At 32.5% G+C, this 72,089-nt stretch overlaps 1 protein-coding gene across 2 annotated transcripts; it reads left to right on the forward strand.

The window, feature by feature from the left end:
- The first annotated feature begins 19,419 nt into the window (after window positions 1-19,419).
- Window positions 19,420-47,236, forward strand: LOC140440106 (uncharacterized). 2 transcript variants are annotated; one of them, XM_072530388.1, is made up of 7 exons: window positions 19,420-19,757; window positions 35,212-35,347; window positions 37,102-37,378; window positions 38,074-38,457; window positions 40,088-40,574; window positions 40,918-41,167; window positions 46,404-47,236. In XM_072530388.1, exons 2-7 carry the CDS (start codon window positions 35,223-35,225, stop codon window positions 46,975-46,977), a joined length of 2,097 nt encoding a protein of 698 aa, XP_072386489.1. In that variant the 5' UTR covers window positions 19,420-19,757; window positions 35,212-35,222; the 3' UTR covers window positions 46,978-47,236. The 2 variants fall into 2 exon arrangements, with proteins under 2 accessions (XP_072386489.1, XP_072386487.1); XM_072530386.1 differs by lacking the exon at window positions 19,420-19,757 and adding an exon at window positions 26,616-26,983.
- Window positions 47,237-72,089: the final 24,853 nt, after the last annotated feature.

A 72,089-nucleotide genomic window follows, 5' to 3' on the forward strand; every position in this document is an offset into this window, starting at 1 on the left:
TCGGCTTCGTTCTTAAGTGATAATTTCAAAATGCCCGAAAGAAAAGGAAACTACCTTCAGGTTTTTAATATAGAAAAATAAAAGAGGCAAACACTGAGCAGAAAAAAAACTTTGCGGTGCACTGGAATCATTTTTGATGAAAAACATACATGAAAATAAAAAAGACTCGGATATAAATTTAGGAACTTCGACTTCAAGCGAAGTCCAAACCATAGAAAAAAGTACCAAACAATTGAATATTCCTGCAGATAGAGACGGAGGATTTGATGACAATAATAGCGATAGTGCGAGTGCTGATGCTCAAACGCCTGAAACTAAAACCTCCAACTAAGACTGAACAATTAATGTTCCAGTTAATCTGGATTGCAGTGTAGGAAGCTCCAACATATACTTGGTTTCAGATGATCCCGGAAAATTGCCTGCAAATATGAATCCAAGTGAAGTTCAATTTGTTGTTGAAAATTTTCCTCAGCAAATTACAAAAATTAACTTCCCCAGAGATACAAATAATAGGAAATTTTCAGAAACTTATTATTATCGCAAATTACCTTATCCTGACTAAATTCATCGCCCGTGGTTACTTTACTCATTATCACTAAATAGTGTTTTTTCTGCACCTTGTAAACTGTTTTGTTGTAATGAAAGCAGCCGACAATTACTTAGTGGAATTAATGGGGCAAGTGACTGGCAACATTTAGCTATTATTTTAAAAAGACATGAATCCGGTGCAGCTTATATAAAATATTCTCAAAAACTGTTTGAACTATCTACAACATTAAAAAAAGGAGTAACAGTTGACTCTGCTCATCAAAAATTATATGAAATGGAGAAAAAACATTGGGGCGCATGTAGAACAAATAACAATTGTAGTAAGATGTGTTTCTGCTTTCTGCAATGTTATCTATAGAACATGAAGTGTGTGCGATATTGAATATTAAAGATATTGTCAAAAAGTTTTCCGAGACGAAAGCTCGAAAAGTGCGTTTTTAGTTTTTTTATGTGTTTATGTTTCTATTCACGGTTTATTTTAATTAAATGGACGTTTAAATTAGGATATTAAGATATACATATTCTGGAGGTTGGATCATGGTTATTAAATTAGGATAATGGACGTTTAAATTAGGATATTAGGATGGAATATTAGGATAATATATGGACGTTGGATCATGGAGATTAGTCTAAAAGTTCAAGTAAGTATTTATCTATTTACAAATTATTATTGTTATTTTATGGATCTTCTGCACATTTCTTTAAATAATAGTATGTATGTCTAAAGTATTGGAAGGGGGGCGGCAAATATTAAGTTGCACACGGGCGGCCAATACCTTAGCGGCGGCCCTGTAAACGACAACGGCGAAGATGATAATGTAGGCCAGTCTGGCTAAAAAAAAAATGTTGAAAAATTTTTCTTCGCAGATATCTGAAGCTTTTAAGACATAGATGGGGGTTACTAGATGACGAATAGATGAAAAAGTACTCGTATTTTCACCTAGCGTTTTTTTAAACAATAATGGTCACAATTAGATTTTTTGTCTAATTGTGACAGTGACAGTTTTTTCCCTTATATTTTATATAAACAATATTTATATAATTTTTTTATATCAAAAATATATTTATTTTAACGTTTTTTAAATTAAAATTGATAAATAATGTACGAGATATTTACAAAAAAGCAGTTTTTTGCACTAATTAATAAATTCCATTAATTTTTTTATTAATAAAATAAAATGCGAAATTTTGTCCCGATCGGTCAAATAGTTCAAAAGTTATTTAATTTGTTTATGCCTGAGGCTAATTTAAACTATTGAACTTGCTCTATTAATGATGCTAGACATATTAAGCAAATTTCATGTATTTCAGGATTCTTTAAGCCTTAAACTATAAACATTAAGAAGTAAAATTTGCACACATTTTAAATGAAAATCTAAACTTTATATTGAAACTTATGGCTATAAAATTCATCCAATTTTTTGAAACTTACAGCCCTTTGAAACGAAGTTACTTTCGAAAGATCGACATAGGAAAATGGAGAATACTGTTTCAGCTCCTTTTTTTTTCAGCTAGAAGCCTCTTTTTTTAATCTGGGGTAGGTCGTCGAAATATGAATAATTACATAGTTTTCACTTTGCGGGAAATATAGAAAATCTCGGAAAAATTGAGTCCATTTGAAATTCACTGTAAAAACTCACTTTTTTTTAAGTTGGCTGGAATAGTCTGTCGCAGTATTAATAATGGTGACATAATTTTCAAAATTTTTCCGCAGGAGCTAGAAAAAATTATTAAAGGTGGGGACTATTCGTACTTACGTAATCGCTTACTTTACACGTAATTACTTACATCGCAAAGGATGAATAAACTGCAAGTGGACATAAGATTAGTAAAGATCGAGTAATGTTATTATTTTGTAGCAATGCATCAAGAGATCAGATGTTGAAACTGCTCTTATTAAATAAATCTCTTAGACCATGTTCGGACTAAATCCAAACTCGTTTCTTTCCAAATTCTGGGAAATGGAAGAAATACCCACTAAAAAACTTCTTATTCTTCCCCGACTGAAGAAATTGCTGAACTTGACTTTAAGAAAAACCTTAAAATTTTAGTCCTTAAAAACCTTAAAAACGGACGATTCTAAGTCAATCTTCCCCTTAAATGCCCCTCATATCAAACTAGCTGACTCTTTCCTTATCGCTAAAAATCGATTCGAAGGATTAGAAAAGAAATTTCAATTAAATCACTCCCTATTTTGTTGAATACAAAAGGTTTATCGCGGAATACATTACATTTAATCATGCACGACATATCCCACAGTATACAATAACTTATACGAACACAAATATTTTTTGCCCCATCATTGCGTTATAAAAGAGAGCAGTACTAGCACTCGATTACGCGTTGTTTTTGATGGATCTTGTAAATCCTCTTCTGAAACATCTTTAAATGACATCATGCTCAGGTCCATAGGTACAACCTGATCCATTTGACATTCTTTGCCGTTTTAGAATACCCCAATTTGCTTATACCGATGATATTCAAAAAATGTCTCTTCTTCTTCTTTGTCAACCATTTTCCATCCACTCCTGAATGTAGGTCTCTCCCAATTGCTTCCATCTTTCTCTATCTTGCACCAATCTAATCCACTGTTTGCCTGCCACTGTTCTTATGTCATCTACCCATCTTTTTTGAGGTCTTCCCATGCTTCTTGTTGTCGTCCTTGGTCTCCATTCTAGAATTCTCCGTTGTCATTATATCGGGCTACATGACCTGCCCAGCGCCATTTCATTTTTGTAATTCCTTCCACAATATCCCTAATCTCCAATATCCCTAATCCCTAATCAAAAAATGTACCATCAAATAAATATCAACCCAAATGAAACTTTCCTGCGAAATATACTGTGAAGGGATTATTCCTCTAAACCACTTGTACGGCCTCATATCTTCAATTTTCTTATCTATTCGGGCTATAAAAGAGCTTGCATTCACTAATATACAAAAATACCCCTCGCTTGTGAAGTCTTACTTACACAAACTTACATAGACGACATCCTCTGTGGTGCCGAAACTGAAGCTGACCTAGAAACCACATATCGCGAATTAAATACCGTTCTAGGCAGTGATTGCATTTCAACTCACAAATGGGTTTCCAATTCCACAAGGTTCACTGAAAAATATTGCAACAATGATCAACCCACTTCATATGATATCCAAATTGAAAAACCTCCAATAAAGTTTTAGGACTTTCATGGAACCTTTCTCCAGACACACTCTCAATTTCAGTACCTAAAGCCCCAACTGACACTCACATTACAAAAATAATTGCCTTATCCACTCGATCTAAAATGTATGACCCCTTAGGGTTGATAACTCCTGTAATTCTGCATGGAAAGTTATTCATTAAGAAACTTGATCTCGAACGAATGGACTGGGACGATATCTTGCCTTCCTCTTTGGAAAAAGAATGGACAACCTTTGATAATAATATACCTCACTTAAAGTCCTTAAAAATCCCACGCTGTCTATTTCTTAATAAGAAAATCGCACACATACAAATTCATGGTTTTGCTGACAGCAGCGAGAAGGCTCATGTATATATGCTTATATATACTCTGATAACACAGTTTCCTGTATATTGATTACAGGAAAATCTCGGATAAACCCTATCAGAACAACTACCCTACCTAGACTTAAACTCTGTGCCATGTTACTCCTTTCAAAACTAACCAAAAGAATCAATATATGAAAACAAACTGTCATTCCTTAATGTCAATTATTTGTGGAGCGATTCAAGGATAGCACTATCGTGGATAAAATCTTACTCATCCCGCTGGAATACCTTTGTTTCCAATCGAGTTTTTCAAATCACTGAATTGACAAATATTTTTCACTGGCGCCACATAAAATCTACAGAAAATGCTGCCGACTCCTCATCTCGAGGATTACTAGCCCAAAACATTTTAAAATTAAATTTATGGTGGTCAGGTCCTTCATTTCTGCAAGACCCCAATCTAAATCTTGCTTATTTTAATGAAAAAGTTGATTACTTCTTCTTACCACTAAACCTATCGAAGAAAATTTTTGGCATAAAATATTTCTAAGATTTTCTAAATTTTCTAGACTAGTGCACACAATAGCACATGTTCACAGATTTATTCACAATTCAAGATTTCCCACTAAAACTCTTACTGGTCCGCTATCTGTAGATGAACTCCTAACGTCCACTAACTCAATTTGTAAAATTGTTCAACACCAACAATTTAGTTCAGAAGTCTCTGAAATCCAAAATTGCAAATCACTGTAAAATAAAAACATGGTTTCACTTAGTCCATTCATAAATCACGCTGACTGATTACTGATTACATTGTCAAAAAAGGAAGAGCTACACAAAACGAGAATGAAGTTTGTGAAAATTCACTGCCTTTACCGCAAATACATCTATTGCAGAGACAGTTTCTTCTGACGATGAAGATGATTTTGAGCTACTTCGCAAGCGGTGCAAACCATTATCAGATAGCGATAATGATTAAAAATGTAAATGTAAAACTATATGTACCTATTACTTTCTCATAAAATAAAATTAATTAAGTTTTACATACAAGTTTTTTTATGAATTTCTTTCAGATATTCGAAGTAATTTATCACGCCAGCCTATTTCTTTTAATTTTGCGAACTTTTTTGTTTTTGTCTTGGTTTTATGTAATAGTAAGAAGGCTACGGAACGTATCCCTACTTTTTCAAGGCAAGTAATGTCTTATTTTATGCGATTTTTGATATTATGCGCTTTTCTGTGGAACGTATCCACCGCTTATAACAAAACCTTACTGTATTTCTTTGTGATAAGGAAAGATAGACGTCTAAAAAGATATACCAATTTTTATTCATTAAAATAAATTTAGAATATCTTATTTTGATTGATTTATTTATTTTATTTTACCTTTAAATTGTTCAAAATATACTTGAGCTTCAATTAGATTCAAATTTCTTTGCAAACAGTGCATATATATTCATGTATTGCCAGAGTTCAACAACACAAAACTGGTATTTGATGCATTTTCTCATTTAGAACAGGTAATAATAGAACAGCCTTTCTGCGTCTAGTAATACTCGATTCAGAAGTGATTTCACACTAACAACCAGCATGAATGCTGAATACGTAGGTGTTTTATAATATCCACTTACTTATATTAAAACACTAATCCTTTGTACTTTACGACTAATCTCTTTGGATGTTTGTAGATCTCTGATAGCCTAGAAAAGAACGTTAAGTGGAAAAATAAAAGTATCGAATAATTACTGAGGATGGACTTGACGCGCCTTATTTTACTAGTTTATTGATTTATTGAATAAGAAACGCTGGAATGAGATTTTTTATTATGCAAGATGTGTAGTGTTAGCAACATACCAAAAATTACTAATATTTGCAACGGATTGGGTAATAATATTATAAAATATGGTTACATGTACGTATCGTAAAACACTTGTTACTGAATATTTTATCGCTTCTGGTAAGATATAGCCCCAGGTATAGGAAAATTATTAAAGAAATTATAGACCAAAACATGGTTATATTATAACGAGTGTTGCTATTCATTTTTCAATGATAGTATCAACTGTTTTTATATGAAAACTGGCTGCATATGAATTTTTTTCTGTGTTTGTAAAAATATTGTTACAAATGTCTGATCACCGCTGATTCGTAAATAGTTTAAACCTTTAGTATATGAATCCATACACATAATGAGTTTAAATAAAAAGTGAATTAATAAAAATCTTAAATATATTGTCTGTGTAAGCCTATTTCAATTTTTTCTACCACCGACGACCATTTGGTATACTATAATATTTCTATGCATCCTCAGGTCAACGGTACATGGCAAAGGTAATGGTGGAATTACAATAATCCGTATTAGGGGGCTGTCTGGTACAAAATATATAGCAATTTTACCAATATATATATATCGTCATATCCCTGCAAAAAGTCACTAACTAACATTTTGTAAAAAAAACTCATTAGCTTCGTCGATCAAATAAAATTCATCATATCAAATCATATATTTCTATTTTAAAAGTCACTACTTGCTTAATGTGTTACTAAATGGGCATTTTTGTGTGTTAAAAAATCACTAACCCGTTAATACAGAAAATATTAAGCAGCCAAAAATACTTAAGTGACTTAGTAACTTTTTTTTTTTTTTATAGCTCTTTTTCTATCCGAATTGTCGAATAAAGGCCTCTCCCATTTCTCGCCATTCATCCCTGTTGTGTGCTAGGCGTTTCCACATTGGTCCTGCGACTCTTTTGATATCGTCGCTCCAGCGCATTTGAGGTCTTCCTCTTTGTCTCTTCGCATCGTACGGTCGCCAGTTTCCGACTTCTTTGTTTCATCTACCATCTTCGAGACGTTTGTTGTGTCCAGCCCATTTCCATTTTAATTTAGCTGCTTGTTTCGCGGCGTCCTTTATTTTTGTTTTGTTCCGGATTGCTTTGTTCGTTTGCCGATCTATTAGTGAGATACCAAGCATCTGTCGTTCCATGGCTCGCTGAGTTTTTCGAATCTTGTCCATGTTCTTTTTTGTGAATGTCCAGGTTTGAGCTCCGTAAGTGAGAACGGGAAGGATACAAGAATCGAACACTTTGGTTCGAAGGTTTTGGGGTATCTTTTTGTCTTTCAGTATGTATGAGAGTTTTCCAAATGAGGCCCATCCCATTCTTACTCGTCTGCTTATTTCGGTAGTTTGGTTTTCTTTGTTTACCTTGATATTCTGACCCAGATATATGTATTCTTCTACATGTTCCACTTTTGTTCCTTGGATGGTTATCGTCGGTTGATCATCTTTACTTGACATTAGCTTGGTTTTACTCAGATTCATTTTCAGTCCTTTTTTTATGGATTCCGTATGAAGCTCATCGATCATCGTCTTCAGTTCTTTCCAGTTGTCGGCTATTAGTACTACGTCATCTGCATATCTTAGATGGTTTAAATACTTTCCGTTTATCGACAGTCCCTTCGTTTCCCAATTTAGTGATTTAAAGATATCTTCAAGTGCGGCAGTAAATAGTTTTGGAGATATGGTGTCTCCCTGTCTTACTCCTCGGTTGATTTTTATTGGCCTCGTTTTCATTCCGTTATCCATCGTGACTACCATTTCAGCGTGTTGGTATATATTATGTATTAATATCCTATATCTAGAATCTATTCTGCTGTTGACCAGTGCTTCCCCAATAGCCCATAATTCTATGTTGTCAAAAGCTTTCTCGTAGTCTATAAATGCTAAACAGATTGGTAAATTGTATTAGTTAACTTTTTCTATTAGGACCTTTAGTGTGTGAAGATGGTCACATGTACTGAACCCTTTTCTAAATCCGGCTTGCTCTACTGGTTGATATACATCGAATTTTGTCGTCAATCTATTTGTAATTATTTTTGTGAATGTTTTATAAAGTTGTGATAGTAGTGATATTGGACGATAATTTTTCAGATCTGTATTGTCCCCTTTTTTGTGTATTAATATTGTGTTAGCAGTATTCCATTCCTTTGGTATGTTTTCTTCAAATAGGCATTTATTAAAAAGTATTTTTAGGTACCTGATGACTTCTTCTCCGCCTTCTTTCAACATTTCTGCCAGAATTCCATCACTACCCGGTGCTTTATTTCTTTTCAATTCTTTAATTGCATTTTCTATTTCAGTAACTTTTTACATACGAATTAATTGTAGAGATATGCGTTAATACTCATTAATGTAACTTAGTGACTTCCACAGCTGAGTTTGATTTTACACTTCTGTTTCTCAGTTATTGAGTGAACACGTATCATTTCGCTAAAAAAATATTCCTTGATGACGTCTTTTGTTAGATATTGATATACTATGAAAGTTCGTCTTGTAGCCTAAAGCAAAATGGTGCAATCTGATACAGTTCTAATATAATGGTGCAATCTGATATAGAAAAAAAGGATCGATGTACTCTCTGTAATAAATTTAGAAACGCAAAACAAATTGGAACAAAAATACAACCCCCACTTAGCAAGAAAAAGGCACAATTGCTAAAGAAGAAGACACATTTATGTCTGCAACGCTTAACAGAGTGTCCTTCAAATATCGTCTGGTAAAGATCTCTCTTAATATTACTGTCGTAAACTCTGCCTTTATAATTTCACTGTTAATGAGTCACGGTTTCCAAATAAAGCATATTGCTTACTGTGGTCTGAGGTGAATGGTAGTCGAAGAAAAATTCGGCTTGATACCAGGAAAAGGAAAGCTGATGCGGATATTGAACACCAAACAGATAACAGAAAAAGCGAGGAAACACAACATGTCAATGCAGCTTTGTTTCGTAGAATACGCAAAGGCTTTCGTTTCAGTAAAATGAGATCCGTTTTGGAGTATAATGGAAAATATGAAAACACCTAACCACCTAGTTTGCCAAAGGTAAAATACACGCAATATATGTAGATGGGTTCAAAACAAAAAAATGAGCTAGACAGAGCTGCATACTATCACCATTATTATACAACATATAAATATATAATGAGACAAGTACTAGACGAATGGGGTGGAGAAATCACTATAGGAGGCAAAAACATCATTAACCGGCTAAAATCTCTACATTGACAGCAAACTAACAATATTTGTATTGTCGCCATACCCTCACAAGGGCTCAACGAATGAGAAGAAGGACATATCATCATTTAAGTTAAATTTTAAAAATATGGTTCTACTACATGGTTACCGACGATACCTCCCTACACATTAAGCGACATCTTATTTGACTATGTGGTATGGATTACTTATTGAATAGTAGTGAAAGTTATGGCTATTAATAATAGAACTTTTCGATAAAATGTAGCTTCATCTACAAATAGGAGTTAATAAAAAAAATAAAAAAAGAGGTTTTACCGCTTAAAAATTTATTATGATAACAGAGAAAACAATTCATTCTTAGCCAGTTCCTTTATTACATAAGTAGTGTAGTGCACCACCTACACCACTAAAAAAACTACCACCTTTTAAATTAAATGTGTGTTTTTGTCTGTATTGTGTTATTGTGTTGTTTATCCCATAAATGCTTTTCAATATTCTTAAATTCTTTTTTCTATTTTTACTATATGATATCACAATATTTACTCTACCAAAAAAGACCAAGATCTTGGATCATTTGCACATACAAACTAACATCAAAAACATCTATCTTATGCTACCTTGTTACTACTGTACAAGTCGTCTGTTCAAGATTAATGATTTCAATAAATAACACACATTTCAAAATATATTCTACTTAATATAAATAACTTTTATATAATATAACATCACACATAATTTTGAACAAACAATTTACATTAATAATTACATTCCCATCCTAATATCAGTGTTAATATCACTCTTCCTCTCAAGAACTTTGCCGATAGTTTTATTTATGTCTTCTAATATTTGTGGTTTTTCTTTGTTTATCAGTTCCATCTGGAATTCTTCTATATTATTATTTATCCTTAGCGGTTTTGTCTTAGGTATTTTTCTAGTTGTGTGTAGTTTGAGCCTGCAGTTCAATTTTAGCAGTGCATGATCTGATTTTCAGTATGCTCCAGCCATAGCTTTGACAATTAATATTTCATCTTTTCCCCACATAATCGATTTGATTGTTGTGTTCTTTATTTGGACTAATTGGTGCTGTTTATAAGGTAAATTTGTTATTACTAGATTTTTTTTACTGGCAAACTATAGAAAACGTTCTCCTCTGTTGTTTCTAATACCCTACCCAATGACCGGACAAGATCTCTCAAATGTGGTTCATATTTAGTTTTTCCCATCTTGACGTTAAAGTCTTAAACAATATATATTTGCTCTTTTTGTGGGATTATGTTCAAGAAGTTTTCTATGTTGTTGAAAAAGTCGTCAATGTCTTCATGTAACGCATAACCTCAATTTTTATAAAAAAGTTGTAAAGCGTTTTGGAGCAATGAACCGTCCGAAAGTATCAAAAGTATTCGACAGAGCAACAATTAGAAGCTGCTTAATAAGAAAGTGATGAAAATAATCAATTACAACACAATGAAAGTGATGCGAAGAAGAGTTAGAAGAACCCGACGATGATAGTATTGTGGCATTACTATATTATATGTAAGAAGAAGAAGAAGAAAGGGAAGAGTCGAAAAATGAAGATAAAGAAACTATAGAAATTAATGTTCTAGAACCAGAAAATGAAAACGAGCCTCGCAGTTATAATCCCCAGTTGTCAGTATAGACAGGATGATATCATTAAATATTTTCTTTTCAAGGTAATTTGAATATGAGTGCTCTACTAAATAAATAATTAAATTACAATTTTTTAGGGCCTTCTGCACTAAAACCTGACATCCCTAAAGATATAACAGCTTATATCTTTACATGCACACTGCTTGTTTGTAGATAATGAGATTATAAATAATTTTGTAGGATATACAAATAAATATTAAGCAAGAGCAATCGAGACAACCAGAATACAACGTCGGTCTAGATTAACAAAATGGATTCCTATGAATATTAATGAAATAAAAAATTTCTTGACCTCACTTTATGGAATTTGTCTGGTAAATCAAGAGTATTTATAATATTCCCCCGCCACCTAAAATAATTTCACGATATGAATTGTTACTCAAGTTTATACATTTTACATATCCAGAGACACCTAGTATAAGTCGTATTCATAAAATCAAATCTTGTTTGATGCATTGAATTCAAAATATCATAATGTGTACACCCCGAATGAGAACTTTTTTATTGATGAAACTTTGGTTCCCTGGAGAGGAAGACTAATTTTTCATCAATATATTCCCAATAAAGCACACCCATATGGAATAAAAGTATTCAAACTATATGCAACAAATGGATATACCTGGACTACGAGCATCTGTGAAGGCAAAGCAGAAACATTTGACACAAATTTAGGTTTGGGGCATCATGTGTGTCTAAAATTGTCGGAGGGCCTTCTAAATCAAGGTCGTACGTTGTTTGTCGATAACTTCTATACTAGTTATCCCTTGGCTTTATCGCTCTTAAATCAAAATACGCATTTAATTGGTACTGTCAGGACCACAAGAAAACATTTTCCAAAAGTGATGTAAAATTACTGTCTATTAAACATGCTCCTGAGTTGATCGATACCTCACAAAATAAAGAAAAACGACCGCATCGAAAACATCAACTAAGTAGTTAACAACTTACAAAAACGAAGAAAAAGGAACCTAATATGGAACCAAGTATGGTAGTAGCTTACAATCGAGGTAAATCTGGTGTAGACACATCTGATCAAATGTCTTCTAATGTGACAACTTTACGAAAAGGGGTAAAGTGGTTCAGGAAGCTTGCCATGGAATATATCATCGGCATTAGTGTAGTCAATGCTTACCTGGTAATGAAAATGGTTTCAAAAAAAAAGAAAAAGAACATACAAATACGAAGTTTCAGAGAACAGCTGGTTCAACAAATGTTAGACATAGAGGAAAGTGAAGAACCTATCAGAAAACAGGACATACATTGACCGAAGACATAAACGACAAAAAAATTCGTCGTATTTGCAAGCCTTGTTACAGGAATTTTATTGGTTCTCTAGGAAGATCCGAAGTCAGAAAGAAGGTGAAAAAAGTAATGACTTTTGCTGTGGTTGCCCTGATCAACCCTATATATGAATAGAATGCCCTAAAAATATTCATACTTAATAATCAATTTATATTTGCTTGTTTTTATTTTACTTTTATATGGCAAAAATAAAAACTATTTTTTTTTTCTTTTAATTTCAATATTTTTTCTTGGAGCGCTACAACAACAAAATCGAATATAAAAATCTATATACCGTCACGTAATCTTGGGTGATAGAAGAGTATTTAAAAACTAACGTGTCAGTTATATACAAATACCGACATTGTTTTGTTGACAATAGGAATTAAGATTTATTGCAATCCCATCTCTAAAGTGTATTTATTATAATGCTCTAAAACTAGTTTTTTGGTTATTTGTTAGCCTTAATAGCAATACAAATAAATAAGTAAGTGAATAAGTAATATGCTTTATTGTCACTGAAAATTGTACAAATTTTATGGACAAAGCTTATAACAATAAGATAAGAAAGAAGAAAAAAATCAGAATAAGAATCGTTTGTACTTTTAAATAAAAAAAATAAAATTCTTCCAAACTTAAACATAAAAAATACTACCTAATCAAGAACCTATAAACTTCGTAAAATGTACCTAAATAAAATATTAGGAAAGCAGATTAATGAATTAAGGGCTTAAATATTCCACCTCCTTGTGCTAAACAGTAACCAAATCTGTCATACAGATTTCTCCTCATATTTTGGAGTAGGGCTGGTGTAATGCTTGCAGAGAAATGAAGTATTTTTGCCCTTAATTCGACTAGGTTTGTGGCCCTTTCAAACTGATGCCTATAAATGTTTTCGTTGAAAAAACCCCAAGAAAAATAAATCGTTAGGCGCTAAGTCACAGGATCTAGCAGGCCATTTAATTGTACCACCTGTACTTATCAGTCGATCAGAAAACGTTTGATTGAGGAAGTCAATAGTTGCTCTAGAGTTGTGAGCCGAACACCCATCCTGTTGGAAATAAACCTCCTGAAAATTAACAAGAAAGCGTCGAACTGCCGGAATGATCTCATTCTGTAAAAGTTGTAAATATTTGGGCTCGTTTAGGTCTACATCGATAATGGACCGACAATATGGTCGCCTAACATCCCAGTCCAAACATTTAACTTTTGCGGATGCTGCGTTCGCACTGCAACACTGAGGTGCTTATTTTTCCGAGAATAATACCTTGCAACGGTTGGATTGTGTTTTTTATATAATAAAAATAAAGATTCGTCAGAAAATAATATATTTTTTAATTTTCATTCTTTTTAATTATCTAACATAATTTCAGAAAACTCCATCCGCCTAAAGTTATTTTTCGGAAACAGTTCTTGTGTTGGTTGTATCATCCTCGCTGGAGAGTTCGAAGATTTACGTTAACTTTGCAATTTGTTAGCAATTTGTACACTATTTCAATTCCACAGTTCACAGTTCCAAAGTTCACTAGCTTCCACAAAAGCACAAATATCAATATCCCTGTTTTGACGCTCCTCATCGACAGGTCTAACACGTGGTTCATTACCTTCATGACACTTGTTACAACTGTTTACACATCCCGAAGTTTAAAAATGTTTAATGCCATTTTTAACTGTTGTAACACTTGGTGAGGGTCTATTTTCGAAGGCAACAATAAATAAATCAATTACTTCGCGTATCTAATGACCCTGAAAGTACCATGTTACAAGTTGCATTTTTTCTTGGACGGTATACAACGTAATAGGCATTTTATTTATTATTTGTTTATTATTTCAGAACTTCATTTGAAATTTTTAATGTCAATGTGACAATTACGGCAATTCGTACCCACTGTGTAACATGTCACAGCGATTGCCATTGTGTTGTATAGTCAATAAAGCAATGTCGTGATCTGTATATGACCAACATGGCCTTCCGTAAAAATTTTCGACAGTCATCTCTGCCTGAAATGGTCCACAAAGTTCAACAACTTTTGTTGTATGGCGTCACATGATACCTACTTTTTGAACAAGGCGTATGGCAGGCAACGTGTTAAAGTGTGCTTTTTAACCAGCTTTCCGAATATTTTTTTGCCATTTATTTTAAAATGTTTATAAGCTTAAAAAGTGCTATAATATTAAATCATTTTGTGCACATAAATGTAATTTTTAAAAATTTTTTTAGGTTATTAATATACGTCTTAACAAAGAAGATAAGCCCAGTAATGATTAAGATACATTCAGTCAAATTATCTGGACCGGCCTTACAAATTAGCTCCTTTGTCCAAAAATTTTATAAAGAAATTAAATCTCGCAAAAGCTATTCAACCGATCTGGCCCTTCTTTTGCACACAATTCAAACAGGATATATCCCTCACGTTCAAGTACAATTAAGCACATTTTAATAAAATAAAAAAGTTATTAACAATAATCAAAAACGTTGTCTGTTGACGTCAAATCTCTAAATGGACAAGTTTTTAAGTTATAAGGAAAATAATGAGTTTGACATTTTTATTGTTTATTTAAACATATTTTCATTAAAAAATTGATGATTTCCTAGATGAGAGTCTTTTTGTAATGTCTCATACTACACATTTCAACTGTCAAAGCCGACTACAGTTGTGTCGAGTAAAACTCCTGATGATCTGATATTCCATGCAGGTACTAATTTCTAATTGATTATAAGTTTTGTTTATTTATTGTTATGATAGTTTATTTCTCCAAATTCCAAATTTTAAAAGTAGTATTGTTTTCAAAATTGTGAATATAATCTATTTATATTTTTGACATTTGACCATTTTATTTTCTACGGTTATACATCCTCCTACATTTTCCTTATAAGGCTTTACAATATAAAATTAAGCTTTTATTGTTGGCAAATTAACAACTTACAATTAACTTTACTACCATTGTGGCCATACAGGTGCAAGTATAATTTATATTTTAGCAAATAAATATGCAGAATTAACAAATCTATTGAAATCTTTCATTTCAGATACAAAAAAGAAATGTGAAGATGTAAACACTGAAGGGAAGGGATAACTGTACCTTGATAACTAGCATAGTGGGGACAAATATTAAATATTATTAAACTGAAGGGGAAATGCAATTACAAACAATAGTTCGACGAAATCTACATGATAAATCTTATAGTCATTCATTTAAAAATTAACTGAGTATCTTTAACCAACCGTTCTGAACGCCTCCAAGAACGAAGAACTATGACAAAATTTACACTATGAATGGTGGGGAGAGAGACTCGCTAAGATAGAAACACTGGTCCACCCACGTGCACACTTGACAGCTCCACGCAACGTTCGCCGCTATTTTCATAAAAGTTGTTCTGCGAACATCCGGAACTTATCAACTGGACTGATTTTTTGAATAAAATGGGTTTCAGAAAAATGTTGTTAGTTTTTATATATTAATAAATAATAGCAATATGAGTATACATAACGTTCTTCTTCTTTTATCGACTATATTCATTTTCTTCGAGGACGTCCTCTTTTTTATTTTATACTAGCCTCAATGCTAATTAATTCTTTGGGAATTCTTTATTTTTTTATTATAGTCTGACCGAGCTGTCAGTTAATATTTAAATTTTAGTGAAAATCGCTATTTTTGCTTGTCCGTTGTTTACATATTTTTATTAATTTATTAGGGGTTCTTCTTTCCCAGACATTTTCGTCCCAGACCTTTCTCACGTTGAGAAAGGCAATCAGCCGAAAATGCTGTAGTGATAAGAGTATAAAATAAATTGTTGTTGAAGTTTTGAAAACAAAATTTTTAGTGTTTTATTGTTATATAAAATGAATTTCCATAAAGTAACGGTCGAATCCATCAAATATTTAATATTTATTAATATTATTATTATTTTTTTATTAATATTATTATCATGGTAAATTAAACATATGCCTAAGTAAGTTATGTATATTGTCATTTTTAAATAATTATGAAAATTGCATATTAATTTGTATTGAATTATTATATTGAATTATGTTGCAGTGTATTGTATTGTATTTTTATATTAATAACAAAATAAATAATAAATTTTACTGCAGAGTATGTGTAATTTTTTTTGCATTTAACTCCTTTCATACATATATGAAAATAAAAATATACATTTTCATTAAAATATGTAATATATTTTTCATTTACTGTACTCCTATTACAGGTCAAATGTTGTTTATATACAGCAAACAATGCACCATATACCTATATACTTAATTATGTTTCCCTTTCTACTCTCTCTTACCTACAGCATTACATATGTAATGATTGTGCAGATTGACTCCCATATAAATTTGTAACGGCGAACGCGTGTATAGAAGTATAACTTCTACCGGCAGTCCCGCTGGACTGCCACACCTGTTTTTTTTTAATAAATTATAATAAAATATGATTAGGTACCTTATAAAATGTAACTAGATTGACCTTAAAAAAACTTAAAAACTAGGAAAGCAAATATTTAATGAAAAACACTTTATCGTGAGGTTTTATAAACAAATATATGTATATTGAAAATAGCGTGTTACCAGAAGTATATACCTGCGTATTTAGTCACTGTACCTACATTTCAGTTCAAGCACGAAAATGATAGCCCTTTTTGTAACTTGTTTAAGAAATTTAATAGATCCACGAACATAGGACCAAGAGTACGTAAATTGATTTTTCTTTGGAGGCCACTTCTACATTTTTAGCGATTTCTGTTTTGAATTAATTATAACTGCACCAGTGTTACAAAAATAACTTATACACGATAGAACTGTCCCTCAAAAGAAAAGACTATAGAACATCCAACTTCTCTTCCAACCTTATCAAATTAAAAATCATTTGTTTGATAGCATTTATCATCTACAAAATTCATGAACTCTCTTTCTCTTGCATCAAATTATCTTTGATGGTTGGCGCAATAATTTTTATCGATGTTGCAGCAGTGTGTAACGGTATAAACGTCACATATTTGTTATTTTTCCTTTAATAATTATTTTATTTCAATTTCTTTTGATTTTATTTATTTATTAACTTTATGTTTTATTTTACTATTTTTATTTTAAAAATAGTTGACGCCCAATTCTTCAATCAAAAATATCATATCTATTCTATATTTCATTATTACTCAATATTTAAATTCCTTTATTCAGACCCTATTATATTCTATAATACTTTAATAAACAGTATATCTGTAGTATAACAACTCTTCTGTTCCCTCTTGTTGGGTGGAACTTTACAAAACCCTTGTGGCGCAACACACTCAATGGGATGACAACTGCAGCAGATATGCAAAAACTAATAACTGCCTAGAAGAATAGCTTCTCAGAACTAAAATGGGCTCGATCTCTGCATCTCCAGCAAGTTATCCTGTGAAGTTAACATCAGCAAGTAAGTATCATATTTTATATTTTTAAAGCTTATAGGCAAGATTTGATTTCATTTTTAATATCTTATTAAAATTTATTTTATATTTTTTTATGTAAAATAACTATGGTTAGTTAATATCTTTGTTCATTTGTCCCAGCCAAACTTATTGTTTAGTTTTAGTTCTAAGAGGATAAGAGGATAAGACGTTCTCACTGAGCTAAACGATGCCTAACAATTGGCTTTCAAAGAAGGTTGTCGGTTTTATTGTTCTACATTGGCTCTAACATTCGGAGGTAGATATTGTTACAAGTGGTGGGAAGTTCTGATTCTAAATATTTGTATTTTTAATTTAATTTTTAATGCCTTTTTCGGTATTTTCTTAGTCTACTTTTTTCATAAGCTATTTTATCTGGACGAAAAAATTCCATGTTCAGAGGCTAAGTTAAGTCTGTGCTATGGGAAGCAGGTTAAAAAATTAGGCCTAATTAGTTTTCTCAACATGATTTGAGCAAATAAACTCTCAAATGGGAAGAAAGGTAGTCACATATTAGGATTTTCTGCTCTTCTAATTTTCTTAACCTTGTATCATTTGAAGTTCCAGCCAGACAGTAAATATATTGCTATTAAACCAACCGAAAGAACTAGCGTTATATCTACATCCTTTTGGTCCGTTTTCTGTCCACGTGGTACACATCTTGCTGGCTCGATAAACAATATATGGGAAGCATCAGGATATATCTGGATATCTGAAAATAACCGAATTGGCCCATTCTAGACCAGGCAAATTATTCTGCAAAATTTTAACTTCCCAAAGCAACGATACACTAAACGAAATCTGCTTCTTGTAAAGAAAATATGGGTTGTTGTTCAGGTATCTTTCTTTAAGTTTGTTTAAAATTATTCTTCTTGATATGTTGTACTTCTCCTTCGCTTTTCGGTGTGAAATTTCTCCTGCTTTTATTGCAGTTAAACACTCCTACAATGTTTCTGCAGTGTAGTCTGCATATATTCTTGATCCAGGCTTTCTATAATAGTTTCTGGGCATGCCTGAAACAAAACATAAGAATTATATCTTATATATTGATTTTGTTCATAAAGGTGTTTGTTTTAAAAAATCAGTACTTAAAAAAATTACACAAAAGCTGATAAATAATTAACAAAGAAAATTGACACATATTTTGGATTTATTTTTTACTCGGAGAAAAGTAGACCCAAAAACCCGTTTCAGGGTTACTTTACTCCAGTACCATAAAGCAAAGCAACCCTTATAACGTGTTTCGGGTATACTTTGCGCTGGGAGAAATTAACCTCAAAATTGTTACAGTTTGCAAAGCAAAGTATTATTGTTTTAACGAATATTTAGGCTTTTAGAATTTGTTTTAGGTAAAGAGCAATAATAATGCAATTTACTACCAACTTAGCAATACTTACTTGTAAGATATAAATCCAAATCTTCACTAATCACCAAATTTTTCGACTTAAAACTACAATGAATTGTCGAATTGATCTTTTCTAGAGGACTAGAAGTGCAGCCAGTGTGGCGCTTATGTATAGGCAACTTGTTAACGTTGACACCACTCGCAGTTGCGTTGGGTATTCTGCGCACATTCCTAGTAGGTAAATAAAATAATTGTTATTTTTTTTCGTAATGGGGTAAAGTAACACCGCTAGGCGCAAAGTAAACCCGGTTCATAGTAGGTAATAAAAATATTTACCAATTTTTCTATTTTCTTTTTAAATTTATTAAAACATGTTAAATGTTGACAATGCTGGACGTCTACCTAGAAGCAAGTACATTTTTTTAATCATCAATTATTCTAATAAGCAATTATTATCAGGAGCAGTTGACACGTAACATATTTTAATTCAAAAGTTTCAGTGCAAATTAGGAAACTAAATGAACGACTAGCCGAATTGACTGACTCCAACTTGCCCGCCCTGAATGAAAACCTACACATTCTTAAAGTATTTACGTGATTAATGCAGTAAATTGAAACATGCAAGTCAGAAAGACGATGTTATAGCTGCTCCTGAGCTTAGAACTGCGAGAAAAGCGGCCTTAAAATAAAAGATTACAGTTTTCCCGCATTGATTTTTAATAAGACTTAACATTTTGTTTTCCTGGATTTAAACATCCTTTTGGATAAATTGTGAAGTGATACGTTTTGCTAATTAACAGAATATTAGTATTTAGCGATATATATTTACATAAACTTAACGCCGTGCATAATGTTTTGTTTTGTGTTGAGGTGTGATTAGTTCAAATTTGAATTTTTGTTTGTGTTTTGTGATACTGATCGTGCCGTAAGAAACACATAATATGGAGCATTTGATAAGGTAATTGATAAAGTTATTCAATATTATTTTTTCACTCAGTATACCACTAATGACTAGGCGATGTTATCGAAGCTCAATAGTTACTTACTTCAAAAATTTATGTATAAATAAGGCCATTTCTTTAATTCCATATCCTAATGTTTCTTTAAATAATTTTTTACGTACCTATTTGCTCAATATATTCCCCAATTCTGTTTTTTTCAATCTCAGTCTATAGTTTCTCTCGTTATTCAGTTCTTCTAGGTCTTTCTTTTCCAAAATTGAACTATGTTTTTCTCATTATTTTAGTAATTCACGCCTGTTTTGATACTTTGTGTCTACGCTAACCATTATAGCATTCCATTCTTTATGAAGACACTTTTTAAAGGATTTCTATGATCCAGGATTTTTTTATCTACCAGTTTCTATACGCGTTTTTCATAATTCACTACTTATAAAAATCGTAACTTAATAAATAACTTAGGATTTTGATACCTTTAATAATAGATACATGTATATTCCTGTCTTATTTTGTGACGTCAAGTTTGTTTTAGTATTTTCTAACATAATTTTATTTTGTTTTGTTTACTCGTTTTATTATCTTTTTGTGTTTGCTTGTTAAACTGTTAGTCAAACATATTATACATTTGGATTTTTTTACACTAGATTGCAGATTGTCTAGTTTAAAGGGGTCGTTTGGCCTCCTAGACCCTTCCATATAGCGAGCTAACAGTTATTTTGTGTAATAATCATAATCTCTTAATGGTATGATTAAACATTATATTCAAAAAAGCAGTAAAAGGAAGTAAACTAAATCAAATTGATATTAGACATTTAATGAAAAAAGAAACGCACCACTATATAAAAGAAAAAATAAACAATAACTTATGAACCTTAAATATAAAAGTTAAACATCAAAACGAACACAATACAAACAAAAGATGGCATGATTAGCTCTTAAGTAAATAAAGAAGAAGGAAATACTAAAACGCAGTAAAACTAGAATGGATAAGTGACGAAATACTGCAACTCATGAATAAAACAATAGCAACAACGTACCAAATACGTAGTAAAATAAGAGAGGCAATAGAAAATTTCATAAAACTAAGTTTGAAGAAATTGAAGAGCTACAACAAAAACATCTATATTTATCTATACAGCCCTTGCTGTCCAATTTTGGACATAGGCCTCCTCTTCCTTCTTCCACGTCTCTCTATTGTAGGCAGTTAGTATCCACTTCGGCCCTGCGTGTTTCTTCAAGTCATCTGACCATCTCATTTGTGGCCTTCCTCTTTTTCGTTTGTAACTATATGGTCTCCAGTGTATAATCATCTTATTCCATCTGTCGTCTTTCTGTCTTATGGTATGTCCAGCGAACTTCCACTTAAGTTTTGCTATCTGCGTTAATACATCGGTCATTTTTGTTTTGTTGCAGATCCAAGTATTTCTTTTCTTGTCTGATAGCCTGATGTTCAGCGTTTGCTTTTCCATGGCTCTTTGGGTCTTTGCTATTTTTTCCATGTTTTCCTTTGTAAACGTCCAAGTTTGAGAACCGTAGGTGAGAACAAGAAGTATACATTGGTTGAAGATTCTTGTTTTTAAATATTGGGAGTATTTTCTATTTTTTAGTATATAGGAAAGTTTTACGAAGGATACCCAAGCCAACCGTATCCTTCTATTTATTTCTCCGGTCTGATTTTCTTTATTTTAACTAGTTGTCCCAAATATACATATTCTTTTACTTGTTCCATAGTTGTTTGTGCAATTGTAATTATTAATTCTTCTGGTTGGTTGGTCATAATTTTCGTTTTATTATAATTCATTTGTAGACCTATTTTTGTTGATTTTAATACATCCATCAAATTTTGTAATTCTTCCCTTTTATCTGTTATTAATACAATGTCGTCTGCATATCTCAAGTGATTCAAGTATTGGCCATTTACGCCTTCCAAAGCTTGATTGAATAGTTTGGGTGATATAGTGTCACCCTGTCTGACTCCTCGCCGTATTTTAATGGGCTCCGTTTGTTTAACTATTTTGATGGATGTTGTTGCTTGATCATATATATTGGAAATTAAGTCCGTATATCTATAGTCTATTCTCCCATTTTGTAAAGACTTCTTTACTGCCCAATGTTCCACCTTATCGAATGCTTTTTCAAAGTCTACAAATGCCATATACATTGGAATTTGATATTCGTTGGCCTTTTCAATTAATATTTTTATCGTAAGCAGATGGTTGCTTGTACTGAATCCTTTTCTAGAACCGGCTTGCTCTCTTGACTGATAATTATCTAACTTAGTTGTTAATCTGTTTGTTAGTAGTTTAGTTAACAGTTTGTACATTACATTCAGTAGCGTTATGGGCCTATAGTTTTTCAGATCTTTTCTATCGCCTTTCTTAAATAGTAATAGTGTTATTGCCTCGTTCCATGTGGTGGGTATCTGTTTTGTGTTCAATATTTTATTCATTAGTACATAAAGGACTTCCACTGTAGTTTTCCTCCATTTTTTAGCATTTCCACAGTTATTCCATCTTTCCCAGGATATTTGTTATTCTTCATTACTTTGAGTGCCTTTTTTATTTCATTTTTACTGATTTCTGGTTGTAGTTCAGAGTTAACGTTCTTTATTTTCAGTTGTAACTGATTACGGATTTCTTGGGTTGGTTTTTGTTCTGTTTTATAGAGATTTGTATAATATTCGTGCGTTATCTGTAAAATTTCTTTTATATTGTTGGTCTCCAATTCTTCTTTGTTCTTTATGCTATTAGTTTGTATGTTTCCCAGGTTCTGCTTTAAGCATTTCATGTTTGTATTTTTTTCAAGTCTTTTCTTCCTGTACTCTCCGTTTACACTCCTTGATTTTTTTTTAATAGTTGTGTTTATTTCTTTGTATTCCATTTTATTTCTCTCCCCTTGTTCTAGTAATGTTCTTCTTGTGTTCATAACAATCTTTGTTTCCTGGGATATAAAACTTTCTTTTTTTGTTGTTTGTGCTATCTCTTTACTCACTTTCATTAGAGTTTCAGTAAATATCATGTTTATTTCATCGATATGTTTGTGTTCTACATCTTCCTTGGACGGCAATATTTCCTTTAATCTCTCTTCGTACGTCTGTTTTTCTTTGTTTTCCCTATCTAATTTCTGATTATTTTCTACTTTCTTTCCTGTTTCAAATCTACTATCAATGATCAGTTTGGCTCGGACTAGTCTATTGTCGCTACCAGTTGAGAAGCGATTTAGGGCTGTTACGTTTTTAACCATGGATTTTTGCGTTGAAACAATATAATCAATTTCGTTTTTAGTTTCACCATTGGAACTAATCCATATCCATTTTCTTTGGGGTTTTTTCTTAAAGAATGTATTCATTGCATAAAGTTGCTTCTCCTTCAAGTAATTCATCAATGTGTGTCCTCTATCATTTCTTTTGCCGTATCCATGTGCGGCAAATTCAACAAAAACATAACAGCTTCAATATTCACAAAAAGGTTAACGAATTGCCAGGTCTACAAAGAACCTACAACAATGAAGAACATATATTGAGGAGCTTTATGACCACTATAGGCAAAGAATCACCTTAAATGCGTATACGGATACAAAATTCCCTTCGTAAAAAAATAAAAAAATATATATAGCAATAAGTTTAATGAAAAATTTAAAAACACCAGACACAAACGAAATACCAGCTGTAGGTCTAACTGATATCCAAGGTAAACAATTTGATCAACTTGTTCAAGATTGGTACTAAGTATTTACAGAGACGGACTTATATTTGGTTGTTTACTTATTTGGTTTTCCGTATGTTCAGATCCAGACCTGCTTCTTTACAGTTCTAAACGACACTATCAAGTAATGTTTACAGATCTTTAGTAGTCTCTCACTAAACATAAACAAAACAAAATTATACTGTCCTATGTGATCAGCCCGTAGGTCTTGAAACCGAATCGCTTTAAGGCCTATAGATTTTTCCTAATAAGCGCAGTAAAATTACTTTGGTTGCCAGTTGCTTAAGAAACTGTTTGCAGTTTAAAACTGTTACCGATTCGTAGGTGTAGCCTTCAAAGATTTCAGTATAACTTGACTTCATGAGGCAAAAAGCATTTTATTTGTTACTACTACTACTTGTTGGTTTATAACGTTCTCCGCCGTTTTTCGACTTCCAATCGCCACTTAGACTGGTTGTTCCATAGATCTTCTTCTATGGTCCTCTCTCTCAGTTCTTTATTTTATTTGTTCCAGATATTAAATATTCTATTTGGCAAGAAGTTCATCCTGGACATTGCAGTCGTTTGTTCCCTCTTTAATTTGTAACGATGGCCTCTTAATCTTTCGTCTTGATTTAAAGTGAATGTGGTGTTAAGGTTCCCAAAATTATGTTTTAAAAAACGAATATAATTAGGTCACCTCGAAGACGTCGCTGCTCGAATGTTGTGAGATGAGCCATGGATAGTCATCATCATCATCATTTGGCTCTACAACTCTATGTGAGTCTTGGCCGCGTTTACTATTTACCTCCATTGTTGTCGGTCCTGAGCAGCTATTTTCTATTGCTGTATTCCCATTTTGGGTAGATCACTGGCTACTGCGAAAATTATCAGCGTAAATGGAAACCTTGCTGAGTACAATGAGTCAAAGGTCACTAGTTTAGATACAAAATAGTAACGGTCCAAGTACTGATCCTTGTAGGACTCCACTTTTGACTGGCTTATCCAGTGAGAGGGCTTCCCCAACACGAACCCTGAAGTTTCTGTCGTATAGAAAATCTCGAATCCAAATTTTTAACTTTCCGCGGATACCATAGTAATCCAATATATAATAGCTAGTAATCGACGTTTGGGAACACGGTTGAAAGCTTTGGAGAAATCTAAGTAGACTACATCGACAGGATGCCGATTGTTTAAAGATAGTGACCAATCATTTACAAAATGAAGTAAGTTTGTGATCGTTGAACGATCTTTGATAAAGCCATGCTGTTGGTGAGGGATGACATTTTCTTGAAGAAAAAACATAGACATAGCTTCCAAAATAATCGATTCCATGACCTTGCCGACAAAAGGAACCAGGCTGATTGGAGGATAATTATTGCAATCAAGTTTATTTCCTTTCTTGAATATAGTAGTAACCGAAGCTAATTTCCAGGACGAGGGGAGAGAACCTCGATTAAAAGAAGCATTCATTATGAGAGATATAGGGATGACTATAGATTCTGCACATTGTTTAAGGAAAAAGGAGGTGAGTCCGTCTAATCCAGTTGATGAAATATTGTGTAGTTTCCATAAATGATGTTGAATTGCATCCGGCCTGAAATATACACTATCAAGAGTTTTAGACAAACGCGGGTACATTATTTCGGGAATGGTATCGTTAGGTTCATCTATAAAAACATGAGAAATAATAACGATAACGACATTCATGATTTGAATAACGATAAACATTCCAAAGATTCGTTATTCTAGGGCATAAAGACCCTTCAGCTTTTTAAAGTATTGGTATAGAGACTTTAGAAGATAAAGATGTGCGAATATACTAATAAACTTTTTTACTATAATCACTTGCAATTGATAGATTCTTCAAATTCTGTTCTTAACTTTAGCAACGATTGTTTAATTCGGCTACAAAAATTACGGTGGACAAGAAAATCATCAAGGGAACCAGTAAGTTTATATGTTCGCCAAAGCTTTCGCTTATGTCAAATTAAATGGGTAGCTCAGATATTAGTCTAAAGTTTTAGTCGATTTATTTCTGTATAGCTGCCGTTCGATTGTATTATCAGAAATTGTTGTAGTAGCAGTATGAAGAAAAGAGTCCCAACTTGACGATGGATCACAGTGATTATGAAAAATAGATTGCCAGTTTAACTAGAATAAAACTGAATTACATTAAAGAAATCAGTGGCGGCATACTCGAAATTATTTTTGCAAAACGGTGTTAAACTAAATTGAATGTGAGCAGTAATAAGCGAGTGGTCAGAAAGACCCACAGAAGAGGACACTTCAAGTAAAGAAATTTGATCGTAATTTGTGAAAAAAAAAATCTAAAATTGAAGGATTATTGTCGGCTCTAAACCTTGTAGGTTCAGTTATCAGCTGTAATAAATCTGACTTCATGATAAAGTTTTTAAACAAATTTGTTTAAAAACTTTTTTGTTTTAAACAATGAGATTTTCAAGGGATGATAATTTTCTAGTTTGTCAATAAGCATATTGTCCTGAGTAGTACTGTATCCGGAGGTCGGTATAAACAAACTATAATAAATGTGAAAGAGTTATTAGTAATAAGTAAGTGGATAATTTCCATACCTGGTACGTCTATTGTTTTATTACTGATGGAAAAAGTATTGGTAATTTCATGTGCTAAATAGATGCATTCTCCTTCCTCTCGACGAGTACCTCTATCTCTACGAAATATAGCAATACTATCAATGTTTACAATAACATCGGGGATCGAAGAATAAAGGCATAACAATACAGGTGTAGCAAATATTATTTCCGTCCTTTGTTTTTAAAACGGTGTAAATGTTAAGAAAAACTTTACGATTTTCTTTTATCTTCAAATTTTACAAAGGTATTTCCAAACAATTTCTTGAATTATACCTGTTATAAAACTTCCCTTCATATTGACCTACATATTTAATTAATAGCTTCATTAAATGAGGAACACATCCCGTTTTAGATTTACTGCAAGAAGAACTGTAATCGACATCCGTCGCGGAAGTTAGAAAAAACCTTAAATCTATTTATACTGCACCGATGCGGAGTGCAAGCCGTCCGTGCTGTTTTATAATATCTTTATTTTTGGACGATATCGACGCCCATGTTATCCCCAAAATGCACAAACATCCAAAGAGCGGCTTGGGCAATAGAACACGTTTATTAATAACTCAGAAAAGCCCGCGCAGTTCCATTTAAGGCACTAGCTCGGGTTACACCACGGCCATTTTCAGAATATACCGAAAAACCGGCGAGAGGGGACAGGAAAGGCGTCTCGGCGCCAAAAATAAACCGGTGGACGCCTTACACGGGAAACGGCGCGCTCTCTGTGCAAATCTTTTTCGAAGATGGTTTTTACGGGTACGGAACTTTTTCGAAGAGCTGCCGAGGACTTTGGTGACATTGTTTTCTAGATCCAATAGACTGATGTTTTCCAATTTTATTTTTTTAACTAAAACAGTATAATTAAGTGATTGTGATTTTAGTGATAAGTTTCCGTAGAACTATTTTTCATCATGTTGGATGACATAAGTGAAAGTGAGTTGTGTGGTTGCATATTATTAATTTTTAAATTCCTAATAGTTTCTTACACTTATAATCTTGTACTAAACACATAAATTGTTACTGGATATTCAAAGGATTTTAAAATAAAATACCCAATATAGTGAAATTTAGTACCATTTATGGATACTTCTGTGATGCTTACAAAATGTTTGAAAAGTCTAAATACAACATGACTTGCAAAATTACTTTACCATAACGCAATATTTGATTTTTATATTTTTAAAATCAAAACATTTGTTTTTATTTTGTGTATTTTATATAGCAGTTTCTTTTATAAAAAGAAATATTTGTCAAAAACACTGACTTACTTAAAAAAACTATACGTAACTAAAATCCAATTAAATCCATAATTGTTCATATTTATTTTTTTTAATTGGCTGGCAGGAAACACGTGATTTATATTGCAGCCATTATTATACCAGATCAAATCATTATGGAATATTGTTTTATATTCTTTTCTTCGTTGTCGTCATCGTCTAGTCTGTCTACCTCACTTTTGAACGTATGATTTCTTTCCTTCTCTATTCTTAACTGCTTGAATTAACTTTGTTCTGACTCTTTTGAGATCATATGTATAGCATGTATTTGTTGTGAATGATCTTGTATCTCTTTTACTTTCTCAATTACCATTTCAATATCCCCTTATTTATTATTCAATTTTGCAACAATATCCATCCAGTTTCACGTTAGTTTAATAAGTTCTTCGATGATCTTGCCTATTTCGATGTACGTATTTTTTATCTCTTTCTAAATTATTAAAAATACCTAATTTTATCCTAAAATACTCTTAACTTTTTAACAATATAATGGCTTGTCTATAACTTTGGATATGATACGTGTTTATACGTGTAATAATCTGACAATCTGACAATTAGTTAGTAAGATCTTTGTATTAAATACTGCCCTTTTATTAAACTTGACTAATAAGTCTGCTGATCTAGATAAACTACAGTAACTTTTTTTTTGGTATTACACCAAAATTCAATCTTTTAAATGTACACCTTACTGCCGCTGTGATGTTTCTTCTGTCTTCATCTCTTTGGTCTCTCACATAAAAATGATTGTTGCAAGTTTACAGGTTCATGTCTTAAATCATTACTTCTTTTGTAGTTAGGCTTCCAGTACGACTTGCAGCCCAAGATTGTTTAGCTCTTCACTTTGAGTCTTTTTTTTTGTTTGTAAGATTTAGTAATGTCATGTTTAGATCCCCACTTTTGATGTCTGGAAGGTGCCCTAGCACATGTTTGTTTTTTATTAGGCCATCTTTTATAGATTCTAATTTATTTTTGAGCATCAGATTGTCTGGATAGTTTTCTGATAGGTAGCTCTATATCTTAATACCCATTAAAGTGATTTAAAACAAATTTAAACATATCCACCACAACAATCTTTTAGGAAGCAATTTGCAGCACTTTTTTAAAAGTTTCTTATGTATTGGTACTTTACTATTGGTACCTTACTTTGTATGGTATATTGGTCTTACCAGTGTCAACACCATTTTTGCTCATGAATTTTCTCCATAGGGCTTCTTATAAGCGTTGCCAGTATACCTTAAGTTTCTTGGTGTTTTCTTTAAGAGAACACAAATCTTCCACTAATATTAATAGTTTTTTATATACCGCTAGTTTTGTGTATTAGTGTAGCAGGATAATTTCCTATTTTTGAAGGCTGTCGTGTATCGGAAGGAAACTGGACCAGCGCTGTGCTTCAACCATCTAATATTACCTGATTTGATCCAAGGTGCCTATTTTATTCAGGATGGTTTTACCTGAGGTCTGTAAATATTTTAAAATTATCATATTTTCGCCAGGTCATTCAAATCGTTTGCGTAATAATGACTCTACCATTTATTAAGCTATTCAACTTGTCTTATTTCTAGTTTTGGTTTTTATTTTTGTTTATTCGGTCACCAAGAAAAAAGACTAATAACATAAAAACAGATATGTTAATACGTAGATTGCAAAAATGAAACAAAAAATAAAGTAACAATGGATCTAGCACTTTAAGCAAAATTAGAAATACAATACTAAACAAAGTTTAGGAGCGGAAATGATTTTTAAAATATCAAACAGAAAACCTGAGAAGATTTGGAAGAAAATTTCATAAAACATCAGATAAGTAATTGGAAAAATAATATGCAAAAAAAAAACAAAAAAACTGATTGCAAATAACGTATTAAAAATGTAAAAAAGTATGAAAAAATATAAAGAAGTCTATCGTTGACTATAAGCAAGAAGTTAACAAAAAGAAGTTTTCTTTTAAAATTATGCCTTTTGAAGGATTATTAAGCTAAGAAGTAGTTGTGTAAGTTAATAAAAATGTGTATACATCAAATTTTCATTCTAAACAATTCTTGATAGTCTGTCTTCCTTTATCCAGATTTGGCCATACGGCTCACACTTCCTCTAAGGGGAAAATTCAATCATCCCAGATACCTACGGTATTAAAAGAATTGAGCTCTGGTGGGACTGTTTCCGTGATATCGAGCCCTAAGTGAATTGGTATGCTGGAATATCTCCCAAAAATTTTCGTGCACATTTGGACGTCGCAAGGAGTACAGCTTTCTGCATGGCTTTATAAATATGTTCTTTTAGACCCAACTGTTTTATGTTCTCTAAAAGGTTTTTGGGACTGTCTGGGTACTTTCCATTCTCCATTGTCTTTTAATTTATATTTCTAGATCTCTATACTTGGCGAACTTTTCGTTGTATTTAACACTCAAATTATTGGTGTTAGGTATCGCTAAATCAATAAGTGTTCTTTGCCTAGTAAGTTTATTAACTATAATGAGATCCGGTCTATTATGTACCACTGGTTGGGTTATGAGCACAGTGAGGTCCCAGTATAGCTTATACATGTAGAGCAGTATTTCAACCAATAGTTCGATGCTGTATTGTCGACATATTGTTGGCTGATCTCATTGAGATGTCGCCCATTTCTTGTTCCCTCAGTTTAAGCGGCGTTGTATCATCTACTGCGCAAATTGCTCGATGTAAGGTAGATGTCTCAGCCTTTACCTGAAAGTATGTTCTTAAATTAGTCACCTGTTTATGATTCAGTTGTTCACCTATGTCCATAAGTCCTCTTTCTCTTTGATGGCGCGGTAATCTTGTTCTCTCTTTTGCACTGCGTGGATAGTGGTTTTGCGCCTTTGTGAGAAGTGTTTGTACTTTCCGCTGAAGATTCTTTATATCTGTTTTTGACCACTTTATAATACCAAATGAGTAGCTCAGCGCGGAACAGGCGTACGTATTTAATGCCTAAAACAAATTTTTACTGTTAATATATCACCGATTTAGTTGCCTTACTCTTTGTACCAACTCGGAAGTTATTTCGGTTTTCATTTGTTTATGGTAAATTTTCCTCGCTTGCTCTACTCCGGGATATTTATACATATCATTTTCACCCATTTCATCGACGTTTTGTCCATCTTGGATATCGAAACCTCCGGGCTGAACCTTTTCTCTGACTATATTTAGTATACGGCACTTGTGTAGTCAAAGCAAAATGCATACTGATAACATTTGAGAAAGTTTCTACAGTTTTTAGAATCTGGTCTAGGTGGTTTGGAGTGGAAGCCATTAATTTCAAATCATCCATATACAACAGATGATTAAGGTCAGCCACAACAGTATTGTTATTTTTAATGCTAAATCCTGAGTTCAGTAGCTCTAATAGTGGGTACATCGTTAGACAGAACCAAAGTGGACTCAACGACTCCTCCTGGAAAAGGCCCCGGTTAATTGGGATATCTTCAGTTTCGATATTGGTTTCACCAGGTATTTGAAGGTGAATTTTAGTCTTCCACTCTGCCATTATATGCTTCAAAAAGGCCACTAGATCATCATCGACTTTACATATTTTTAATATATCTATAAGCCATTTATGCCGAACTAAATCAAAGGCCTTCTTGTAGTCAATGAAGGCCTTAGTGTAGTTAATGAAGGCAGTAAAAAGGTTCCTTTTTTGGTGTATGCCTGGTTAGAAATGATTAAGTCGATAATAAGTTGTTCTTTGCAACCCATGGAGCCCTTAGCATATCCTTTCTGTTAAGGCTCTATGATATTGTTGATATTGTTTAGAGCACAATGTTGGTAGATACGCCGGGCTACACAGGATGTGACCATTTTGTACAAATTTGGAAAACAAGTAATTGAAAGGTATTTGGCTGGATCTTGGTTGTTATTTTGATACTTTGGTATTAGATACGTGGTTCCCTGGATAAGAAATGATGGTATTTTTTGTGGATTAGAAATAATATGATTAATTAATACCGTTGTAAAAGCTTATAAACATTCCAACACTTCTTTAGCTAGAAGTTTTGAACTCCGTCTGGTCCAGGAGATTTCCAGCTTAGAAATATTTAATAATGTTCGAAACTTCTTTAGTGGTTAAAGGTTCATAAGGAATATTCCTGTAGTGTTGACAGTTGTTCGTCGTTTCTCTAATCCATCCAACATTGTTGTTATGAGTAGCTGGCGTCGAAAGTTGGTTTCCCCAAAATTCATAAATTTCTTATTGGCTTGGTCAGGATTTATTTTCATTTTCGACAGTGGAATTCAGTTTCCTATAGAAAGCCTTTTCTGCATGCTCAAAAATATATGTCGCATTTCTAGTTGTTACTAACTATGTATCTCCTTAGGCGACATGAATAAACGGAGAGTTTTTGTTTTAATGTGTCCAGGCAGTGTTAGGCTGTGCTGTTTTCTCGATCATGTTCTTCTAATTCATACGTTGAGCTCATTTGTTATACGCTGATTTACTAAGAACATGAATTTAATTAAATAGTTACCAAATGATGATGATATCGTGTGGCTTCATGAGTCTTACACCGACTGAGATAGGTTTTTTTAGTTCCAATTATCTAAATACCTTAGTAAATACAATGTATGAATAAGTTAAAATCTTGACAAATCCCAAGTTTTCATTAAAACAATGTTATTTAAATCAATTGCCAAAATATTTTTCATTAGCTTCAAACAACAGAAATTTATTTATAAACGTAGAAACGTCTTACACAATCGTGAAGGAAATGGTAGCATATTTTCAGCAGTCAATCATATAATCTTAAAAATAGAACTCGTAAAGCAGCAGTAAAGAATTTTTACAAAACTTGACCTAAATAAAAATTGAAATTCTAAAAAAAGTCTAGGCGTGTGTCAGATAGCGTTGCTTATTCCGTTTTAGTGAGTCTGAAAATATTAATTTTTGAATCAAAGATCAACTTAGATATTTGGCGCGGTTGGTCTTAACACATTAAAATATTTTTTGTCGTTTCCTATAATATTTAAACTAGTTAATTGTAAATAAAGAAGTGAAAAGAAAAGTGGCAAATGAAAAAAATGAAAGATGGGAACAAACATGCACAGAGATAGAACAGCACATAGGAGAAACGAGAAATTCAGAGTCATGGCGCATCTTAAAGTCGCTCCAAAGAAATAAGACAGAGAAAATCAAGATCGGTCAAATCAAAGAAAACGAATGGCAAGTATACTATAAATAATTGCTAACCGAAGACCGCCCCGAATTCAAAGAATCAGAAATAGACGGAATAGAAATCTACACACATGACGAAATCTAATTAAGCCTAGCTGAGGTAAAAAGAATGATCAAAACTCTAAAGAACAAAAAAGCAGAAGGTCCCGGCGGAATACCAAATGAATTGATAAAAAACGGATCGGAAAAGTTATTCCGTATGATACATAAAATGTTTGAGAGAGCACTGAATGGAGAAGACTTACCGGCAGAATGGACCCAAGCATATATGACACCAATATATAAGAAAGGAAATAGAAAAAACTGCGAAAACTAAGGGGGAATCAGCATTATATCGTCTATAGGCAGACTGTATGGAAAGACCATAAAGGAAAAATTAGAAATATATATACAAGATAAAATCGGAGAAGACCAGGCAGGATTCAGAGCGGGGAAAGCATGCTTAGATCACATTTACACGGTCGAACAACTAATAGAAAAAAGAATGGCCAAAAATAGATCCGTCCATCTGGCTTTTGTTGATCTTAAGAGGCATATGACTCAATACCTAGAACCAACTATGGGAAGCAATGGAAGACATCGAAGTTCCACGAAGATTAATAAACGCAGTAAAAGCACTCTACAAGAATAACGAAGTAGCTATCAAAACGGGCAATAGAATATGCAGTCCATTTAAGACGACAAAGGGACTACTACAGGGTTGCTCCACATCCCCCACCCTGTTCAAAATATTCCTGGAAAAAACCCTGAAACCATGGAAAAGAAAGTGCGAAGGAATGGGTATACCAGTAAGGAACGAATATCTATATACGCTAAGTTTTGCCGACGACCAAATAGTGATCGCACAAGACGAGGATGACCTCAGTTTTATGATGTGAAAACTGGAGCAGGAACATACAAAGAATGGGATGGAAATAAACCTGAATAAAACTGAATACCTACCAACGGAGAATACAGAAATAAAACAGCTGGAAATAGACGAAGGTAAACAAATCAAAGGAACAGACAAGTATAAGTATTTAGACTTCATAATATCAAACAAAGGAACAACGGAGGAAAATATAAAAAATAGACTAGGACAAACAAGAGACTGCATACGAAAATTGAACCCGGTACTATGGGATAAGAACATCACCATGAAAACAAAGAAAAAATATATAATACCATGACAAGAAGTATCCTCACTTATGGGTGTGAAAATTGGACAATAAATAAGAAAACCAAAAACAAAATAAGAGCAACAGAGATGGAATTCCTAAGGAGAAGCTGCAGAGTAACAAGAAGAGATAGAATAAATAACATGGAGATTAAGAGGAGAATGGGAATGAACTCCGACATAATAGACTACATCGAACAGAAGAGGTTAACCTGGTACGGACATGTCAGAAGAGCAGACCAAAATCGGTGGATAAATAGAATAACAGAGTGGAGCCCGATAGGTAGAAGAAAGAGAGGCAGACCCCGAAGATCTTTCAGAGATGAAGTGGACGAAGCAATGAGTAGAAGAAACCTACAGGAAGGGGACTGGCTAAACAGAAAAAATTGAAGAAAACGGTTGAGTGAAGGAATACAGTGAAAACTGTGGAAATCCTTGTATCTATATATAATTGTAAATAAGAGCAAATATTTTATAAAATGAAGAATTTATTATTAATTTCTTTTAATTGTCATAAATATTTTCTCTTCTCTCCATACTTACCATGTTCATTACTGAATGTTGGTTTTTATATTGGCAATCATAATTTTATTCACCGCAAATCTGAAGATAGGTTACTGATTAAACTACTTGAGTAGATTACGAAGGCATATTATTTCTTCTTCGACTCCTCTTTCCACATATAGGATATTGGACTCCATGCTGTTCTAGAATGATGTCGCAAGGCAGTAGATGACAACCTTCCATAGAGGTATTAATCCGCCAATGAACAAGCAGAATTGCTTATAAAAAGGAATAAGAAAAAAAGAAGTAATAATTTTCTTAGTTTTTTGCTGAACCAGCAATTTGATTCAGAATGGTAACTTCCTGGAATGGAATGATAACACCTTCCGTTTTTCGCACATAGTAAATGGTATTGATCTTTGATTTTCTTTAAATTTATGTTTTTTTGAATCTTTATCTTTTCTGGTTATTCCAGACCTCTTCGTTTAATAAATTAATACATCTCCTCAGTTTCTTCAAAAATGTTTCTATCAATTCTGTCAGATAGATAATTTGGAAACATCTAATTAAATCAATTAAAATGTTTTTGTCATAAAATTTGTTTGATTTTAGCAAAAGTCTATTTTTTAAGAGAATATTTTAATAAGAAACTATTTATGTATTGTAAAACCTTCCAATGGAGACCACCTAATAGTCGTTAAAGGGGAGTGGTCATATTATTACTCTGGGGTGATTGCAAAAACATTATAATAATAAGGATTTTGGTTGCACACTTTGGGAATTCTTGTAATAAGCTAAGTGATTGCGCAATTCCTTATTGTTTGTTCAGGGAGACAATTTCATTCTTGTTAACTTGATGTGAAGTCGTTCAAAATAATTAATCAAATACTCCAATACCTTTTACAACGCTCGTAATTATTTAAAAAATTTGACAATTATTATTATTAATTGCTTTTAATACTATTTAATACTAATAACTATATAAATACGGCAACGAGGATTTACTAAAGTTAATGTGTATATCATAAATGCGTTTTTATTACAGCACAGGCAACAATGCAAGCCGATGAACTAGAAGCGGTAATTTGTAAGAAGGTTGAATTCCCCAGCGAAATGACTTTTAAAAGTGAGGATCTTAACCATTCCATAATAAAAGAAGAGCCACAAGTAGAGGAGATAAGGTATGTAATCATTTTTAAAACCTAGAAACTTTTTGCATTACTTTTGAATACATTGGAATACTCTATGCTATTTTAGCTTCTTCCATTCATTGGTGAAAAAGCGAAACATGTCAAATTTAACGTATGCTATGAAAATAACAACAGAGTTTCGTTTTATCTTTTACTTTTATTACCGTCATCATCATCACGATCTTTAGTTGGTGGTACAGCCCTTCGTGAGCGTTGGCCTACCTCAAAACATTCTTCAATCCTTATCTGTCGAGTATCTGTCTTACTCCAATCTCCCTTTAATCTTAATCTATACATCCTTCAGATATCTGTTTTTATGTCGCCCCCTTCTTGTTCTTCTTCTTTGGACCGGTCTATTTTTTTTTTCGAAGTTCCTTAGTTTCCTCTTGTTTTATACACTTATCTCTTACTATAGCTCTACCTATTATTTAAGTAGCGTACTAAACTGTTGAAAGCAGTTTTTCAGTATTTCTGCTCTCTCATTCAAAATAATTCCATTATGAGCTTTTACTTGGTTAGCTTGTGACTTAAAAACGTTTCTTTTTGTGTTAACTTGTTTGTAAAATTTTCTGTGTTTGTGTTCTCTATTTAAGTTTTCCATTTCTTCGAAATCTTTATTAATTTGTTGCCACTTTTTCTGTTTGTGCTTTTGTTTTCCTCCCTTCTCTTTACTCGACAGTGTTCAATATTGCATCTAGTCGTTCTGTTGATCATTTTTAAATACGCGTTATTCTTTTCTTTGGTTACCTTTTTGAATTCTTCATCAAACCAGTAATTTCTCTGGTTTGATCCATGTCTTGATTCAATTAGTACGTGGTCTATCTGATTTAGAGGTCTGTTGATCTGGTAATGTCCACGTCGCCTTATTCTCAATCATTTCTGTTTTTCACGTTCGCTATGATCTTGATCTATCTGGTGCTAGTTTCTCCCTGCCTTAGCTTTAATATCGTTGATCCATCATTTTTGTTGTTTTTCTATGTCTCGTTTATGTGCTCTTGACTCATTGTATTAGTCTCTTTGTTTACTTCTCTTCGCTATCTCTTACTATATATTCTGCCCATTTCCTCTTAGATTTAGAGATAGCTTCGATAACATCTTCTATTTTGGTGTTCCATATTAGATCTTCGTTTCTTATATAATCTCTTAATCTTACATTTCCCATAATCCTCTTAATAGCTCTTTGAGGTACTGTAAGTCTAGTATTGAGAAATTCGTTAGTAAATGTCATGGCCTCCATTCCGTATGTCATAACAGGAAGGATACATCTATTAAAAACCTTTGGTTTTAAAGTAATCAGGATTTTTGGATCTATTATAATAAATATTAGTTTACCTACTTTTACCCAGCTTATTTTTATCTTTATTGTAATTTCTATAGTTTGATGTTTCCCTTGCTTTGTTTTATGTCCCAAGTAGATATTTTCAGTCTACATTTTCAATCTTTCTATTATCCACTCCTTTCGTTAATTTTACCTTAGTTTTCTTAATATCTGTTTTTAGAACTACTTTCTCTGATATATGTTTTAAGTCTCTTAACTTATAGAAACTCCCTTACAGAAGCTCTAATTAGTATAATTTCATCTGCAAATCGCAAGTCATTTAAGTAGCATTTATCTATGTTTTTATCTTTTTTTCGAATTCTAGATTTTTTTAAAACCCTTTAAGGCTCTGCTTATACTGCATATTGCAAACGTATGAAATTCTAATTATACTATTGTGACTATTATCAAAATGTCTGATTTCTAGTTCTGAGATTGACGGCGTCAGATACAAAGGAATAAACTTGGAAGACGATATAGAAAAAGTTGAAGTTACTAGCCATGAATCGTCGGACGAGACTGAGGAATTTGGAAATTCTCCATCTCCCAAAGAGGACGATCACAATGTATTTAGTCAAATCCCAACGCAGAGTCCTAATGAATCAATTAAAAGTTGGTTGCAGAGGATAACCGAAGTACAAAGTGAGATGCAGAAGAAGTACTTTAGTGAATTAGGGAACAGTGGACAAGTAGCATCCAATTCTGTAAGTATTATTGTAATTAAATAAAGATATCACGACATTTATTTTAAAGACCTATAGCAATTATTTAACAATATATTAAAAAGTCATCGCGTTAAATTTTTCACCAATTCCAAATTACTTACTTTGCTTAAACATATAGATACACATTTTATTATATATATATATATATATATATATATATATATATATATATATATATATATATAAATATAAACGTAAAAACAATTGAGAATTGAAAAACGTCAACTTTTTGACAAGTAACCAGAGGCGGAGGTTTTAATATTTATTAATTAAATGCGAAACTGCAATTTTAGTATTTATTTAATTTATTTATTAAAATGAGCTTAAACTTAAATAAAATTAGTATCGCTTAATAGGTATTTTCAATACCTTTCAAACGAGGTATCATTTACAATAAGGTCCTATTTAAAATTATCTGTCACAGTGGTGCTGTAACGTCATTTGTACTATTACGTCACTTGTTATGATTAGTTAAGAAGCCTTCATCTGTTTATTACCTCCCTCCAAATTTCACTATTATAAGTATAACCATTTAAAAGATACGAGGGAGGGAACGGCCTTTTGACTAGCATTGTAGTATATATAAATATATAGAGAAAGAGAGAGAGAGAGATAGAGAAACGGTTAATGCGAGTGAATAATAGAAGTGTATACTAATAATTTTAAATTTGTAGGCAATAAATAATTCCTCGAATCCTGTAAACTCTTCTACGTCGACAAGTCAAAATTCCAGCAGAGTTGTAAAATACCAAGACCTTCCGTACATGGGCGAAATGACATTGGACAACTCAAAACCACGTCGAGGAAGAAAGCCGAAAAAAGCCGATATCTGCCACCTTATTTACAAAAATTACGGAACCATTTTTCCCGGAACCCCCAATCCTGGAAATTATTTAGAAAAAGATCCTAATCTTTTTAAAAAGTCGGCTTTGATGGATAGTAAAGAGGATAGTTTGAACAGAAGCGATGTTCAGAACAGAATAATATCTAGTTTACTCGAAAAAAGACTGACCCAAGAATTTAGTAGAACTAAGGATATCAAAAAGAGTTCAAAAGAGGTGAGTACCTACATTATCCAATTAATTGCAATATATTTTTTTTTAAACATCATAGGTGTCAATATTATATTGATATAAAAATACAGATATGTACTTACTACTTTTGATATTAATCTTCTAAAATTTTTGTGCACACTTTTTATGCTAATCGAATATATTTCTACTGACATGAATTTAACTTCATTCTAGTTACCCTACGTTTCTAAGACTTTTTTGCCTAATTGTCTAGTTTTTACCATGGGTGTGTTTCAGTTTAGTTGCAATATTTTTACTTTTTTCGTCGTGCAATTGATTTCAAAATCTTCTCTCATAATATCGATTTATATGCACGAAATGTAAAAAGTAATTAAATATGGACATTTTTTGTAGCATTTCTGCACCAACAACTGCAGGCAAAAAAGTGCCTCTCGTGTTTCTAAACTGTTGTTTCACAAATGCTTGTATATGGCCAAAATAATCTACAGTAGCAAGACCTGGTCACTTCAAGTAAGATCGCTAAACCATATTGAAGCATTTGAAACGTGGTGTCTCAGAAGGTTGCTTAAAATTCCATGGGCAGTCCTTATTACAAATAAAGAGGTCTTAAGAAGGACTAATACTTAAGTGAGCTTCTAAAGATCTTTAAACAGCAAATGTCTCATATCTAGGCCATATTTTAAGGGCGAAATAATCAAAAAAGATCAAAGAATGAATATTATAAGTCTGTGTCAACCATCAATAAAAATATATGCCAGAATAGAGTAACACCGTTTTAAATAGTGGCTCATGATGATTTTTACTAAGCATATACATGCGGATCTTTAATGTGGTAGTCGTGCCATGGCTTTCCACATCTCAATGCCGTTGACTAATTTAGCTAAAGTTATTTTAAACTTTTCCATTGATAGATATACCTTCTATTGAATCTGAGAGCGCCTTTTTAAAAATCGCTTCACTGTAGACATTGAAGAGTAGTGGTGAAAGCACGCAACACTGACGGTCTCATCTATGTAATTGGATATTTCGGGTGTTCTGGTTATCAACTCTTACCTTGGCCGTTTGATTCCAATATAGATTAGATATAGTTTTTATATCACGACTGTCAATATTATTGTTCTGTGATCTGAGCAGGATATTGCACTTGACTTTTTGGGTTTTGCCACAAAGTTCAATTGCAGCCATTGTCTGGGGATTGTGGCAGTCTGATAAATTAGATTAAAGAGTTTAACCATTACATCAATAACATCTTCATCAATGAGTTTTAATAGTTTGATGGGCACATCATTTGAGCCGGTAGCTTTGCCCTCTTATGCGTTTTTGATGGCATAGATCACATCCATTGTAGTTTCTAATAATAGTTCTTCTTTTTCGTCATTAAATAGCTTTTGAAAGTAATTGCTCCAGTAAAAGAATCTTTTCTTCATTCTTTCCATTATTATCTCTATATTTTATCTAATATTCATTTCCAATCCTATTTTCTACTTGCAATTTGACTTTTCATAACATTCTTTACTTATACCGTATATATACCGTAATCAATAGTCCGCTAACTAGTATAAACAACATTGCCATTATTTTACTCAGTTTATTGGTAAAATTGTTTATTAAAAGCATAAAACAAATTAAGTAGAATTTTGCACCTTCTTTTTAGGAAAAATCAAACCAAGATGAACCTCTTAATCTTTGCATTAGGGACCTTAATCATTTAAAAATAAGACTGCTAAAGAAAAACGACAATACTTACACATCAGAAATCAAATCAGAACCGCATTCGGATGATGACGTAGAGCTAATTCAAGAATCTCCCAGTCCAAATTCATCGATAATTGAACCACGATTTCCAATTACTGATGGGACTCTCCCAATTGAACCGATAGTAAAGGCGGTAGATGGAGTACCTGGTCCGGGAGGATACGTGTACTGGTCCAACGCTGGAGTCTTTATACATCCTATTGCTTTACAACAGCAATTGATGATGTATCAAAGAATGGCATCCGGTAATAGTTATGTGCTACCTAATAATCACAGCCCAAAACCTCCTTCCGAAACAAATTCTAGTAGCAGTAAAGATCATGGAGTTAACGAACTGAGAAAAATGGTACCAAGAGTCATTAAACCTAAGCCTAGCTCTCCTAAAGGTTAGTAAATCTTACTACTATTTTTTAGTAAAACTAAAAGGGGTGTGGAATTTTCATCTTTGTTTAATTAGTACGTTGAAAATATTGATAACAATTTTTTTTGGAAATTAGCGTCGGAGTGAGATTTTGAGTAAGAGAATAGGGGGAGGTAGCAAAAAAATGCAAATTAAATAGTTTTTTAATATAGTAATTTTAATAGTAATTTTCAAAATAGGCATTAGAGAATTAAATTTAAAAAACCTGTAAACTGCAAAATTGGAAACAATTTTCATATGCCCACATTTTCTTTCTAGTTTACATAATTTTTTTTCCATAATATTATTACGGTATATTTTTGTTACAGTAAATCGTGAAGAAGTTGCTTCTCCGTTGCAAGCTCCAGACACCAAAAAAAGAAATGCTTCGCATTCTGATAACCACAAATCGCCTACCAAAAGAAAACGGTCGGCTATATTTATTCCCCCAATTCCACCAGAAAACAATACTAATCCAGCTACCGAAGTCAGTATTTGTAAGTTTAAGTTTACTGGAGGTGCCAAACCTAGCTTACAGGAGAAGAAGATGCTGTCAGTAGATTCTGGAGGAAATTTTAGGTAAGCAGGCCTTGATATTTTACACATTTATATTAATTCGTATAATTAACCCATTGGTCCATTAAAATGTTACATTTTTTTGGCCTTAGCGTTTCTCATTTCTTTTGAGGCGCAATTTTATTTTTTTTTAATGTGTTGGAAGGGTACGTTCTGGATCTAGTGCACTATATATTGCCCCTCTATCGAGTGTATTCATCTTTCATCTCCTATCAAGACGAAAATATAATTACATTTTGCAGTGCCTAACATGCGAATTAAATTTGCAGACATAAAATCGTCGGTGACCTTGCAATATCTCCTATGTGACTTCACCTAAACTATTCAGGAGAGACAAAAAACTTTATAAGTAAAACATTTTAATATATTTCAATGGTTTTTTTGTGTTTTATGATCTGCGTGAAAGCGACATGTTTACTTATTATGAAAAAGTTAATTAAGTGAATTTAGTTTTGTTAAGCGAGATAGGAGGTATTGCTTTAAGTACTGTTACTCATAGGAGATATTGCTTTTTATTTAATGTGAACTTAGGAGTTGTTGTTTATTAAAATTAAGCATAGCTGCCTTTTGTCCAAATAAAATAAATAATTCTTTGAAATTAAGTTAAACATTTAAAACACTCGAAACTTCGAAAAAACAACAAACAAAAATTATTTTCATAATTATGTCAAATCGAACAAAATAAAAGGATCTACCGGTGTAAAAGGCTATCATAAAATAAATGTGTATCTTTCGGTAGGGTCGACTTTAGATCCTGCAAATGTTGCCATTTCTCCGTTTTTATTTTAGGAGGCAATAGAAATAAAGGTGGATAGTCCAAAATTGTTGGGATATTCTTTGGTTTGATGGGGACTTGCAAGTATTCTCCTTTATGTTCAGTTTTTATTTCTATGGTCCCTGCTGGATTGTATTTGATACATTTTATATCATTAATGGTTGGGTCAAAAGCTTTTCTTCCAGGTCGGATTGAGGAATATCGCATGTGGTTGGAAGATGAATAGTCTTTAAAAAACGTATGGTCTAATATTTTCACTCTATATGGCTTAGTTCCTTTCCTTGCTTGAACTGTAATGGTAGCGTAGTCACTTGGTAGATGGATTTCCTTATTTTTAAGACTTCTTTCTATCGTACTATGTACCGAGTCACATTCCATTTGAGAGTGACCCGGTTCAAGATATTTTTGGAACACTAACACATTATGCTTGATGATAAAGTTTAGTAAAGCGTTGGCCAGGACATTATTACGATTTTGATAACCGCAGCCATCAGAATAAATAACGACTGGCGTTTTGGAGTCGGTAACACAATTCTCCTCTAAATAATGTATGATACAGGAAACAAATGTGGATGCTTTGAGCTGGTTATTCTCGTTTTCTGAAAACCAATAGCACATAACATCCCGAGTTTTTAGGTTGTAAACTGTGAAGTTATGGCAGGACAATTTGGTTTTGAAGTACATTTTGTTCGCTGGTACATATGGGCACAACTTTACGGCTTGTAGATCCATTGTTAGTGCTATTATTTCATCTCTTTCACTTGTGGCTTTATCCAAAGCTTTAGCTTCTCTGGCGTCTTCTTTTCTTTTTATATAAGCTCTATATTCTTCTTCAGTCGTATTCTTGTATTTAAATGCAAAACAAATATTGCATTGGTCTTTTTTTGGTGTATATAAAGCAAAATTATTCTCCTTAAATCGTGTTGAGAATACGTTGCGACCTAAAGGAGTTATATTCTTTTCTTGACAAAAACTATTCACATAAACACCATACAAATCTGACATACTGGTAAAAGAATATTCTAAATATCATTTTTGTGTTTCGCTACGACAATAGTGTGATAAAAGTTTTGGTAAACTCTCAAAAAATTGTTCCAAGTATTTATGACTTTCTGTATACCTATTCTTTACCATTTCCTTGGTAGAAACATATGATGATTCGTCAGTGATACCGCAAGAACTATTATCAACCCAATAGTGAATAGTTTTATAACCTATATCTAATGTGTTTGTGAACATGGTACGACATACTTGTAAGTTTTCATTCCCGTCATGTAAATAGTAAGTGTACGTACCTTCTCTTCTTGCATTTTCCTTGTTTGATTTAAATGTTGGAGTTTTAAATACATGAGATGCTACAAATACCTTACGTTGATCCCAAGTCATACCCCAGAATTTCTTAAAGATATGACTTCTGCACTGTTCGGTAAATTTTTTGCAATATCTTAATTTGGAGTTTCGACATTTTTCTGAAGTACACGCCTCTTTTAAACACTTTGCTTTTCTTGCTTGATCTTCCCGGATTTTTTACTAAACCCCATGTATACTTCACCTTTCATTCGCAGTTTTTTGTTTTTATATCTTTTCCATTCATTTTTATTCTGACCCAGCTTCCTTTTTCTCTTCATGGTAACTTCAACATCACCATTTGTGTTCACCAGATTTCTTTCAATATTATTGTTTATACCAGTATTAGAACTTTCTTGATCATCACTGGTATTTGTAGCTTCATAAGTTTCGTCTTCGTCACTAGAACATTCATATGGCGCAAGAGATACCACCCTTTCATTTTGTTCATTTGGCAACAGTACTTGTTTATTTGTTAAATTATCTAACGCGGGGTTTACAGAGTTATTGTCATCAGAACAGCTGTTATTCAAAAAATGAATTTCTTGAGATACACTATCACTTGATATAATACAATTATTATTATCCGCTAAAGAATCAATTTCGTTAAAGTCTTTTAAGCAATCGCTTAAGTCAAAGTCTTCCTGCTCCGTACAATTTTGCAATGTTGTAAGCGTAGTAATCGTATGATTGTCTTCAGGCTGAGGTTCGTCTGTTACCATAACTATAGGCGTACTGTCTATATTTAGGTTTTCCAATTCGTTGATTTCACCAGAGTTTACCAGTTCGTTTACTAGTAGAGTGTCTATTTCGTCGCTTCTATTTACAACTAAGTTTTCGTTAGCCATTGCAAGCATACGCAAAGTTCTCTTCGACATGATTACTATACAGTTTATTAAGACACACAAATTCTCCTATCGGTAAATCGCTATCTGTTGCCTACTTGCAAATTCTCCTATCTGAAAAAAATTATAAAAACTAGATCTTTGTCTATGTTTATCGTTTTAGTTTAGAATCCTATTACTTCAGATTTTATAATCACATAATATTATCATTAATATGTACATAATAGCTTGTGAAACTTACCAGAAATATCGTATTTCGTTGATAAACAACTCGCAGTCTAACAGCTTACTATACCCTATGATTGCACTATACAAACTGACAAGATAGGACATGTTGCATGTAGTTTACCGCGTGAATTTAGATAGGAGAAATTGCAAGTGGCATTTTTATATATTTAGACATTTTTCTCGTTCATAGGAGTTCTACAGACAAATCTTTGCTATAAGCAGATTCCGAATTCATCGATAACTCATTTCCATAAAAAAAAGCAGATAGGAGAAATTGCCAGGTCACTGACGAAATATTGTCAAAATACAATGATAATTTTAAGTCAGTTATGTTAAGCTTAAGCAGTTTATGTTAAAACTTCTCTTTTTCTTCTAGTGTCAATTCCACTAGTGAAGGTTGGCTATAACAATTGAAAATTCATCTCTATCATCTGCTTTTCTTAAAAGAGTCTGTGTGTTCAATTTGGTCCAGTCACGAATGTTTTATAGCCAGGATATTTGTGGTCTATCAGGACCTTTTTTCTTCGATTTTACCTTTCATAATCAGCTGTAACAATTCATACTTCTTATTTCTGAGTATGTGCCCCACATATGCTGTCTTTCTCCTTTTAATGGTGGTCAAAAATTCTTTGTTTCTTCTCATTCTGTGCAACACAATTTCATTCGTAATATGATTGGTCCATGGTTAAAACTTTTGCACAACACAAAATGAACCACAACAGTTTCACTAAGTTTCGCGTCGTCAACCTTGATATATCTGGAATTGTATTGCTGTATCAACATGATGCGAATCAGCTTGTATCGGAATGTGAAATATTCATTTCGAATAAATTGCTTGCTAGAATATATCTTATCTTCGCAATCTTGGGATTTTCTGAAAAATTATCATTATCTGCAGTTTGCAGAAAAGAAAATATTTTCAACAATCGATTTCAGCGCATTTAATTTAAGACAAGGTTATTGCGTACGTGCTTGTTTTCTTTCGAGAACAATTTTTCTGCGTAAAAGAGATCATAGTCATTTAAAAATGAATTTCCTTTGAATGTATAGGTTCCGTACACTTCTAACAAAAAAAATGCCTTATTTTTTTTGCAGTGTACATAAATGTATAATAAACGAAATCGTTTACAAATTTGGGGGTTAGAAATAACAAAAATGATAAAGGATGAGTCAAAGCAGGAAATATTATGTGTGTCTTTTTTATATATCTTCCAAAAAATTTTGGGATTTTCCATTAATTTTTTTTAGATTTATTTAAAGCTAATTTAATTTTGTATTAGTAATTGCTTTTTCTATAGAAAGATACCAAAGAATTTACAAGTATTCTTGTTTTACATTAGGAATATCTTCGGCATTTTTAAAGTAAAATTAAGCTTTCACATTTAATTGGTCTGGGCAGAATGATCCGCAATCTTTAACCCCGAATCTTCCGCGCTTTCTTATCGATCTTATAGTTGGCGATCTTCATCGCAATCTTTATCTTATCTGCAGCAGCGCGGAAAAGCTGCACAGATGTTGTATTGAACCAGATTCTAAGGTTTTTTAACCAAGATGTTCTTCTTCTTCCTGCAACTCGTTTTCCAAATAATTTTCCTTGCAGGATGTCCGAAGAACTGTAACTTTCGAGATTTAATGGTGTTTTAGTAGTAATGCCACTATATTATTTGGCACCATTTCATATTGCTACAATTTTTTTACTTCCTCTAAAATCTCAGCTGACATAAGAGTATGTTTTCTTAAATACAATAAACTTTGTATTTCTAGAGCCCAAGTCATAAATTTTGAACATTTAACCTCACTTTCATACACACCTAATAGATATATTTATTAGGCTATTACCTATGCTATTATATAAAAAAATGTAAAAGGGACTAAGCCTTTAAAGGAATCTTATTATTTCATATGGTCAATTGACCTCTAAAAATTATAAAATTGCAGAATACTAAAAAATAGAGCCTTTCGTTTTTGAGATCAAGGTTTACTATTTTTATTAAGTGTTTTTTTTTAATTTAACAAAAATGTTAAAATAATTAATTTATTTCAGGTACTACAGTGGTACTGGCGATAAATCAATGAGAGGATACGAATTTTTTCCAAGAGAAACACTACAGCAACAAGTAAATACAACACATGGTTCATCCACAGGTGCTTTTTTACAAGCTAGTGGAGAAAAGATCTATCCAACACCACCACCTGATTTCCCTGGAGCCAAAACAAGTTCCGAGTTTCTTATGAGTCCAGAAATTCCCGCGGCAACTTTTACTACGGCTCAATCGTCAAGCCAAGACCACAGTCAACGAATGAAAAAGAGAAAATCACGAAAAAGCTTACAAAGGGAGAAATTGGAGCAAACCTTTAAAGAAAAAGGTTTTTTAATACAGACTCAGCAAACGGAGAGCGCAGAAGGGGCTACTTACTGTAAATTCAGGCAGCTTAGGAAGTTTACCAGGTATCTGTTTAGATCTTGGAAGGACTATCTACCTGGCAACATTGCTGATGAACAACAACAACAGCAGCAGCAGCAACAAGCAAAAAATAGTATCAGTGACGCCAATGAAGTGTCTATAGACAATGCAGACGACATATCCGTGCATTCTAGTGAATTTTCTAATGTATGAAAACTTCAGCATTTAATAGTATTATTTTAAGAGCCGTGTGCATTGGTGCTATTTCAATTAATTTAACCAAAGATTGAGTGGGTGTCTTAGAATATAACTATGTTGGATTACTGTGTTAACGTTTAAAATATATTTAAATTATTTTTGATTTTTTACCAAATGGAAAAATCAACCTAATCTAGTCGTTACAGTGTTATACTTAGTACCGTGTACTCTAAATTTGTTAATGAAAGTTATAATAAAATTATTTTTATTTGAATGTGCAGTTATATTTTTATTTTGATGTTAGTGTCTATTGTTATATATATTTTTCATATCAGTATTGTTTTCAGAAAACCAATCAAAAACATTTATTAAAGAATTATTAACTTTTCACAAGATAACCTCTATTTATACTTTCTCAAAAATCCTACCTATCTCCCAAAAAACTTCGCAGAACAAGTTTTCACTAACATATTCTTTTTATTAAAACCTCAAAAGGTGAACAGGTGGAAAGACAGACCCAGAAGAATTATTAGAAATACAATAGATTACATTTTTAAAAATAAAAGATTCCGAAACAACTTTACTTCTGTCAAGACTTATTCGAGAACGGACTTGGAGACGGATCACGTTTCACTGGTGGAAGTATTTCAAGTCAAACTTAAAGAAGTGTAGAAAAGAAAACCACACTCATACGATATATTATGTATACTGAAAGACCTTAACCTAACACGGGGGCCCAGCCACGTTAACCTTCGTCTTCCCGGGTGGGGTACAGCTGTACCCCAGATACACATTTTTTGTAATTTATTATCTAAAGCCGAATTAGAACGACTGATGTTTGCGTTGTCTGACGATGAATTGGAAGATGATGTCATAGTGTTCTCTGAAGGCGAAGATAGTGATATGGAGCCAGAAACCATTGAAAAATTGTCTGACGTCGTTGAAGCCGATAATGAAAATGTTCAGCAAATTACAAATCAAGCAAACGTAAGCGAAGAGCCTGTCAATCCATCGTATATATCTAAAGATGGTATGCATTGGTCAAAAATACCTTATCCTCAGACACGAAGAATTGTAAAAAATATTTTGAAGAAACAAGCAAGTCTCACTATATAGTTCGAATTTTACCACTAGAATTGAAGCATTTTCGTTGTTTTTCTCAGACGATCTTTTAGGAATCATAGTACTTCAAACAAATAATAAAGCCGAACAGGTAAATATCTTTATTTGATAATAACTATTTATCAGTTTCCATCTTACAAATCATCAGATTCGAATTTTTTGTAATATGTTTCAGTTATTTTATTCTTATTGTTGATAGGTAATAGGACATAAACGGATTGTAATGTCATGGGTAATTTTTTTTTAGATAATAAACAAATGTAACGAAACAAATCCAAATAAACCAGCACGTACTTGGCAGCTAACTGATCATATAGAGATTCGCGCTTATTTAGGACTTCTGCTTATTCAAAGAGCAATTCAAGCTACAAAAAAGCCCTAAAAAATGTTATGGTGTACCGATAAAAAATACGCTAGGTCTATTATTCCGGCAAGTATGTCACGTAATAGATTTCAGTTGCTTACATGTACATGAAAAGCAAGCCTGATAAATATGGATTAAAGATTTGGGCGATGGCAAACAGCGAAAATGCTTACAGTATAAATTTACAAGTTTATCTTGGAAAAAAGAATAACGCACTCGAAAAAAATCAAGGTAAAAGAGTTGTCCTTGACCTTATTGAGCCACTTGGTTCTGGGTATGGCATAACTACAGATATTTTTTTTACAAGCTTACCACTGGCCCAAAAACTATCAAAAAAAGGACAAAGTCTATGTGGTATTCTGCGTAAAAATAAAGCATGTATTCCCAACGAGTTGCTACCCAAATGGTTAAAGCCTGTTCATTCTAGTATGTTTGCTTTTTCGAAAGACTATGGTTTCTTATGTTACCAGCAAAGGCAAATCGGTTATTTTATTATCCACTGAACATCATGATGATGCTGTTGCCGATGAAACAATAATAACAAGCCACATATTATACTGCATTATAATCATACAAAAGGTGCAGTAGATACTACAGATAAGATGGTAAAGCAATACTCTGCTCGTAGGATATGCAACCGATTGCCAATGACAGTGTTTGGCCAAATATTGGATATTTATGGCCTGAACTCTTACATCTTATGGTGTATCAAGTGCCCGGATTCATCTAGAGAAAAAGATGATAGACGTAACTTTTTACTAAATCTAGGAGAAGCTTTAGTAAAAGAAAATATTACCAGGCGATATAATGAGGGAGTACGATTGAGTAAGACATTGAAGCAGTACATGCAAGATGTCATTCCAGAGTTGGCGCTGGTGAAGATGCAAATGAAAGCAGCCTGTGAACGATCTTCAAGTGGACGTTGCTACTTATGTAGTCGAAATAAAGATCGTAAATCAAGGCAATTTTGTAAGCAGTGTAAAAATTTTGTATGTGCAGAACACCATATCAAGGAAGTAATTTGCACCCGATGCCAAGAAACTTCAGAATAGTTTTCGGTCCTAAGATTTATTTTTTATTCCTACAGTTAATTTAATTAAATGATGAAAATTATTTTTTTGTCCGATATAACCTTTGATGTAATAAAAATGTGTTAATTTTAGATTTTATTTCATTTTCTTATAATAAAAATTAAATATACGCATTTTTTTCTCTGGGGTACAAATTGAATCCACATGGGACTCCACGTAATTTTACTGATGTGGAAAGACGAAGGCTAAACCAGCAAGTGACTGCGATTAGAGACGAATCGAACAAAATATCAATTAGAAATAGTTGAAAATGAAAAGAAAAAACTTTTAGGTAGATAAATTAATCAAGAAAAAATATGGAATGACAGATGAGATCCTGAAACCAATGTAGGAAAGAAGCAAAGAATAAGATGACTCAGACATATATAAAGCAATAGATATAACGATAAGAAGGAAAATCAGAGAAATGAAAGACGAAGAAAAAAAAATGGAAATATGCGAAGAAATTGAAACATTACAGTACTATAGTCACAATGTACATAGTAACAAATCTAATTGATTCTGACGGAAATTTTATCTTAAGGTACGTTTTTACGCTCTTGCAATTTGTGCGAATTGATTTGAGCATGCCAGTTTGTGCAAATTAAACTAAACGATTGCATCCATGTTCACGGTCAAGTCTCGTGCACAAATTTGTCTACACTACAAGTACATTTCAGATTGCCATTAAGCAACGATGGACAACGAAGATGAATTTTTATTAGCATCAACTGTTGTTTGTTTAACTAAAAATTTAAAAGTAGTAAAAGACAAAAAACCAAGAAGATCTTAGAAGAGTTGGATTGAAAAAAGAGACATTTATTAGGTTTAGTTACACCAATATTAAAAAAGTCTGATACTGTTAAAAAGTATTCAATTACACCGCACGAACTATTATCTGCAATTTTAAGGTTTTTAGCGACGGGGAGAACATAAATAAATATAAAGATCTCAAGTTTTCTACGTGTAGTTCCAAATCCGCTCTTTGTCGTGTGATTCATAAAACGTATGCTGCGATTTACAGTGTATTAAGGAAATAATATTTAAAGTGTAAATGAGTAAGTAAAATGTATATTAACTATTTTAGAGCAATGCCTTAATCGGTGGTATTAAAGTTACGTAAATATTGTGAGACTATTTGCGAGTCAATATTAGCTTGTTAAGTTTGTTGAGTACATGTTAGTTGCGTATGCTGATAATACGATCCTGTTTATGAATGTGGTTGGATGTGGTGCTGAGAGGATGGTTCTGTTGCTAAAAGAAAAATATCAGCAAAGATGGATAGGTGGATGGATGATTTGATGATTGTATGATGGTCCTGTTTGTAAACATGGTTGCATTTGCTGATTGTATTATGATTGTTTATATGCATGATGCTGCTGTTGTATTTGCAACAAACGTTTGCGATTTAGTGTTTCGAGTTGCACCTCATAGAAAATACCATTTATTAGTTTCTCTGAGTGAATTCCTTGTACTTGCGTGAGTTCCCTCAACTTGCAGACCCAAGGTTTTCCAATGAGCGCAAACTTTTCATTCATATTTGAAGGCTTTTTGCTGCTTTAGATAAAGCTTGTGATATTAGCCGAGGTATAAGTGATTCAGATATAACTGAATAATTATTGCGTCTTGGTTCACTACGCCACTCAACCGAAATTCATCCTGAGCCTTATAACCCTGATGTATAATCAAAGTCTCATTTTTGGACTTAGCCCCCTTTTCTTCTCACAGAGGAATCACAGAGATCTTCCAAGGGATATTGCAACCTTCTGTGTGATATTTCTAATGTGTGGATTCCAGGTCAACTCCTTATATGACACCTATTTATTTAGCCTGACTCACACATGGAATCTACATTCGCCTGAGCATGGGGGATGTAAAAAGGGTAACCTTTAGGCTTTCAGCCTTTTACCATTTACCCACCTCTCTCAGAGCGATTTGCGTTCGTTCTGAGGCTGTCTTGACAAGACCACCTTTAGTTACTACTAGGTCATCCGCATATCCCAGGCAAAAAAAACCATCCTTGAACAGTTTTATTAAGAGGTCGTCTACTAGTATTGCCTAAACAGTGAAGATAATTTCCCATCCTGTGAGCAAACACTTTCTACCCTCGCCGGGCGGAAAAGCTTCGCCTATCCTGGACACGATGAACCTGTAATATTGCCTTTTTCCACCTACATATGAAGGTAGGAACAGCTCTTTTTTTAGCGCTTATAAGATAGGTTTATTAGTCTCTATGATTTTGGTGTTTGGTCCATTACCCAATGAGTTTTGGTATATAGGTAAGCTTTACCTCTTACCATGACACTGGTATATGTCTGCAAGTCACACTAGTTTTAAAGATTTTAATGAGATATGGTATTATAACATCTTTTTCTTACTGTAGAAGGACTGAACATATTCCTTCTACTCTTAGAGACTTTAGGGCTAAAACTTAACTATAGACCACTTACCTCTCTGGGACCTAGAAATTTCGATAGACAGCTACCGGTCCGCCATCCGGAAGGACTTCTTGATTATGCCAGCATTACCGATAAGTGAATTTTGGGTGCTGTTTTCGAAAAATGTGGTTTGGTGAGTATTAATAAGCTTTCCCCAAACTTAAAATGGAAACGTTCATGGGGGTTGGCTGTATGCGATAATAGTTAAAAAACTTTACAATGAAGTAAAAGCTTCCAGTGTTATTGGTATAATATGTTTAATATAAAATTAAAAATCAAAATTTAAACAGAATACAATTGTGCAGAACGAACTTTTTTAAAATTATAAACTGAAACGACAAATTGTCGATCTTCAAAGATTACCATTCCGGGAACATTATGGATTGTTCAGTTGGCTGGTCTGTTGACTCGCTATACTATCATTCGCCACAATTTTATAGATTCTAGAGCATGCAGAAGTCTTTTTAATTTATTTAGCTTTTTTTACGTAAATATTCCACTCTTGATTGGCTTTGGATCTATCAAATCGATTTTTTACCTCTCACCTAATCTTTTGTAAATTTTCATTCGACCAAAGTGATGACCTCACTTACTATTTCTAATGCTAATTCAAGACCATCCACATATCTAGTGATACCTACTCTTCCTGTGATATTTAATCCAGAAAGTGATCCAGAAAATATTGGCTTAGAATCAAACTAGCATCCATGCATGAAATATTCTATTTCATACTCGTTAACTTTCTTTTTTGTTATGAAAATGAAATTGGTACATGGTTTTTAAGAGATAATCTCATTAGTATATCTGACGAAAGAAAATATTTACGGTTGTTTTATAATAAAAAAACATTTGAAAGTGATATTCTTTATTACACTTACAAGCAATTACACATCTACTGATAATGCATATTGCAACAAGAAATCTAATAATGAATTCTATAATTATATATACGACAACAAATATAATGGAGTATGTCTTTTAGATCAATAAAGTTTACTATAGATTATTAGTAAACCCCTTTAAAATATCCTATTACTCGTAAATCACGAACTTTGTGAGCATGACAATACTAGTAATCGTATGTACATTATATTTTTAATTATAATCAATAAAAACTTTACTTGTGAAAATGAAAAAGTGCTATCACAAAATTAATCACTAAATTAGAAGATGTAACAATATTCAAAATATGTTATACCAAAAAAGGTTATATTGACAGTGTATATTTTAAGAACATGCATAAAAATATCCAAGATCATTTAAAAATTTTACAAGAGAGTTATCGTTTCTGAAAAAATGCAAATTAAGGTTCTGGTATTACAGATTATTAAAGAAAATTGTCTAAGTCTTCTACAAATAAATTTCTTTATCAGCTCTTAACGGTTGTTATAAATAAATTATCTTATTAGATTATTCCCATATATATATATATATATATATATATATATATATATATATATATATATATATATATATATATATATATATATATATATATATATATATATATATATATATATATATATATATATATATATATATATATTACCAAAGATAGAGACTTCAAAAATACTATAATATCCAGGATATTCGGTCCAAAAGTGACATAACGACATCTACGGTGCACAAAGGAAAATATGAACGATGCTACAAATCAGAAAAAAAAAATCGGTGAATGAATTGCACAAAGGCAATCACGACTAAGACATGAAAAAATATTTTAGAGAACTCTGTAAAAGTGAAGAAACCATCGACGAACTGGAATACAAACGGAATAAAGATATATCCCTAACGAAATAGAAGTAGTAACGAGAATGAAGAATTTAAAGAACACCAGTAACTGATTAAATACCTAACAAACTGTTAACATATGGGGTCAAGGATATCGTAAAATACCTTATACTAATATTTAACGAAATTCTAGACTGAATGGACCTACTAAAGAACAAGCCCACCGGAATTACAATTTTGATTTTAAAGCAAGATCAAGGAACATGACTGGATACCTGCAAAGGAATAACTCTCTCAAGTAGAACAATGAAGCTATTCACATACTTACTCAAGGATAAATTGGAATTACAAATAGAGATCAGAGTAGAACAACAAGGTTTCAGAAAGGATAAGTCGACAGCTGACGTGACATGAATTATAAAAAAGTTACAGAAAAGTCTATAAAATACATATTCTTGTTGTTCTAGCAACAGAATTTAATAGAGTCAAAATTAACGATATTATCAACAACGGTGTGAAGAAAATTAAATCAAGCAACACTACTACGTCTAAAATACCAACCCAGAGGGAATCAGACAGGAAGATAGCTTTAGCCTGTTCCTGTTCAATATTCTAATTGACGAAATACTAGATGTAGAATCGCTGCGACTAGGATAAAGACTAGGACATAGTTGAATTGGTATGGTGTGCTATGCGGATAACACAGCTCAGTTTGCAGATAATTAGGACGGCCTACAAAGACAACTTCACAGATTATCCAAACATATCAACACAAAAAAAGAAGGGGATAACTTTTTTTATTTTAGATTTATTCAGTTTAACCATGTAAAAAAGATGGAGGAGCACTGGCTACAAAGCATTGCGCTAGATGAAAAATCAACTGAAATCACAAACTCATAACAAATTACTAACACTAAACAGATTGAGAATAGGACATACCAAATTGTCCCACAAACACATTCTAAGAAAAGAACCTGCGAGTGAGTACTACGTTTCTCATGACTCCTGATGTCGAATGCTAATGTTAGAATTTTATTTTTAAATCCTGGGGAAACTAAGGAAAAAGCCACAATACTATTTCGTCACAGTAAGTATTTGATCTTACACCGAATATAGAATATACACTCCAATGTTGATATTTTTTTGGACTTTTTTAACATCTGCAGAAGATAACAAAATATTCTGGGGCGGATATTGGTTCAGATCACAATCTTATTATAGCTCTCATCAAAGTTAAATTAAAAAATGAGCCAAAAAAATCCCAAAGCATCAAAAGTATCTCAGAAGTCAATAAGAACTAAATAGAAAAGTACATAAATAGCCAACAACAATTAATCAAGCAAAGACAACTGGCAAACCGTAAGTAAGAATAAATGCATTTAAATGAAAGAGCTAGAGGACAAATATGATATATATTTAATATGTTTAGAAAATTTAGGGAAATAGTCGGGTTATCATAGTAATAGTAATCATAAGAAAACCCCTTCTAGACTAAGTTACTTGACAGGTATTAGATATAATCAAAGGACCAGAATTACTAAAACAGAAATATTAAACGCTATCAAATTGGAGAGGATCAAGAAATCTGTTAGCCAAACAATATTTCGACAAATATGTTAAAACTTAAACCAAGAAAACTTTGTAATATTGGTCATGCTTTTTAATCATGTTAACTCAATTGGTGAATTCCCAGAAGATTAAAATCGTATTTTAAACAGTTTCCTATATATTATCTAAAGTAAAGTGAGGAATAGGTGTAAATAGGATTAAGACGAAAAACAGTTTTGTTTTAGAAACGAATTTGGGAACTCGAGAAGCAATATTTGCAGTGAATGTGTTGCTACAGAAATGTCTCGAGATCAACGCAAAGATAAAAAAATTGATAGTCGTGATATTCATGTGTGAATATACATGTTCCATATTGGGGACAGTATGGGACAAGGTTCCATACTGACCCCAATATTGTTTAATATATATTTTGACATAATCTTTAACAAATTTTCACAAAACTTAGAATATGGTCCAAAACTTAATGGAGAACTAATAAATACAATCAGATATGCAGATAATACAGCTAACACCGTATTCGAAAGATGATACTAAACATTAAGTGTTCTTAAACACAAAATATATGGTATCTAGCCCTTATACAAAGTTACAGGTACGTGGAAAACCAATATAAAGAGTATCCTATTTAAAATATCTTAGTTGCTATATTGAGGAATAACTAGAACTAGATAAGGAGATAAAGTGTAGAATTGATATAGTTCGTACAGCATTTTTAAAGGTGTTGTCATTTTTCTGTAACGATAAGTTGAAACTTTAAATTCGGAAGCGCATAATTCAATCTTATGTATAATCAGCTTTCTTAATGATGTCGAAGCATGAACCCTAGAAATATCCACTATCAGACATATCCACAAACAAAGCAGTTTTTAATACAGCAGACGCGGCTCGTGAGTTGATTAAAAGCATCAGATTTAGATAAAAAGCCTATCTTGAACACATTCTACAGTTGTAGTCGCTAAAATATTCCATAATTTATTATGATGGTAAAAATAAATGGTCGAAGGTAATTGGTAAAAAGGAAGCATCTTAGGTAAAAAATATTAGCGACGGGACCGGGATAGGGATAGCTGAACAACTATTTAGAATAGCTAAAAATGGAGGGAATTTTGCTATATTAGTCACCAACGTCACTTCAACTTAATAAAACTCGTGAAGAAGCAAAATCAGATTATATTAGATATAACTGGAGAAGTTACCTAGAAATTTAATATAATGAGAGAGGCTTTATTGATTTCAGAATTACAAGAAGATGAAGAAGGTAGTTAAAGAAAACCGAAGAAATAAACCAATTATTTGGTAAGTATTAAGGAATGGGTCAAATATAGTTCAAATTTTTGTATGCGATAATCTACACCCAAGCTCTATGAGGTGAACATGGCCGAATATAAACTAAAGATGATACAGTTCTGGACATAAAGCAATATACATGATTTTTAAACCTTCCCACGCCTCTACCGGAAGTTACGATCAATTGCCTAGTTTCTTGCTGAACAGGAACAGACCAAAAACTAACAAATCATGTCAGTGATACGAAAACTGTCGAACTGGATTCCTTTATAGGAGATACAGCATGCAGTAAAACAGATTACTTGTTTGACAACAGCAGGTACTTTGATAAGTTTGAACTGTTTTTGTCATATTTATGACCTGAAGAGTCCACAAATTTATTCCATTTAAAAAGTGTGATTCAAAAACGATAACTTTCTAGATTTTAAGAATTGATGCATAAAATATAAGACTAAATATAGCAAAATAATATCAGCGATAAAAACGTTAAATTAACCGCAATTTCTGCAATGTTAGCATTTTAATTACCTTGAACTAACAAATCGAAAACTTTGCTGTTGATTCTCTCTGAACAATTTTAATCGTGTTTATAATTATACTGATTGCGAGTAGAATTGGCTTAAAGCAATTAAAACAAAACAAATATACAAAAGGTAATTACTGGGAAATGTTCTCGAACTTAAAGATCCGATTTGAGTCTCGGATTTATTTGTTTGATAACATATTACAGCGAGTTTTAATATTGCGGAGTTGAATCAAAACGCTGCTATTAAGTCGATCAACTTTACAATAAAAAATGACAGCGATATTTCCTTTTGACACGTGTCAATAAGCCTAGGTTACCTGTTCCACAATATTTGTAAATAAGTTGCACTGTTTTTAAAAATACGGTTTTTCTATTGTGAATAAAATACAAAACATTAAACTTTCTTTAAATATTGTTACATCCATATCACATTCTAGAAAGCTTATAAAGCTTAATTTAGAAAAGATTAATCCTAAAAAAGGCATCTAAAGTAGATGATTTTCATTTACAGTGAATATTACCGCAAAGATTATTTAAATAATGTAAAATCATAACAGAATATAAGTAAGTATACAGTACATTAAAAAATTAAAGTCATCTTAGCGTTCACTTGTTTCTGAGTCTTAGATAACTTTCTCAGGTTCTGTCCCTCAGTTCATAGGTACTCATCTTAGTGGTACTTTCAAGAGACATCTGTTTAAGTAAGATAGATCAGTTCTTTAGAATTTTACTTAATACAAACAGACTGGGAATAAATAGGTCAATCGTAATATACACCCATTCGATATTCCAGTGTGTACCAGATATATCTGAAAGACTAAGGAAAAAAGATCCACAAAATTAATAAACAGTAATACACATTTCTTTAATATTTTCCGATTCTTCTCTTCTACTTGCGACAAAGGATAAGATACCCCCTTAGCCGACACCTAAGATTTCTTTTAGATTCTCTAAGTATAAATACTGGTAATCTTTTTATCTAAAGTATTTAAAATTTTCAGTGCTATTAAGTTCCCTATCGTCGTCCATTCTTAAGTTTCTCACTGGCTTTTGTTCTAAACTTAAGTATTCGGTCTTTTCTGGGTTTATGTTCAGTCCATTTTTTGCGTATTTTCTTTATAATTTTCGGAGCATATAAAATAAATCTTTTTCAACTTGAGCAGTTATTACTTGGTCATCTGCAAAAATTAGTGTGTGCAAGAGTGATATCTCGGATTGGTATTCCTATGCCTTCACATTTCCTTTTACATGGCTTTAATATTTGTTCTGTAGTGCGTTTTGCAGTAACTTTGCAGTACAAGAGCAGCATGGGGCTATGTAAATCTTATGGAACTTTGAAACTCAGTGTTGCCAATTTTAAGTAAGCGGAAACACTTAAAGTTCGTCTAAATAGAATATTCCAGAAGTCCCAAACACCTTGTCGATAATTAGTACGATTTAAGTACATACGTTGTTTTCACCTAAATTGCTGTTTAATTATTACGACTATTAGTGTAACTACCTTTATACAACCTACTGTTTATCGGAGAGAATATTAGTTAGTGAGTACAAGAAAAATTAAATTTAAAGGAGATCATGCTTAAAAAGTTGGTAGTCCTTATTTATAAGTGTATGCTTTTAAATTGTTATTCAACAATTGTCATGGTGTTACTTTTGTTATTTTTCCATGGAGAATATTGTAAAACATTCGCAGGAGAAGGCATTATACGTTGGGAAGATACAGATGTTGATGAATCTCGGGTAAATTGTCGAATATACCAAGGAAACCATTTTCTTTCAACGGTAATCAAACGGATATCTGAAGAAACAGGCTTTTTCGAAAAAAAAATTTATGCTGTACAAAAAGAAAGTCCTTCGGCTATTGGATTGTAACCAGCAAAGAAACGAACAAATGGTAGAGAGCTGTCTACATCGCAAGATAAAATCTAAGACAAAGAAACCAGAAGCGCTATCCGTAAAAAAATACACAGATTTTTCTACGGATAAAGGTAGTTCTATATATAGAGGTGTAAATAAACCTTTATCATATAAACTTACCGTGAAAAAGTACAAGGTAAAGATACCCATATAACAACGGGGGGTCAAAACCCATTCAATATCTTGTCAATGGTGATTATAAAAATAAATTTAAGAAACACATACGCACAGCGGAACCTGGTAACAAAATAGTGAGGCTACGTGGGTGGAGTTACAGTCTGGCTTTCAAGTACTCTTCAGTGTACCTAATTAAAAAAAGTGTAAACGCTGCTGTGCCACGGGCGACCCGTTGTGGTTCTAGGACAAAGCATTGCTTACTGCATATTACTTTTAAATTAATTAAAACATTTAACATTTCTTTTTATCAAAATTAGATTGCACTGTGGGTACATTTCTAATTTCCTGATTAAATGCTTGCCAATTAACAAGATATCAAACATAACCAATCTTAAATGAAAATACAAGTACACTAATTGTTTTAAAATAAAATCAAATATAATTTTAAATCAAGATTAAAAAATTGAAATCAGAATATCTTTTAATATTTGCAGTAATATCAAGTAAAATTTTTACAAAGTTTTGTAAGTATAAACATTAAATAGATAAAGGTAACAAACCTATTTATTTTAACAATTTACTAATTATTTCTTACTCAAACATATATTTGTCAAAAATTAACACCAATATTCTCTCTGTTTAAAACTGTTAATTTCAAGGTACACTAGTAAAATTTGGCATAAACTGGGGTTACATAAACATAAAACAAATATTTTTAGAGATAAAATAAAACAGTGTTAAACTTTTTTAATGTATTTTGTAATGACATATTTCATTTTGTTACTTTTGTTGCTATTTTTTCCTTTTTATGTCTTCTATACAAGAACGTTAATCCAGAGCCATATTACTATTTTTTTCACAGGCAGACCACATCTCCTAATAGTTCCAGTCAAAATTAAAAGTTAACTGGATTATTAGTTTACAAATTGACAGTGATTTAATATATTTCTAAAATTAAAAAAAAAATGAAAAAAAATGAGTTTTATGTGATGATACTATTTGGAGAAAAAAATTACTGGTCAAACAAAGGAATGGCGTGATAAGTATTATCTGAACAGTTGTAAAGTCAGCACTTGTTCTAGAAAATATAAAAATGTTCGACAAATAGTTTTGAAAGTAAAATTTGCGTGAAATAGCTAAGCATATAAGGGTTCCATGATCAGATCTTAGATATTTTACGGAATCTTAATAAACACAAAATTTTATATGTTATAGGCGACTTCAATGCAAACATTAAGGAAGGTCGATTAGGTCAAACTGAAGGTTCTTATGGTCTTGAACAACCTAATAATTAAGGACAGAATATATGAATTATATATAAAAAAACATGATCATTATGGCATGATCATTACAAAAACCTGGTCTAAACTACCCAAGCGAAGACTACACACTTGGAAAGCCACATCTGATGATGACAGCAACCTTGTATCTTCAAGAAATCAAATAGATTATATATTTGTAAGTAAACTTTTCCAAACTGCCTTTAAAAAGGCCACTAGTCAAGTCCTATCCGAACTCGGAAACCCGGAGGCTGGAGTGCCACAGGGAGCGGTACTGTCACTTCTACTGTACACGATATACACAGCAGACATAACTAGAACACCAGGTACACTATTAAGCCTCTATGCCGACGATACAGCGATAGCGGCTAAACATACAAATGTAGACATAGCGGTAAATAACCTAGCAATAAAATAGCAATAAACTCCGATAAGACATCGGCTGTGCTTTTCAAAAAGAGGCACCAACAATCAGAAGAACAGGTAACTGTGCAATACAATCCCATCGAGTGGAAAAGCGAAGCAAAATACCTCGGAGTAATCATGGACAAAGGCTTAACATTTAGCAAACACGTAGAAGCCAGTTACCCAGGACCTCTTCATGAATGAAAAGGGATGGTCTGGAGTATTGGAGCGCGGTAAGGTGACTCCTGTTTTTATTCGAGTTAACACACCTCTCTCCAATAAATTGTTACACCTGAACATAATTCTTAGGGGTGAACATTTGTCACAGGCTGGGTTTAATTAAATTGCTTGCTTGCTTTAATGGATTCGTATTCGTATTTTAGTCTTCTCTCAACCGTCGAGAGGTAATCATATGACAGTGTGGTTTGAGTTTATAGAAAAAGATGGATGTCCGTTCTGCGCAAGTAATTTTTAATAGTCTTCTAGCAACTATATTTGCATATTTAAAAAAAAACTAAGTTTATTATACACCAAATTATTATAAATTGTATTTTATCAACAATTAAATGCAGCGAATGTAGGAAAAGTCAAAGTACGCTATTACCATAGGATTGCGGTGGGCGCTTACGGAGTCATTACCATTTTTTTTGTCGTGGATTTTCATATCATAATTGTTTAGTTTACAGGTAGGCAGCTACGAGCGCAAGCAGAAATAAAACTTTCTGGCAATGAAATGATCGGTACTGACAATGAAGTATTTGAAATTTGCAGTAAAAAATTATATTGGTCAATTTTAAAATGGTTGTTGGATGTTGCAGTCCATAATTCATGGCATTATTATAAAAAAACAGATAAAGGCCCAAGATCTTCTCGCAAGATATGTAAGTCCTACCTTGTATACAGGAAGACCTAGTCTACATAGACAGAACTTGCCAGATCTTCGTTTTGATCGCATCGACCATTTCGTTACACCAATCAGTAGAAGGAGATGTGCTGGTGACGGATGAACAACATCTGAACGAACAATGTGCAAAAAATGGAACGTTGGTTTGTGTATTAATTGTTTTATAGGATACCACATCATCATCATCATTGGCTTTTACAACTCTTTGTGAGTTTTTGCCGCGTTTACTATTGCCTTCCATTGATTCCGATCCTGTGCTATTATTTCCCATGGCCTTACTTCCATCTTCTCCAGGTCTTCCCTGACTGCGTCTTTCCACCTTTTTCTAGGCCTTCCTGTCGATCTTCTACCATCTGGTCTTTCCCAAAACACATTGCTAATCAGTCGTCATTGTCATGTCGTCATCACTCCGTACCACGTGGCCTGCCCATCTTAATCTATTGGCTTTTATGTATCTTACGATGTTTCCTTTCCCGAAGAGGGTCTCTATTTCATTGTTGTATCTGCTCCTCCATTCATTTGTCACGCTGTCCCTGCAAGGACCATATATAATTCGCAGGATTTTGCGTTCCCATACTAATAGCTTATTGATTTGTTTCTTTCTCAATGTCCATGTTTCACTTCCATATGTCACTGCTGGTCGTATTATGGTTTTGTACATTTGGATTTTGGCACGCCATGAGAGAAGCTCTGACCTCATTAGATGTTGAATGGCAAGGAATGATTTATTAAGAATGAGTATTCGTATTTTAACCTCCCGTTCTCCTGTGTTTTCACTGGTAATTGCTGCTCCTAGGTATTTGAATTCTTTGACCACCTTAAAATTATGATCGTTTATGGTAATGTTTTGTCTTATTCGCTGTCGTTCCTTTTTTGATACGACTATGTATTTAGTTTTTTCTTCGTTTATTTTCATGCCTACGCTTAGTGTTGCTTCTTCAAAGTTCGATACTATATCCTTAACTTCCAGTGTTGTGTGTGCTACTGCATCTACATCATCTGCAAATGCGAGAATAATCTTTGCTCCTCTGGCAGTTATGTCTGGTTTGACTCTGGTATAGATTTTTTGCATTTTGCACCGGACTCAGACTCCCTGTCTGAGTCCGGTTCTTATGCCGAAAGCCTTTGAAGTTTTGCCTCCTATTCTAATTTGTGCAAAGGAATTGTTGACACACATTCGCGCAATCATGGTCAGCTTCTTTGGTACGCCTAACTCCATCATAGAACTCCACAGTTTTAAACGATCTATGGAATCATATGCTTGTTTGAAATCTATGAAGATCTGGTGTACTTCTTTATTATATTCCCAATACTTTTCTAGCATTTGTCTGATAGTAAATATTTGCTAGATTGTTGATCTTCCAGGCCTAAAGCCGCATTGGTAATCGCCAATAATTTCCTCTGTATATGGCAGTAATCGTTTTAGTACAACTAAAGCTAATATCTTATATGTAGTACCGATTAGTGAGATTCCCCTGTAGTTGCCACATGTATCCTTTTTGCCTTTTTTATGTATTGGCACAATAATACAGCCAGTTCATTCTTTTGGCATTATTTCTTACCATACCATACTATGAAAATATTCTCAAATAAATATTTACAAACAAATTAAAAGTTTTGATTTCAACGATCCTAAAAATTCCTTAAGCGCTCAGCGTTACCGCATGGTAACACCATATAATTTAAAAAAGACATGAAACCGAAAAAATTGTTTTTTTGGATTAAATAGTTAACATTTTAATTTAATTAACCCTATAAGTAAAGATTTAAAAAAAAAAACTTAGGCGTTAATGGGTTAACCGTAAGCCACATTACAGTAACAACAATGAGTAGGTACAATGCAGTATTAAAATATTTTATAAAAACTAACAAAATATTTTATAAATACAAAGTATTCTTTATTAAAAAATTCAGTAAATTTAATTTGGTCTGGATTACGTATTAGTACAATCGATTAAATTCATTGGTATTGGTTGTGATATTTACTGACTCAGATAAATTTGATATCAAATGTTTTTTATATTTTGCCAGCGAGTTAACAGATATTTACCAAGGTAAATAAAACTTTATACAATATAGATACATTGTTTTAACAAAATAAACATCATAACAAAATAAAATAATATTAAATAGAAAGAAAAGTACAATATTAAATTAAAAACAATATTTTATTGTTTTAAAATTTTTGAAAAAGACGAGAAAGGAGCGATAGCAGTATCTGTGTAATAAAAGGGGCAATATCTTGTACAATATATTTAAAATACTTATATAAATTACTTTGAATAATTTTGGAAATATTCAAAAATATTGGACAAAATTTTCGACACTGTACACTAATCGTGTCAAACCATTTACACTTTACAAAATTTAAAATTTAATCAAAGGCAATAACCTTTCTAAATGTCCAAAGGTGTAATATTCATTAAATAGTTTTTAATTTCTTTAAACACAAAAATTTGTTTAGTGAGACAAATACTGTAATACCAATTCATTACAACATTACAAAAATGCAATTAAAAGAAATGATTGGATTTATATCTTTTAGATTTAAACATATAAATGACTAGTAACAATTTTTATATCCCTTTCAGAAAGTATGTACCAGACCAGTTGCAGACAAGCATTTCCATACCAATACACAAAGGAAATAGTAAAAATCCCACCATTAATCGTACAATTACCTTGCTGCAAACAACTTTTTTATTGGTAACAAGGCTATTTGCCTATGAGATTATTGAAAAATACATAATTACTAAAGAGCTACAAGCCTTTTGACAAAAGATATCAACTAAAGATGCTATATTCATGGTCAGAAAAACAACTGAGAAAGCATTTAAGTATAAGAAACCTGTGCTTTGTAGATTTGATTAAAGCCTTTGACTATGTTATATTAGAAAATACTATATTATTAATAAAAAAACAAAAACAGTCACACAGTACAACTTCATTCTTTTTAACTTAGTAATGACAGAAAAGGTAGAAGAATTAAAACAGCAAAACAAAGGTACAAGATGGCCAGAAGCCAATTAAAAATACTTTTTTATGCAGACGATGCCATCCTGATCTCACATAAATAGGATAACCTACAGCGGATGGTACAAACATTTAAAACAGCAGCTAAGACATAAAATATGAAAATATAAGTTTTGCTACTTCTCTTTCTTCTTCTTTTTATGTAGACGTGACTCTGTCTGTTTTTCAATGTGCCTCCAGTAGGTTGTCGTTCCATCGTTTTCGTGGTGTTCCTACTGATCTTGTTTCTATTGGGGAACCGGCTCTTGGCGTCTTTACTACTCTATTTGTTGTCACTCGGCTTACAAGATCGTTCCACTGTGCTTTTCTATTTTTTATCTAGTCTTTGATGTTCTCCACCTTGCATCTGCGTCGTATATCTGTACTTTTAGCTCTACCCTAAAGTGTTTAACGAACAATTTTTTTTAAGTGTTTTTATGTCTGCTGTTTCTAACATCCTTTTTGTTCTGTCTGTGTCAAGTCGTGTTTCTGCCGCATATGCCAATATTTGTCTGATCACTGGTTTGTAAATTCTGCCTTCCATGTCTTACCCAGTATTTTTATTTCTCTACATTGTTTCATTCAGGCAACCTTTGGCTCTGTTTGCTCTATTTATTTGATCTTTCACTTGTGACCACCTGACCTTCCAGCTTCAATTTACATCTTAGTAAATTTGCTGTTATAACCATGTATTTTGTTTTTTTTTTGGGAAACTAACATGTTAAATTTTCTGGCGGTTATATTAAATTGGTGCAGTATATGTCGTATAGCACCTTCACTTTGAGACAGTGATCTGCATTACTTTTTTTATTATTACATCCATCATAAGTTCAACAATAAAGGACTCAGGGAATCTCCCTGTCTTATTCCATTGCCAGCTTCGGTAGGGTCAGTTAGTTCTTCTCCTACTTTTACTTTTATTTTGTCGTTTTGGTAAAAATTTTCGATCGTCTTGATTACTCCTAAAAGTATCTATCTTATGTACAATAAGTAGATAACGTCCTTTAATTTGACCCAGTCAAATGCCTTCCTAAGGTCCACGAAACATAGAGAATGCCGTTTTTTGTATTCGAATGTTTTTTCTAGCGCTTGCATCATTATAAATGTAACGCTGGTGCATGATCTTATCGACCTAAAACCTTTTTCTTCCGTTAGTGTTATAATTTCATTCAAATTATTTGTTATGACTTGTTGTTAATTTTAGTGTTGTGTTAAATAAATTAATTTTTCTGTTATTTGACGGGTCCAATTTGTCTCCAATTTTTTAAAGAGGTATTAGAATTCTTAGTCTCCATTTTTGAGGAATTCTGTTATATTTTATTATTTTTTGGATTAGTTTTAATAATAGTTAGGTCAGATCTGGTCCTTTGTACTTTAGAAGTTCGTTTAGTATTTAGTCCTCTTCTGACGATTTTCTATTTTTTAATTTCCTTATTTCTCACTCTTATCCATAATTGAAAATCATCAAAGCTTTTCTGATCTTATTTAAACCTGATCTGTAGAGCTCATTCCTTTTACAGATAAACCACTATTTCAGTTTATTTAACATCCTAGGTACTTAATATTGTTAACTTTTATAATCGGCTCATTATTGACAATTAGTTGCATAGGACCAACGTCTTTTTTACTACCCACAAGTAACTTTTTCTTTGATGTATTTATGCTAAGTCCATTATTGGAGCATTATCTAGTGACCTTATCTATAAGGAAATGAAGATTTTTAATAATTTCAGCTAATAATGACATCGCTGTGTCATCTGCATATCTGATGTTGCTAATAGTTTCTCCCCTAATGCAAACTCCACATTGTCCTTCCAAGGCTTCGTTAAATATTATTTCATAACACACAACCTTGTCTGATCTCTCGTTAAATGATGATTTTGTCTGTTTCTTTGCCGTCTACTAGAATAGAAACTTCTTGACTTCAATATACATGTAAAAGTCTTAGATTTCTATTATCTATTCCAATCATTTCTAGATGCTCAAACAGTCTATTATGTTGGACCCTATAAAACACCTTTTCAAAATCTATAAATTAGACATAAATTGGTTTAATTACTATTTAAATGGGAATAAGCCACAATTAAATGTTAAAGTACGTTTATTGACGTTTTTTTCGACTTCGGAAATCTTTCTCAAAATACAATTATTAGTAAATTTAGTATAAATTATTAAATTAAATGAATTTACTAATGTTTGTATTTTGAGAACGATTTTTGAGATTGAAATTTCGAGAAATTGAAACGTCAATAAACATACTTTAACCTTTCATTGTGGCTTATTCCCATTTAAATAATAATTACTTTAACATGCCACAAGAAAATAGCTTCAGAACAATATAAATTGGTTTATGTAAATATGTTTCTTATCATGGCGTACTCTGTCAAAAGTTTTTTCATAATCTATAAAAGAGGCGTGTGTTTCCTGATTTAAATCTAGACATCTTTGTCGCTCAAAGCTAGGATAACTTCCCGAGTATCTAGCCCTTTTCTGAATCCCATATATGTATTGCTAATGTCGATTTCCAACTTTTGTGGACGATTCTTAGAAATATTTTCACCAGATGGCTTATTAGTCATATTGTACAATGTTCTGAATACTCTTTTGCATTATATCTTTCTTTGGCACGTACCTAATTATTGAGCTATAATTCCAATATTACATCATATCCATTTAATTTTTTGGTTTTAGAATTTTTAATTGCTAGTGCTACTTCTTTTCTTAGGATTTCAGTGTAACTATTTAATTGGGCAATGTTATTTCTACCATGTTTCAATAATTCGCTTATGTATTTACTCTATCTCTCAATGTTCTCTGATAAGTCTACAATAATCTTTCCTTTCTCGTTTTTAAGTAATCCTATTTGATTTTTCTTTTGGATGCTTTTAATTTGTTTCACTTTTTTTGTGTATACTAAATACTTCCCTTCATAGTTTTATATTTTTACACATTGTTCTATACTCCATAGTTGTTTGGATTCATTATTTTTGTTTTATAATTTTATTGGCTTTTTCATACTTTTCTGTATGATTCCTCATTTTTCGTCTTCCATTCATTAGTCCTAATATTTCTAGTGTCATTAACACCTTGTTTTTCTTTATAATATTGGTTAGGTATTTCTTTTCCGTTGATATTATTGATGTTTTAGTATAATTAAGATTTTTATCTATATCATCTCTGTTGTAAATTTGGGTTTCAGCTCCACTCAGTTACTTCCCATTTACTTCATTTTACACTGTATAAGATATACTCAATATACTTAATTGCGGAACCTTAAAGAAAAAAAAAACAAGCAAATGAAACAGCTTACATATCAGCAGCTTATATATCAACCAACTAAGAAACAAAAAAACCCAAGGATAGGTGACATACCAGCAGAGACTTTAACCGCAATTGGGCATTTGTCAAAATCTCGCACAAAGGCGAGATTCGCAAAGATGCATTACTGGATAGGTGTAACACGATATGAACCACAGGTGAATGTGAAACACTGCCCTTATTCCTCATGCAAACAAAGTTCTACCTCATATAATCAATGAACAGCTGAAGAACTGAAGACCAACGCGTGAGCAGATATTAAATAACAGACAGATAATAGAAAAAGCAACGGAAAATTATATATCAATGCTGCTCTGTTTGGTAGATTACACAAAGTCTTTCGATTCAGTAAAATGTGATTTTTAGAATATAATGGGAAATATGGGGATACCTAACCACCTTGTTAACCTAATAAGCAAGCTGCATAAAAAACTCCGCTCACCAATTAAAGTACACAAAAGATATTTCAATGCTTAAAATAAAGAAAAGGAGTAGAGAGGGCTGCATATTATCACCATTATTATAGAACCATCACTATAGGAGGCAGAAAAACCTGCAATAAGCGGATGACAAATTTATACTAACAGCGAATGAGGTCAAACTGATTACCATCAATGAACGGCTAAGCTGAATAAGAAAAGAATTCACATACCATAAGTAGCAAATTTTAGAGTAGTAGTCAGGTTTGTGTCTCCTCCTGAGATACTCTTGTATGAGCTCCTCAGAAATTAACCAAAATAGCAATAGCTCGAACTGCAACCGCTAAATTAATTAAAACATGTCAAGATCGAATAATAAGAAACAAGACTAAGCTTAAGTTGTCATTGTTAAATACGCAGCTAAAACATGAACTCTCAAAAAATCGATAGAAATAAGTTCAAAGCCTTCGAAATGTAGGTCTACAGAAGACTTTTGCGCCTATCATGGACAAAACACAAAACCAACGTGTTTGTCTTAAAAGAGATATAAAAAAACATCTATTAAAAAAAGTAAACCGAGGATACCTAAATTACTTCGGCCACATAGTCAGAAAAACGGGAACTATGGAACTGTTGGTAGTGGAAGGAAAGATAGAAGGCTAAAGACCAAGAAGAAGATCCTTAACTTGATAAGCTAAATAAGACTACATAGAGGTGGAAACAACCCACATGAAGACATCCAACTGGCACAGAATCGCAGCTAATGGAAACAACAAGTTTAAAATATTTAGAGTAACATAACGCTCGAACGGATGCTCAAGGAATGAGAAGAGCGTCATAAATACGAGCCTTAAGATCAATTATTTTCTGGCAAAATACTAAGAGACAGAATACAATATAATCAGATACAATATATCTGTAAAATACAGGATATTGTATGACATAAAAGAAATTCGAATACGGAAATGGAACCAGCATGTCACATGAATTAATATTAAGAAAATGGCCTGAATTTACCGACAATCAAGAGGAACAGGCAGCAGACTACCAGGAACCTTTTTAAAGGATGGTAAGACAGTTGGCAGTAAATACGACTACAACCTTCATATCGTGTAGAAACAAGCCTAAGGCTTAATATACGAAGAAGAAGAAAAACAATTTTTATATTATTTGGAATTGCCAACAATTATTTACCACTGATCTTCTTTTGAAGCTGTCATTGTACATATAAAAATGCTGTAAATTTTTGTGAAACGATTATTACATTTATAATATAATAATTAAAAACTATTTGATGATCCATATCTTTGGATTTACAAAGCATCCGTCTAATAAATTTCGATTATTTAAAAATGTATTTATATAATAATATTATCTAACATCAATTTGTTAATTATTAACGATTTGGAGAAATGTTTTAAATATATACAGTAAATGTACGAGTATTTCTATATACAAATGACTCCTTAAGAGATATTTAAAAGGGTTTGGGAGCGAAAGTACACAATAGGTAATTATTGCTTGTTCCTATTATACATTTTTCGTCATCGCGACATAAAGTAGACCATAGTTACTCTTGTTGTGTATTGGAAATTTTGTATATTTCTTTTGGAATGTTTTAATAAATAAATGTAATAAATCCAAAACGATTAAACGGTCACAACAACAATATTAGCTACAACAATAACAAAAACAAATACGGTTGTATCAAACAGTTGTTCATGTAGTTTTAATACCAATTATTTGCAGATTTTATACAAATCAAATAAATGAGATATTTAGTTAAAATCTGTTTAAAGGAAAATAAAAACTAGGTATAATAAACTTTGAACGCTATAACTAAATAGCTGTATATTTTTATACAACTTGGATTAAAGCAAATATTTTAAACCCAAATGCAAAAAAAGTGTTTTCGTAAACGGAAATGAAATTATTATCATTATCGCAGGAAGGAATAGATCAAAATGGAATGGAAAGGAACCAAATGGAATATAAATTCTGAATATCCAGTTATAGTGGATAGTTTTTTTAATGGCGTAAAAAAAAACATATGTTCCATAGCCTTTCGTGAAATGAAACAATCGATTTTTTTAAGCTTCTTTTCATTGTACATTTTTCTATTTATGTTTCTTATGAAAGAACAATTTGTTTATTACTAATTGTATTGCCTAGTATTTCTATATTAATTTTATTTAATCAAAAAATAGGAAACACTAAACTGCGTGATAATGTAACGGCAATACAGTACTTGCTATTTGATTGTATTTAGTACAGAAAATAGCAAGGATATTCTTTGTGAACGTCAACATTCTACTGAAATGTGGAGCCAAAAACATTCCACGGAACAGTGAGGGAGACTGGAGACTCATCGAGCAAAAAGACAGGAGAGGGAATGTAAATGTAGTGGGGGCAAAAATATTGTTAGACAGGAAGTGCTATTTTAAGAGGCCACATTAAACAAGGAAAAAGAGTAACTTTCCTTGTTTAAGAAATCAAATTTAGTTGGTTTATGTTATTATTTGTCCCAACTGCCACATGAAATCCTAATTATTTTGAAGTTTTTTAATAATTGTGTCACATTTTAGACTATTATCGTTATTATTTAATTAAAACTTTCTCGTCTAAGACTCATTCTGAAAAATATTTTATAGCTACTTTAGATTTGGCGCTTTTGCATTCCCGGATATGTCCTCCATATTAATTGGCCACTTTTATGAATTTTGGTCTCCTTTTCATAACGATTAGATTCCCTCTTTTGTCGTTTTGCTCGATGGGGAGACTACGGAACAACGGAAAAACTCGCTCTATTCCGATCTCTTCCGAGGCAATGTGCGGCTTAAACGAGGCATTTACGTCCCGTTTCGAAGTCCCACTTAATAGGTCTACTAGTTGGGTAGTCGGTTCCACTCAGCTTCGACTTGTTATCAAACTAGCGTTCCAACTTTAGTCCTAGTCTGTTTTCGTGGAGGTGTACATCGCTATAAATCGAGTAAAGTCTACGCGAAATATAATTTGGAGGAGGAAAGTGGTTGCAGCATTATGGTTAGCCTCACCATTTAAAAAGAAGGAAAACATGTTCAATGAAGAACGTATTCGTTGATCGTTTGAACTATTGTGACAGGAAGTTACTCTATGCCATTGATAAGGATGATTACAGAAACTACTGTAGAACGCTATGTTTAGTGTTTTTGTAATTTAACATCTACTTGAAACAAAATCAAGAAAATTCGCTTATGCTGACGGCCTGGCCATTGACTTTCAAGATAAAAGTAATAAAGCAGAAAAACATGCTCTAAACGAGGGTCTAACTACACTAAGTAATAACTTTAAGAGCTGGCGCTTAGTCCATAACAGAAGCAAAACTGAAATCTGTCTCTTTCATCTGTCAAGTCGACTTGCGGGGGATACTATTAATGTAACTCTAAATGACACAGCTATCAAATATAACAAAAACATTAAATATCTAGGTATCACACTTAATAGAACACCAGCATTTAAAAGTCATCTTGCAAACGCAGCCAGTAAACTGAGAACAACAAACAATATAATAACAAAACTTACTGGAACAACTTGAGGTGCTGCTCTAGATACACTTTAAACCTCTGAGAGAGCTTTAGTTTTTTACTGGCAGAATATTCTGTACCAGTA

This window comes from Diabrotica undecimpunctata, chromosome 4 (genome assembly GCF_040954645.1).
Source record: "Diabrotica undecimpunctata isolate CICGRU chromosome 4, icDiaUnde3, whole genome shotgun sequence".
NCBI classification, from domain to species: Eukaryota; Metazoa; Arthropoda; class Insecta; order Coleoptera; family Chrysomelidae; genus Diabrotica; species Diabrotica undecimpunctata.

Coding starts and splice junctions, on each gene's coding strand:
- LOC140440106 (XM_072530386.1), top strand. CDS start 26,962: ATGTTGGATGACATAAGTGAAA. Junction 38,458..40,087: donor TCAAAAAGAGTTCAAAAGAG/GTGAGTACCTAC, acceptor CCTTCTTTTTAG/GAAAAATCAAACCAAGATGA. Junction 41,168..46,403: donor GATTCTGGAGGAAATTTTAG/GTAAGCAGGCCT, acceptor AATTTATTTCAG/GTACTACAGTGGTACTGGCG.